Source organism: Brachypodium distachyon, chromosome 2 (genome assembly GCF_000005505.3).
Source record: "Brachypodium distachyon strain Bd21 chromosome 2, Brachypodium_distachyon_v3.0, whole genome shotgun sequence".
Taxonomy (NCBI): Eukaryota; Viridiplantae; Streptophyta; class Magnoliopsida; order Poales; family Poaceae; genus Brachypodium; species Brachypodium distachyon.
Genome location: NC_016132.3, coordinates 15,645,641 through 15,716,049, shown reverse-complemented (window position 1 = coordinate 15,716,049; position 70,409 = coordinate 15,645,641). Strand labels below are relative to the sequence as shown.

Sequence of the window (70,409 nt, the reverse complement as noted above, 5' to 3'; positions counted from 1 at the left end):
GGCCACCTGCATATTGCATGTGAGGCGCACACACACCTGCGATCTCCCCCGAGATAGTCGTGTAGTGCCATCGCTGACCCCAGGATCAATTAACAATGGGAATAATACGGCAGCTGGTTGGTGCGTTTAAGAGTAGCTTAATTAGCCACAAACAGCATCGTCTGCGAAAGCGCAGCAGCTTGGGATGGAGTCTCAGCTCAGGCTGACTCACAGCATCTCTCCATGTGCTGGGCCACATGCATGACCTCCCGAGAGGAACGGAGAATGCACCGCGTCAGCTCCATCGCATTCAGTTGACGAGCTACTAGGCAGGAAGGAGCATGGGACTCCGCCAGAGATTTGGGCATTGAAACATATATCTCACATATTTGAAATGAAAGTGGAATGATACTTTGAATTACAATACGATTTTTGTATGAGTTAATATATTAATAGTAGTTTATTTTGTATTTAAAATGAACTTAAGATAAATTAAAAATCATTAATAAATTTATAAATCTTAATATCATATATTTCCTATATATACCTGCAAATATTATTTGCAGATTTTGGGCAAAGGATTAGAGTTGAGTTTACAAGGAATTGAAATTAGCTATAATGAATACCAGAATTATTATTTCCGCATAATTGTATTACACGATAAATTCCAAGTTAAAGTAGGTGATATGCATGCTGTTTTTTTAATAACCTTTTGATAAAAGAAATAGAGAATTGGGTAAGAAATGTCAAATGGGGCAAAGCATGGAAATAATAAAACACACTTAGGGGGTAAAGGGCCGGTGAGATAAATTAAACTGGAAAATTAACTTTGATTGGAAGAAATAAAGAAGTAGAAAGTAGAATTTACGCTATCAAATAGAAACTTTCACTCCTACACATTAAATCTCAGATAATCAAATCAAATTAAAGTGGCACTAGTCACTTTAACATGAAAAAAACTCGAGGTGGAACTTGGGATTGGAGGTTTAGCTAGGGAGTTTCCAGAAAAGATACATTTTAAGTGATTAATTGGAGATTTCACTTAATTTTCATAGGACCTACATTAGAGATTTAATAGTTAGGATTGAGAGTGTTTACATGTTTTCATTGGATATATATGTTTTCACCTAATGATTCGCTCGGAGGGAGCATAGATTATCATTTGATCCAAAAGAAAATAGCTTATTCTTCTGCGAGTAATTAATTCGTTTGAAATTCCCTCTATTTTGTTGGCTTGCAGCATGGCTCCCAATGTATTGGAAGATAACGAAACGAGTATCATTCTTTTTCATGTCCGCGCGATGTTTCGTCCTCAATCCTCATACGACTAATAATAGCCCAAGGAAGCGATAAAACGCCTGAATATTAAACCCAAAAGTACTCCTTCCCCACAAAAGAAAAAACTAAAAGTACTCCTCCCCCTTCAAAAGTACCACTCTTTTGCAACAGAAAAATAACAAAAAGTACCAGCTTGGATTTCCAATCTGGACATTAATTATCGCCATGACATCATGCGTTATAAAAATGATGGATGATGGCCCAACTTGGTGACATAAACAGCCAAACACGAGCAGACTATCAGAGATCCGACCGGAAGAAGGATCCCCAATTCATGTGTTCCTCAACGGAACGAAGGGGGCGAAGGATCCCCAATTCATGTGTTCCTCAACGGAATGAAGGGGCCGGGCGCGCGCCTCCTAGCCTAGCCTGCCTGGCCACCAGCTCGCTGCATGCATCGCGCGCTTTAGTTTCCTCGAGATATTCCTTTCCAAAGGAAACATGCTTGCGTGGCGAGTTCCAGAGGAAGAAGCTCGGCTAGTGGCATGCATTAAGGCACAAGCCAGTCCTGATCATGGAGCTTAGCTAGCTCTACCGGCTCCATTGGCGATTTTGTCCCCCTGGAGCGTGAGTCATCGGAAATCGGAAACCGATCCATCAACTTGAGAGATGGTGCAGCACTGGCCTGCAGCTGCATGTGCATAATGTGCAGTGTGGAGTACACGTTGTTTCCCATTTGTCCCGGGTTAGATACGGCTATACAGTTCCATTAACCGGAGTATAAAGGCCTTGGTCTATTTAGTAAGTTGAAGAAAACTACCAGGTTAATTAGTTAAAAATCAGGCAAAAATATGTATTACAAGAGCATCCAAATATCGTCACAAACATAACAACCTAGCAGCCGTTGGAAAGAAGATCTCCGTGAAAACTTCTGCAAGTGTCCTAGTCACCACATATCACTCATCTGGATCAGCTGAAGATTCTGACTTAACCGCAAAAGACCACCAACGAGCCATTGTTGCATGAAGCCCGTGTCAGGCCATGCCAAACAGCCGACACCGGTGTCAGCAGTTAATAAGATAACTTCGACTCTGACAATGAACCTCCAGGGAGAAATATGCAGGGCTCGTGTCGAACTAATCACCCGCGAACTTGCGCCCTTCACTTGTGATTGTCCTAGACTTGCTCCACGTAAACTCTAACTTCAGACAAGATTTCGAGAAAGTGCCCTCCCGCATTCCCAGATGTTGGGAAGCGCTTGGGTTAAGTCTTCTGGTTCTTGGGTTCAATCTTCCAATTCTTCACCGAATCTGTTGGTTGGGTAAGGGTAACGCTTCAACTTTGTGCAGTTGCGGTTCTTTAAATAAGCTCGAGAAGAGTTGTTGTGGTGCCACAAGTATGTTGCGAACAGAGCTAATTGTCTTCGTCGGTGTACATCCGTATTTGTATTTACCTTTGTATCTTTTTTTACACCTTAATGTAGGAGCGTACACTACGACTTATGTTGTACTCTATATATAAGCGGTGGCATACAACTTACCCTATATATATAGGCTCATTTGACCGCAAGAATTAAAGGACATTCTCATGTCTCATCCACATTAATGCATTTGAAATCTCTCCTGTTTTTTTATCTGCATGTAAGGCTTCCAATAGGTTCCCAATATATTGGAAGCTAAATGCTAATGAAAGGAGTACTTCTTTTTCCTGTGTGTGCAATGTTTGCCCTGTACGGCCGGTCTCATACTACTTGAAATAATAGCCGAACGGAATGATTAAACGTCTGAATACAAAACCCAAAAGGGTACCTACTCTTGAACATTATCATCTGACATCATGCATTATAAAACTCAAAAGTGTCATTATAGAAATCAAAAGTACTAGAGCCTGACAGTTGACGAGGCTGGAAGGAGTACCATTGCTACTTGCATGTAGTATCTTGAGATGCAGAGCGAGTGGATGGATGAGATATTTTTTTGCTATCTAAAAGGATATTTCTGCTGGGATCGTTGTGTACATCTAAAAGAGTGATTTTCCCCTTTTGCATCTGAGTCAGCTGCCACGTGGGCATGACAAAAGTGCATGAAGAGCTAGAATCGGCAAAACTTGTTAAATAAGGTAAAATGTTTGGATGTAGACATTGACCCTTGATATTGGACATTGACATTGTGTAAGCCTCAAATATCAAGAATCAAGCTGTTTGGCTGATTTACATATTCGGCCATGGCATTGGGTCTCAATATTGAGGACAGCCCAGCAAGCAAAATTGGTTCGGGTCCAATTCCGAGCCAAAACGCTCGACTTTGGTCGGCATTCGGGATTTCTTGTTCCTTCGACCGAACACCCGGGATCGACCTCCAACGGACGCATTATTTTCTCTCCTTTTCCCCCTTCTCAGCCATTGCTTCTATCTCACCCAGGCACGCGCAACATCTGTTCTCGACGCCCGCCTCCTCCTCCGGGGCTGGACCTTTTGTTCCCTCCACGTCGTCCTCCCTCCTGGGGTCCTTTCCTGCCTTGCCGCCCTCTCTCCCTCCCGTCGCCCTCCCTCCGTAGACGGCCGGCGCTGGCAGTGGCGCCCTCATGCAGTGCAGCGGCGCCCTCGAAGACGGCTCGCGGTTGAAGGAAATCGGGGGACAGAGGCGATCTCCAGTGCGCGTGGGTTCCTCAAGGAGACAGCGGCTTGAGTGGAGGTGGCGGCGCGTGTGGATGAGACGACGGCGTCGGTGGCAATCTGTGGAAGCAGCAGGTCGAATCGGGAGTTGACAGCATAGAGTTGAACTAGCAGACGGGATGAATTGATTTTTGTTTTGGTCGGACACTCGTTGGCGCTGCTGTAATGTTTGCGCTCGAGCCTAAGATCGATGGAGGTGGAGCAGTTCATCTCGTTCATCTTCCTGTGTTGTCTGTCCTGTCTAATTGCTGGTAGTCTCCGTGGTTTTTTTTTGTTCTCATTTGTTGGTTATGTGTATGTTCTTATTGCAATTCGTATAAAATAGTATAATCATCGTACCAATTGCAATTCATTACTTTGGACCATCCAAATAGGATTTGGCATTTAACCCCAATATCAAGTTTAGGTTTCAGATATCTAAACATCCAAACATAAATATTAACATTCAACCTCAATATCAATATCATGTGGTTTTGGCATTGGAACCAATACAATGCCAAGTTTCCCAATGTCTACATCCAAACAAAGCCTAAGAGAAATGCAAGTCTAGAAAGTAAAAAAAGAGGGAGAAAACTAAACCAGGTTAACTTTTTACCCGATTAATTACTGAGAAATCAGCGAAAACCTAGTCACCAAGAAATTAGTCGGAGACGTTTTTTTTCTTTACAGGTTGTCCAAGACGATTTTGAGAAAGTTTCTTTTCACGCGCGCTCTATCGCACACATGGTTAATTTACCAGGATACACACAATGAGACACACAATCAGCTCTCTCACACGCACACAGGGTTAATTTACTATGATAGACACAATGACACAAACACAAATTAGGCAAAAAAATGTGAGGGTCATACAGTAGAGACTACGAGAGTACTACTCTGTCTTTGTGTCATGTGTCCGTCCATCTCCCACCTATAAAAGCGAGGCGAGTCCTGCACACTCAGCACAGCAATAGCAGAGTCAGATCCAGCAGAAAAGCTCGGTGCCCTTTCCTGCCCACCTGGCGCTCTCGCCCTCCCGTTCAGCCCGGATGAACGATGTGAGAAAGCAAGAGAAGCAAAAGGGGAGAGGAGGCGGGGGAGGAGGAAGAACAAGAGCAGGCGGCGGCGGCGCTCGCTTGAGCAGGATGCTGAAGGAGCAACAGGCTAGGCTCTACATCATCCGCCGGTGCATCGTCATGCTGCTCTGCCACCATGACTGATGCATGCCAACCGGCAGCTCCGGCGACGATGAATCCTCTGCCTATGTATCTTGATCTGTTCCTCTGTCCAGCCCAGCGAATCCACATGTATCTTAGGTGTTGTTGTTCTATCCATCAGTTGCTGTTCTTGTTTCTTCATTTAGGATTGTGCAGGCTTGACAGACTCCCTTGGTGTACATATATAGGCAGAGGTATGTTAGTAGTTTTGCTGACGGTTTACTTTTGGGGTTTCAAAGTTTGTTGGGTGTGGTGTGGTGCTCCTAAGTCCTGCAATGGCAAGGATGCGCATGTATCGATCTGTGCTGGGTCTTGTGTTCGCGGCTTGGTTGTGTTTTTGTTCTATGGGAAACGAGACAACTCAAAAAAACAGAGAAAAAGGAATAGAAAGATCTCAACAAAAAAAGGTTGGATAGCTCTTGGTGTCTCCCATTTTGTGATTTATGCTGAAGCATATGATTGTGATTGCTGATCGAATCTCTGATCAGCAACAACCTAATTAGTCATTCGGTTGGGAATTGGGAATGTTCTTGCTTCATTCGTTTGGACGATCTGCACACATGACCATATCAAAGATGTGCATTCCGCGAGGCTGCTCAGAACATTTTCGCGCGCCATGCCGACTGATTTACACAATTTGGCAGCATTGCACTTCTGCTTCTTGGGGCAAATTTTGACTTGAACTCTTGTTAGTTCGATATTTCAGAAATACTTAGAAATGGAAAGTTTCATTTGATCTTTCGTCCAGCTTCGTTTTTTAAGGGGAGTTTGCACTTTTGTAATTTTAGGGAGTTTGCACTTTTGCTCTTTTAGGGAGTTTGCACTTTTTGCTGAGCGATTGTACACATAACTCATTATTTTAGGGAAAGCACAAAAGGCCCGCTGAACTAGTATTAAAACATTTGGGTCGCATGTTAGCGTGACAAGATTACAAAGCAGTTTGGGACATTATAGGATTAGGAATTACAGGTTGTCAACAGAACAACTAGCACTATGTTGGATTGTTGGAGAATGGACTTGCTATCCTCCAGAGCATGAAATAAATCATGTGACTACTGGCAATTTGCAGCAGCATTGGACAAATCTTTTGTCCAAATCTAAATCCATTTAAACTCAAATTACGAATTTAAAAAAATTAGAAATTTAATATTTTCTAATTATAATTCTACTCCCTCGTTTTAGTTCAAATTAGGATTGGAGGGAGTAATACCTTTTCAGAAAAAAAAAATCACTTAACTTGGAGTTTAAATGCTGATGTATGATTTATTTTCAAGATTTAAGAAAATACCTATAATTACTTTCTGATTTTGTGTCATGTCATTGATTTTGTGGGGTTGCCCTATTAGGTTAGGGGTGTTAATTGGGGTAAACCGTGAAACAGCGCACAAATATGGGTCGAAATAGAAAAAACTTAAATCGGGCAAAATAATAATTTACTGCTAACTTTTAATACTACCAAAGTATTCCATACACCGAGAAGAATTGGCAAAATAAAGAGAAGCTTCAACCTACTTGTAGAGTTGTAGACATGCAGAGCATTGTTGCAGTAGATGACCTGCCTCTTGACTGAGAAGCACAACTGAGAAGCACAGCTCATTGCTAAAAGAGGCCTGTCAGATCTCATCCAGTGCAAATATATGCCGTTATCTCCAGCATTTATCACCGCGACTAGCTTATCAGATGACCAAGCAAGCTGACAATTAAAAACGTATCCATGATACATGCCATTTTATGCATCGCAGTTTGCAATTAGCTAGAGAGGTTCAGATATCTTACCCCGATATCTTCTCAGCAATTAATTTTTAATTCATACTAGCTCTAATAATGGATACAGGCCACCCATTTAATGATCTTCGATGGATTTTCGTGACAAGAAAAATGCTGCAACCACAGCTTAGAATTCCCTCTTGCACCGAATGGCTTGATGGATGCCTCAACCTGAAACAAGCTTGCAGAATGCTTTGATTAACTCAGGAATCACATTAGATTAGTACGGATTGTCTTGGTCCCAGACACGATGTCCTTTTATTAGTCCAAAGGTCGGTGAAACCCCCCGATTAACCCGCCCTTGGAGGCCGCGTGAGAAACGCTTATCCTGCAACCACTTGCTGTACTTTCTCCAGCATTCACGTCCAAGTGATGCTACCTTTGTGCTAGTTGCTGTACTTCGACCAGTAGCTCTGAAGTTTGGGCAGTTGCCCCAAATGACAGATCTGCAACCTGACACTCTCCCTTCGCAGCATTGGCTTCAGACACAAGGCGCAATTATACAACCAGGTATCTGATATCTCCTGTCATTTGTATCCACATAATCTCTGGAGACCTGTCAATTTAGTTTTCTGGTCTTGAGACCTTAATTAGTAGCAGAAGATGACATGGTTAGTTAGCCGTTGCGACGTCCGACTGAATTGCAGAAATGCTGTGGGAAGTTCCCGGTGAAATGACCTGTTATGTTTGCATCATAAGATATGATGAGGATTTGATGCCTAGATGATGAACATGCATGGCTCTGGACCGCTAGCCTTTTACTGTATCAAAATCTTTGACCAAAGATTCAAAGATTATGCATATAGCACCTCACCTGCACCGCAGTTCATACAATGCGAAGGTCAATCATTTTAAAAATATAACCATCAGCAGAGAAGTTCACTGGTATAAGATAAAAAGTCACATAGCCCGGTAGTGTTGTTGTTTAGTGAGGTAAGTAAGATGCTCTGGTTAGGATGAAGGAATATCATAGGGTTTGGTGGGCAGGGGCTGTGGCTCCTGAGCTGGAGCTGGTTGACTTTTGCTGATGAGTCAAACTGATGCAACCAGTAATAGCTGCTCTGTAGACCTTGGTGCAAACATCTACCCTTGTACAGTACACTGGTTGTGTCAGTGTGTGCCTAATTGTCAAGGCTTTATGTGTCAAGGCATCAACTACAATTTATAAGCAGGATTGAAATGCAACATGCAACTAGCTAGAGAGGTACAGATACCTTTTTTGACCGAAAGAGGTACAGATACCTTACCAAGTACTCGTAGGAGTATCTTGAGAATTATTTTGTTATTGCCTCTTAGAATAGATGCACACCTCATTTTAATTACATTTGGTAGATTTTCTTGACAAGGCAAAATAATGTTGCAACCACAGTTTAAAAATCCATCTTGCACTCAATGACTTTGATGGATGCCTGCAGGATGCTTTGATTAATTTAGGACTCAAACTGCCTCGATCGGACACGCTGTTCGTTTTATTACTCGAAAGGTCGGCGAACCCCGCGTTTAACTCACCATTGGAAGCCGCGTAAGAAAAGCTTATCCTGCAACCACTCGCTGTACTTCCTACAGGATTCATGTCCAAGTTCAGGCCATTGTTATAAACTATAGCTTGATACAGGATTTATGTCCAAGTTCAGGCCATTGTTATAAACTATAGCTTGAAACAGCTTACCTGCTGCTAATCTTTGTGCTAGTTGCTTTACTTCGACCAGTAGCTCTGAAGTTTGGGCAGCTGCTGCACAGCGCAGATCTGAAACCAGGCACTCTTCCTACACAGCATTGGCTTCAGACACCAGCTGCAAGTATTCAATCAGGAATCTTGTATTCTCGTTTGATTCTTATCTACATACACTGATCTGCAGATCTGTCAATTTAGTTTTCTGGTCTCCAGACCATAACTACTAGCAGAAGAGGAGCATGGTTAATTGGTCAGTTAGCTGTAATGACCTGTTTGCAAGATAGCATTTCACAGTATCAAAGCTCATATTTAAAGTATCTCACCTGCACAGCATTTCCTGCAACGTGAAGTCAAATAATAGTTGCTGTAAAAAAAAGTCAAATAATAGTTTAAAAATGTCAGCACTGGCGGAGAAGTTCACTGATATAAGAACGAAGTCAAATAGATGGTAGAATTGGATATAAGGAAGAAGACAAACAGTTTGTAGAATTGTTTAGCAAGGCAAGTCAGAGCCCATTGTCTGTCTGGATGCAAGGAATATCAAAGCATTTGGTCCGTCAGGCGTCAGGGGTTGTGGCTCTTGACCTAACAGTTGTATGTATAGGCAGAATCGGAAGGGATTTTCTGTACTGAATAACTGAAATAACAAAGATGTTTGCATTTTCAGAAAAGACAAGCACTACAGCTTCCAGTGTGGTACTGTCAATCTGACAGAGTACCATTTCTTAGGGAAATTGCCCTAGAACTGGTGAGTTAATGACATACTAATACTATGAATTGTTCAGGCAAGGATTGCCACAAGTATGAAATTAATAGCATTTCACAGTATCAGAACCTTCGACCAAAGTTCAGATATATATAATATAACACCTTACCTGCCCTGCAGCTCATGCAATGTATCAAATAGTTCAAAAATGTCAGCACCAGTAGAAAAAGTTCACTGATATAAGAAAAGAAAGTCAAACAGACCAGTAGTATTGTTTAGGAAGCCATTGTTTCGATGAAGGAATATCGAAGTGTTTGGTCGGTCAGGAATTATGGCTCTTGAGCTGGAGTTGGTTGACATTTGCTCATTAGTCAAACCATTTCGTAAATCCAAGCAAACTTTTAATAAATCCAAGCAACCCTCTCGTAAATCCAAGCAAACTTTTTGTAAATCCAAACAACCTTTTCGTAGGCGTCCTCGGATTGGCCCGGGGGATCGAATTTATTATAGAAACATGAGTTTGATTAATCGATTTATTAGTGAACAGGGAAAAATATACTGATTCAACATGTAATCACAGCCTTGATGCAAGCTTTTATCCCTTGGCTAGCTACTCTGAATATGAGCTTGAATGTAAAAAGATGCAGTACTATGCAATGACACATGAGTTGTGTGCCAAGGCTTTATTTATAATGTATAAGCACAATTGAAAGGCATTCACGGTACTGACATAAGAAAGATATTTGCGTTTTCAAGAAAGACAGGCACTACAGCTTCCAGTGTGGTACTGACATAGTATCATTTCTTGAGGAAATTGGTCAAGAACTGGTGGGATACTGGCATCGTACTCCCTCCGATCCTAAATTGTTGTCGAAATATTACATGTATCTAGACGCTTTTTAAGAATAGATACATCCATATTTGGACAAATTTGAGTCAAGAATTTAGAATCAGAGGGAGTACTATTTATTCCGGCAAAGAGTGACAAAAATATGAAAATGACAGCAGCTCACAAAGAGTAACATGGTAAGGGATAAAGCAAATGCATACACAGCATTGCATAACTCAGAATAAGGTGGCAGTGGCATAAAATGAATATGTCGCTGCATAAAAGAGGGGAAACGAGTAACACAAAAATGAATATGTCGCTGCATAAAACACTCACATCTGATGGCGTGCATCACAGGAAAACAAATCCTATGCATGAGTCATGACGAAATATCGCTAAGTTTATTGCATGGCGCAATATGACAGCAGTTCAAAAAGGGATAATACACACCAAATAACACAAAAGCGAATGCGTCGGTCCATAAACCAATCAATTGTGCATGAAAAAATTCATTAAGTGGCAGGGAACTGCAATAATTTGCAAGTATCTCTTTGTGCATTCAGCATTTTTAGAAAGTCCCTCACTTCCTCGCAAACATGAGATACCAATAGGCAACGGAAGTGCCAATGCAGATCTTTTTTTCTCCAAAAGGTGGTCTCACATGCAAAAAAAAAAAACTAAATATACGACTATACGTGTCGTAGAACGGGGCTTTGACACCGGGGATGCGTGGGCACCTCCTTTTTGGTTCGGCAGTGGGCGACGGGATCGCTCCGGCGATCGCCGGCGGGGCCAATGTGAAGCGCGCGAACACACAATGAACACGAACGCGCGTTTTACCCAGGTTCGGGCCACCCAGAGGTATAAAACCCTACGTTCTGTTTGTCTGAGCTTGTATTGACAGAAGAACAAGTGCTTACAGGTTGCCGGGGGCAGCCCACGGGTGCTCTCTTCTTGGCTAAGTGTTCTTTGCTACTTTGGGCTACTGCTAGTGTTGTACTACCAGTTGGTCCAGCAAACGAACCCCTTTGATCGTTGGCGGGGGTCCTCCTTTTATAGCCAAGGGGATACCACAGGTGCCACGGGGCATGGTTTACAAGTGGTGAGCAGGGAGCTCGGGCAGCTCCTTCTCGGTGTGCTGGCATACATGCAAGAATACTAGCCCTGTAACTAGGGGTCTAAAGGCCTGAAAACTACTCTTGAGCAGTCACTGTTTGCTTGACTTGACGGGGAATCCCCTTTCTGTCGATTCATTAAATGCGCCGTGCGCCTCACTCCTTGTCCGGACGAACCATGCGCACAGGGTGCCTGCCGTGCGCCCACGTGGCGTCGCTGTTCTGCTTGCTCGGTTCCGTTCTCGCAACGGAAACCTGCGCCCGGGAACGCCCCTCCCGGCAAGTAGCTTCCCGGGAGGCGCCCAGGCAGGAATTCTCCCCCGAAGCCTCGCTAGCCCTGCCGGGATGGTAGCTTGCCGGGCAGCTTGTACACTGCCGCCCGGGGTGTGATCCTCCCGGGGAGCAAGCGAGGCAACCCACGCGTCGTGTAGCGGTGGTACCCCGGGTGCCACTGGTGCGACAGTAGCCCCCGGGCGTGGGCCGGCAACGCCTATTCCCGGGCGGACTCCTCCCAGGCCGGTTGCCAGGCTATGCCCTCAACCGACGCGTGGGTCCTGAGTCGTCTCGGGCCCGCGTCTCTCAGTCGTCCCAAGGACCCCGCCGTTACGGACGGAGTAGTGGGTGCGAGATTTCCGCCGTAACCTCCCCCTTAAACACGGGAAGTTAAGGCCACTCTTCGCATTATCCCCATGATTCGTAATTATCCCAACGCACCCGGAGGGTGCGGATGCGACCGTTACTGAGCAGCGGGGTGCTATAAGGCCCCACTGCTGCGCCGAGGGATAAACACTTAGCCCCCCAGCCTTTCTCCTCCGTCTTCCCGTTCCTTGCGCCCACGAACCTTGCCAGCTTCCACCCACGCTCCCCATGGCACCCCCCACAACCAGGAAAGGAAAGGAAGGGAAGGCCCCAAAGAAGCCGGCGGCCAGCAAGAACGATGCAGCCACCAAGGCCGCCGCAGATAAAGAGCAGAAGAAGCGGGTGATGAGAGCCACGCTCGCCTTCTTCCGGCCCGGCTACAATGGCGAGGTGCTGGACAAGATCCGGCAAGGCGTTGCCTCCGGGTTCAACGAGTACAGGGAGACCCTGATCTTCCCCGCCGGCGCCGACCACCAGGAAAACGACTTCCGGGTGTTCGGGCGCTTGATCCTCGCAGGGTTAGTGCCACCGTTCTCCTTGTTCCTCCATGCGCTCATGGAGTCGTATCAGCTGCGGGTGGCGCAACTCCACCCCTCCTCCCTCTATCTTCTCGCCATCTTCCAGTTCCTCTGCGAGGCGTTCGTCAGAGTAATGCCGTCGGTGGCGTTATTCCGGCACTACTTCTACCCCCGCATCGATAACGCGAAGGTGATGTCATCGGGGGTGGTGTTCCGTGCCCGCGACCGGCTGAAGTCCGAGTTCATCGTCCGGTCGGAGAAGAAGATCGAGAAGGAGTGGTGGGGCGACTGGTGCTGGGTCCGTGTGGAAGACCCTGAGGAGTTTATCTACGCGCCCACCGAGCTGCCGCAACCCAACAGCGGCTGACGGGACCGGTACCACCGCGACGCCGATCTCCTCCCCATAGTGGAGAAGATCAAGGCCCTGCGGCTAGCGGGGCTCACTGACCTCGATGTGGTGCGCACCTTCATCAGCCGGCGCGTCGCGCCGCTCCAACTGCGCTCCCGCCCCGCGTGGATGTACACGGGGTCCGGGGACAGGACACGCCTCCAGCGCGGGGGCGTGGACCAGGAATCACTCCAGGTGTGGGTAAAGGGGATCTCCGGCAAGGACGTCCCCGTCACGGGGTTGCCGCCGGGGGTTAACTCCCTCCACGCCGGCGTTCTGGGGCTGACCGACATCATCGCCTCCTTCCCGCCCTGCAATGAGTGGGGGTTGATGGACGATTCCCCCACTCAAACCCCGCGTGCTCCTCCGCCTGCACCTCGCGGGAAGTGGGTGCTTGAAGAGAGCGGGGGCGAGTCGGAGGTCAGCTGGCCCTCCATTCTGTCCTCCTCCGACGAGGTGGGCCAGCCTGCCGCGACCTGGGTAGTCATCCCCGTGGACGACGAGGAGGAGGAAGAGGAGGATGACGCGCCCCTGATCGCACGCAGACCAAGGGCGCCCGCAGCGGCAGCGACCACCTCCGCAGCGGCCGCCGACACCACAGCGGGGACCTCCTCCGCAGCGGCCACAAGCGCCGCAGCAGCGACTCCCTCGATGGCACCCGGGGGGCCCCGTGCGACGGCGACCCCACGGGCGCCCACGGCCCCGGCTGCGCGGGGGCTCTTCCGGGGCTTCAAGCTCCAGCTCAACCCCCCGAAGGACTGCTCGCCGGCTAGCGCCGGCAAGAGGGGGAGGGCTGATTCGCCACCTGCCGTGCCGAACAAGAAGGCGCGCACGCAGGCCGGCAGCAGCACCGACCCGGCCGACGTGGGGGCCAGCAGCGCCGCTGCTGCGCCTGCCGCCGACCCGGCCCCGATGGAGGTGGCGCCGGCAACAGGTACCGCACCTTACCCCACTCTTTTACTTACATCCCCTTTGCTAGCTGATCCGCAACCGTACTGTCCTGTCTACCCGCAGGCGATGTCCAGCCCGCAACAGGCATCCCGGCAACGGCGGCCGGAACGGAGGAGGAGGAAGCTCCTCCCGCAAGCCCGGTGGCCCTGCAAGGTACTCGTCCAAAGCCTCCCACGTCCGCCTCCGGGTAACTTGGCTAGCCCTTCGGATCTTAATCCTTCATTCTGTTGCAGGCCCAACCGCGCCCGCGTCGGGAGCGGGCGCTGTGGCGATCGACCTTGACCCCGTCGTCAAGGTCGCAGGGACGGCGGAGGAACCGGAGGTAGCCCTTGCGCCAAGCCCCACCGCGCCGGCCGTTGTTGCGGCGGCAACCACCGTCGCCACCGATGCGGTGCTCGGCGATGCGCCAACGGCCACATAGGCCGCCGGCGCGGACTCTTCGGCCAACCAGCAGGAGGCGGCCCCTGCTGGGGGCGCGGCAACCCCACCAGCCCCGCAACCCTCAGGCGCGGGTGCGGGGGAGGCTGCAGTGGATGAGCAACAGGACGCCCCGTCTCTAGTGGACGACCCCCTGCCCGGCCAGACAGTGGCGGCGGGTGCTTCCGTCGGCAGCCGCCACCTCCAGCACAGTCCTCGGCACCCTCGCCGGGGTGGCTTGGAATCCCATCACCTGGGACCCGAGCATCTTGGACAGGGGCACCGGCTCCTTGACACCATCAAGGACCAGCAGCTGGCCTTCGTCACCTCCGTCAACCAGGTGAAAGAGCACCATGAGATCGCCAAGAGTCAGCTCGGCGAGGTGCGACTGGCTGTGGAGAAGGAGCGGCAGGAACTCTCCCGGCTGCGGGAGGAGGCACGCTCGCCCGGGAAGCCTAGGACGAGGCCACCATGCCGGTCGTCCCCGAGGAGGAGCTCTACCGACGACTGGAGGCTCAGCGCACCGAGCTCCAAGAAGCCTTGGACTCGCTGGTGGCGGCGTAGGCGAAAGCCAAGAAGGAGCAAGCGAAGATGCTCGCCGCGGCTCAGGCTTGCATCGACGAGAAGAGCGACCTGATCAGCAGCTACCTCGATCAGATCCAGGGCCTGCGCGTCAAGCTGGAGGTGCAGACCAAGGCTACGAAAGATGCGGTAGCAACGGCAGCACGGCAGGAGGTAGAGCTCAATTCTGCCAAGGATAGGAGGGCTCGACTGGAGACCGAGCTGGCCACCGTCCGGGAGGAGCTCGTCAAGGCGGGCGAGGATAATGTGGCCAAGGCCGCACAACTCTCGGCGCAGGCGAGCCTCCTCCGCAAGGCCAAGCACGCCGTGCATGTGGCCCGGATCAACCATGGCACGCTGATCGGGCAGCGGGAGCTGGAGACCAAGAAACCGCTTCGAATCGCCCGATCGCTGCGCGAACTGCAGGCCGCACAGGTGGACGGGACGGACGTCACCACGACGATCCCATTCTTCTCCGACATGGTGGGGAAGCTTGCGGCGCTCGATGTGTGGATCTCCAAGTTCTTCAACGAGGAGATCGCCAATTGCGCCCGGGAGGTTGCCGGGACGATCCGTCCGAGGGTGCACCTCCGGCACCCTGAGTTCCCCTTCGAAACGCTGCTGGACGCTTGGTCGGATAGCGAGGATGCCCCCACCCACTGCCAGGCGGTGAGCGGGTTCATCGACGAAGTGGTCGAGCAGATGCAGCGGAAGCCGGACTCCGAGCCAGTGCCGGAGCCCCCAGCGGAGGGCACCGGCAACTAGTCGCCGCAGCCTCCAGCGGAAGCCACCACAACCAGTCGCGGCAGTCCCCCGCCGACCCTCGTCGTTCCTTAGTGTTGTTTTCCTTTGCTTTTGTTCCCTGCAAGTGTGGTGCCTAGCACCGTTTAAACAATTAATGCCTTATTGGTCCATGCAACTGTTCACTGCTTTCATTAATTTAGTTCCCAGGTTCTGCTTATTTCTTGTTTCTTGTTCCCGGGGTTGTCCCGCGGGGTGGATCCCTTAGCCTTTGTGTGTTACGCCTTGTGTTGCCGGGGACTCGCGCGCCACGCACTCAACCGGACCAGGGACCCGAGACGGACCCGCAGTGCCGACCTGGGGCCAAGTAGCGACGACGAGCCACTCCGCTCTCGGGATAGCTACTCCCAAGCATGCGCTCCCGGGACGGACCCGCTAGCCGCACGAGGAGCGCACTCCCCCCGCAAGCGTCCTTTCAACATCCTAACCACACGCAGGGTTTTTGCCATGCTAGCGAGGAAACGTTCAGTTTCAGACAGTTTATCGTTCAAGTTTATGTACTTAGCTTTTCGTTCGTTCCGTGCTTGGAATGCTTGCCGGAGGGGTGCGGCAGGGACGCTATGGCAATGCACCCATCGGTGTTAGGCACGGATGGCATGCACCACCATAGCGTCGTCGCGGCAACCCTCGCCTTTGAATCCGCCTGTTTGAGGGATGCGGCAAGGATGCTGTGGTTGGGCAGCCGCCGGCGCCGAGCACCGGTGGCTGCGCCACCAGAGCACCCCCGCGGCAACCCTCGCCCTTGGAGACACTCTTTGGAGGAGTACAGCAGGAACGCTGTGGCAGCGCCACCACAGCGTCTCCGCAGCAACCCTCGCCTCGGAGTAGCCTGGGGGAGGGGTGCGACAAGGACGCGATGGTAGGGCACCCATCGGCGCTGAGCGCGGATGGCATGCACCACCATCGCGTCTCTGTGGCCTCCCTTGCCTTTGCGGCTGACTTCTGGCTTCGGTCTGAGCTGCTCCATGGTCGGCACGCCCTTTTATAGGCGCGGGGGAGGGGCTTGCCACCACGCGCGCCGGGTCCTCGCGGCACACGTGGCACCACACCCCTTGAAGTGCAGCACGGTCCTCGCCACCCCGCATGCCAAGTCGCCGTGGCATACGTGGTGGCTCCCTCCTGTGCGGCGAGACCCTTGTAGTGCGGTCACTCCACACCACAGGGCGCCACTAAGTGCCACAGCCCGTGGCCGGTCCACGAGCATTACAGTTCGCCGGATTCTACCTTTACCCTGCATGTCAGATTCTTACCAAGCCCGAGATGCTGCAAAAAATCTTCGAAATTCGCGAAAACACATAGTAACATGGATGGCTCTCCTGCCTCCTAGCCCCCGGGCACAGAAGGGTCGATGCCAAACTTGGTTGTGAGCACTCTTACATTCCATCATGCAGCGTCTGTGTGATGCACGTTGCGGTGAGCCCGGCAACTGCATGCCCCGTGCCGGAGTGATCCGGCAACGGGTTATCGTTTTCGAGGCTCCGGCAGCCCCCTACTCACAACCAAGTATTGACGGAGACTTCTGTGCACCTATAGCAGGTGACAGAAGGAGGAGAAACATGCAAATAATCGAGGCAACTTGAAATTCAGGAAGCAACACTTATCTTCATTCATAGCAACTAGTGGTTTACAATCGGGGGTTGCCCGGGTACACTAGTTCGAGAGGCATGCTTCGGCGGCATCACCTGTGGGTCGGGCTCCGCCGCTTCACGGGTAGAACTTGTGCAAGTGCTCAATGTTCCAGCTATTTTGCACCGGCAAGCCTTCTTCGGTTTCTAGTCGGACAACCCCCGGCCTGGTCACCTGCACTACCCGGAAGAGCCCCTCCCATTTCGGAGCCAGCTTGTTCCCGGCCTTCATTCCTTGTATCCGGTGCAGGACAAGGTCTCCGGTCTCGAGCTCCCGGGATCGGACCCGCCTGTCGTAATAACGGCGGAGTTCCGGTTGATAGCGCGCAGCTCGCACAGCAGCCCGGCATCAAAGTTCTTCGATGAAGTTCAGATCGTCAACCCTCTGCTCGTGTTGGCTGGAGTCGTCATACGCGCGTACCCGGGGAGATCCGTGCTTGAACTCGAGGGTCAGCACCGCTTCTGCCCCGTAGACAAGGGCGAAAGGAGTCTCGCCCGTTGCCCGACTAGGTGTGGTCCTGATTGACCACATCACGGGCTGGAGTTCTTCGACCCAGTGCTTCCCGTGGTCTTTGAACTTGTCAAAGGTTCACGTCTTGAGCCCCTACAGCACTTCTGCGTTGGCTCGCTCCGCCTGCCCGTTACTCCTTGGGTGAGCAACAGACGCGAAGTGTATCTTGGTGCCCATGCCCTCGCAGTAGGCCTGGAACACCGCGCTCGTAAATTGTGTGCCGTTGTCGGTAATGATGTCGTTAGGCACACCAAACCGGCACACAATGCTCTTGAAGAACTTGATGGCCGCCTGGGCGGTCACCTTCCGCACTGGTTCCACTTCCACCCACTTGGAGAACTTGTCGATGGCCACGAGCAAGTACTCGTAGCCGTCAACCGCTCTAGGCAGCTTGCCGACGATATCTAGCCCCCAGACCGCGAACGGCCAGGAGGACGGAATGACTTGCAGGGTCTGCGCCGACTGGTTGCTCTTCTTCGCATGGAACTGGCACGCCTCACACGTCTTCACCAGCTGTTCCGCGTCGGCTAGGGCCGTGGGCCAGTAGAAACCGTGCCGAAACATGGTGGGAGCATGTGCTTCGGTGTATCTCCTCCAGTAGCGCGCGCCCCTCGTCCTGGGGCACGCAGAGGAGCTTGACTCCATTTGCACACCTTCGGTAGAGGTTGCCGTCCACCACGGCGTACATCTTGGCTTGCCGGGTCACGCGCTCCGCGGCAACGTCATCTTCCGGGAGGGCTTCTCCCTTCAGGTAGCGGGCGATATCCACCGCCCAAGGCGGGGTCTCCCTGCCAACGCATGCTGTTGCGTCGGCGGCATGGACCTCTGCCACTGCGGGGTTTCCTTTGGTTGCCGGGGGGGCTTCCCCGGCAGACGGCTTGGGGGCGACCGAAGGCGCAGTCTACCTGTGCCAGAACATCCCCGCCGGAACCTTCCGGCGCTCCGCTGCCCACTTGGACAGCTCGTCAGCCGCGAAGTTATCCTTCCGCTTGACGTGCTCAAATCGCAGGCCCTTGAACTTGTGTTCTAGCTTGCGGAATTCATCCATGTACGCTGCCATCTGCGGGCAGTCGTAGTCCTTGTTGACCTGGTTGATCCCGAGTTGGGAATCCCCGCGAACGACCAGGTGCTTGATATCCAGAGCGATTGCCGCCCGCAACCCGGCGAGCAGCCCTTCATATTCTGCCATGTTGTTAATGGAGCTCAATTGATCTCCCGTTGGCGACTCGATGATGACCCCGGCGCCGGCTACCTGGAGGCTCAACGCGCCGTCGAAGTACAGGATCCAGCGGCCTTCGTCCAGCTTGCCCGGCAAGCTGGTCTCCGGCTCCTCCTCTTCTATGCCCGTCGAAGTCCATTCTGCGACGAAGTCCGCCAGGGCCGTACTCTTGATGCTCTTGGTGTTGGTGAAGTGCAGATCAAACTCTGACAGCTCCATCCTCCACTCGGCCACCCTCCCGGTGGCTTCACGGTTGGTGAGGGCTCGCTCGAGGCAGAACCCCGACACCACCGTGACGCGGTGCGCCTGGAAATAGTGGCGCAGCTTGCGTGATGCAAGCAGAATCCCCAGTAGGAGCTTTTGCACCTGCGGGTACCTCGTGCGGGCATCGCGCAGCACCGTGCTGACGAAGTACACCGGGTGCTGCACGAGCCGCTTGCGTGGTGCCGACGCTGCCGGCTCTAGGGCGGTCCCCGGGTCCGAGGCGGTTGCCGGGGGCGGCTCAGCCCCCTACCCCACGACCTCAGCTCCCGTGATATCCTCCTCTCTCTCGACAACCAGCACCGAGCTGACCACCGAGCTGACCATTTGGTCAGTCGCCTCTAGGTAGAGTAGTAGCGGCTCGCCCGGCTTGGGGGCGACGAGGATGGGTGGCGATTTCAGGTACTGCTTGAGATCCTGGAACGCCGCCTCGGCCTCGGGGGTCCAATCTATCGAGCCCCTCTTCTTCATTACCTTGAAGAAAGGTAGGGTGCGTTCGCCCAACCTTGAGATGAAGCGGCCCAGCGCAGCGATGCAGCCGTTGAGGCGCTGGACGTCCTTCACCTTGCGGGGAGCCTCCATTTTCTCGATAGCTTCTATCTTCTTTGGTTGGCTTGAATCCCCCTGTGCGAAACCAAGAAACCCAGAAGTTGACCCGAGTCTACACCAAAGGTGCACTTCTCAGGGTTCAGCTTGAGTTTGATCCTGCGGAGGTTATCAAACGTCTCCCGCAACTCATCAATCAGCGAGTCCCCGCGCTTTGACTTGATGACGACATCGTCCATGTAGGCCTCTACGTTTCGGCCTAGCTGGGTCCCAAACACTCGCGCAACACACGCTGAAATGTTGAGCCCGCGTTCTTCAACCCGAAAGGCATGCACGTGTAGCAGTAGCAGCCAACCGGGGTGATGAACGTTGTTTTCTCCTCGTCTTCGACTGCCATCTTAATTTGATGGTAGCCGGAAAATGCATCTAAAAAGCTCAGCAAATCGCAACCGGCAGTGGAATCTACTATTTGGTCAATGCGGGGTACAGGGAAAGGATCTTTCGGACACGCACGGTTAAGATCAGTAAAATCTACACACATGCGTAGTTTATTTTCCCCCTTGGGCACTACAACAGGATTAGCTAACCAAGTGGGGTACAGTACTTCCTTGATAGCCCCCCGCAGCTTTGAGCTTGTCCACTTCTTGCTTGATGAAATCTTTGCGCTTCTGCGCTTGCCGGTGGATCTTCTGCTTGATGGGGCGGGAGTCTGGGCGCACCGCGAGTCGATGCTCAATCACCTCCCTAGGGACTCCGGGAAGGTCCGACGGCTCCCAAGCGAACACGTCGGCATTCTCCCGGAGGAAAGTGATGAGGGCGCTTTTCTATTCGGCAGTGAGGTTCGCACCGACGGTGACGGTGCGCTCCTCATTGCCGGCTTGGAGGGGCAACTTCTTCACCTTGGCGGCCTCCTCCTTGAGCTTCTGGCCCTTGCCGGGCCGCGAGCTCGAGCCTGCGCCTCCCCCGACAAGCTCTTGTGGGGCAGCGCGGGCCTTTTTAGTTGCCAGGCCGTCGCCCGGCGATCCTTCACTCCCAGCAACGTCGTCATCACCGGCGGCGGCTGCGGCGGCGGCCCTAACAACCTCGCCAACGCACCAGGCCGCATCCTTAAGGTCGCACCTGATGGAGAGGACTCCGTACACGGACGACGTCTTCATCACATCGTAGGCGCAATGAGTCGCCGCCATGAACTTGATCAGCGCCGGCCGTCCAAGGATCCCGTTGTAGGGCAACGGGGTGTGCGCGACGTCGAACACTACGTGCTCGGTCCTGAACGCTTCCCGGGACCCGAAGGTCACCGGCAGCGTGATGCGCCCCTTGGGGCGCACGATCCCGGGGTTTACTCCCCGGAACGGGTCAGTGGGCTTCAGCTGCTCCACCGGCAACTGGAGTTTCTCCACTAACCTGGTGGACAGGAGGTTCAGCCCCGCTCCGTTGTCCACCAGCACCTTGGTCACCGTCATGTTGTTGATGATCGGTGAGATCACGAAGGGTATGACCCCCGAACCCAGCTGCCGCGCAGGGTGATCGTCGGCGCTGAAGGTGATCGGGACGTGCGACCACTTCAACGGCTGCTGCGGCTCCGCATCCGGCAACAGCGCACACACCTCCCGGGTGAGGCGTTTCACCGCGGCGTGGGATGAGAGAGCGTAAGCTCCCCCATGGATGTAGGCGATGCCGCGGGGCTCCTGGAAGCCCGGCTCGTCGCCCCCGGTGCAGTCGGACTCGCGCTGCTCCTCTGCGCGAGCCCTGTCTCGTCCCCGGGGAGGGCGCTCCCTGCCAGCGCGGGCCTGGCCCCGTCCCCCCTGGGCTTCCTCCCTGCCGGCACCGCCGCCGGCAGGCTTCGGCCCTGCTCTGGGGTCGTTCAGGCAACCTCGGGAGAGATGCCCGATGTCGCCGCAGTTGAAGCAGGCGCCAGCTGCTCGGCGCTCCTCGTGGCGCTGCTCGCGCCGCTGCTTGATACCCTGCAGGACGCGGCAGTCCTGCGCGTCGTGGGTAGCGTGGGCATGGATGGGGCAGCGGGACGCTTCGCCCTGCTTGCCGCCAGACCCGCCACCGGACGAGGCCTTCTTTGTGGGCCTCGTGGTATCCCCCAACTCCGGAGCGAGGACTTGCTTCCCGTTGCGCTTACAGGAGCTCTTCTTCTGCGAGCCCTCACCTGGGCTCGCGGCAGCCTTAGCCGCAAGCTCAGGCGCCAAGCGGCCTTCCTCGGCCATGGCACACTTGTACGTCAGGGCGTACAGATCCTGTGTCGTCCGGATCCGATGCGTGCTCAGCTTCTCGTGCATCTTGGGGCCGCGAAAGTTGATGGTGAAGGTGTTGATGATGGCGGCAGCCTCCACCTCCGGGATGGAGTAGGAGAGGTTGGAGAAGCGGTTGACGAAGCTCTGCAACGTCTCTCCCGGCTTCTGCACCGGGCGCTTGTAGCCGCCCTGGAACGCGCTCACAAACTGCTCGCGCAGGTCCGCCCAAGTGGCAATGGACCGAGCAGGCAGGTTGAGCAGTCAGGTCCTCGCTGATCCCTTAAGGACCATCGGGAACCAGTTGGCTCTGACCTTGTCGGCGGCGCCGATGGCATGCATCCCCAACGTGTAGGTCAGGAAGAAATCCTTGGGATTCACGGTCCCATCGTACGTACCGAGCGCGGGCGCTCAGAACTTGCGGGGCCATGTCCCCCGCCGCAGCTCACGTGTGAACGCGGTGCAACCGTCCTCGGGGCCCATAGGAGCATCCTCCTGCTCCTGCGGGCCTACGCGCTCCACCGCGCGCGGGCGCCGGCGCTCCAGGCGCGGGCGCTGGTCCTTCTGCTGGCGGGCATTCAAGATGCCGCGCGCGTCACCTCGTGTGACGGTGGGTGACGAGTCCGAGGACCCGTCCGGGTCCCCGCGCTCCCGGCCCTCCCTGCCGGCCCTCCCTGCGGGGGAGGGTTCTCTCCTTGCCCCGAGACGCGAGGCGCACCTCCGCGTCCTAGGTTCTGTCCCCGGCTTGAGCCAGCCGGGGCGCCCTCGCCTTGAGCTAGCCGGGGCACCCTTGCCTTGCGGCTGCTGGGCGACGAGTGCCAGGAGCGCCTCCAGCTCCGCACTCCAAACCTCGTGCGCCGGCGTGCCCTGCGGCGGCTCGTAGCGCACCATGACGCGCGCGGCGATGATGGCCTCCGCCGGGGTTTGCGTGGGAGGCTGCCGGTTCTTCGAGCGGCTGCCCTCCGCCCTGTCCCCCGGCGCCCTCGGGTGAGTCGAGCGTGAGTGGGTCGGCGTTGCCCACGACGCACCGTGCTCCTCGCGCGGTGTCTGCTGCTGCGGGTCGTCGGCCCGCGAGGTGGCCCGCTGCAGGGCACGGGCGGCGTTATAGCCGCTCGCGCGGCTGGCTCCGGCGCGGGGAGCCGCCGGCCCCCTTGGCCGGTTGTCAGCCGACGGCCGCGGGGGCGACGGCTGCGACTGCGGTTGCTGCGCCCGGGCACGCTCAGGGTCACCCTGCTCCTGCGACGCGCGTGGCACGTCGTGCGACCGCGTGTGCGCCACTTGGGCTGCAGACGGGTCGATCCTGGAGTCGCCAGCCCGCTTGGGGGGCATGGCGGCCGGCCCTGTCGTCGAGGAAGACGAGGCCGACGTTGGTGTAGACGTCGCCGCCGGCGGTCACCAGCGAGCTCTCCTCACGCGACCCCTACCTGGCGCGCCAGATGTCGTAGCACGGGGATTTGACACCGGGGATGCGTGGGGACCCCCTTTTTGGTTCGGCAGTGGGCGACTGGGATCGCTCCGACGATCGCTGGCGGGGCCAATGTGAAGCGCGCCAACACACAATGAACACGAACGCGCGTTTTACCCAGGTTCGGGCCACCCGGAGGTGTAAAACCCTACGTCCTGCTTGTCTGAGCTTGTATTGACAGAAGAACAAGTGCTTACTGGTTGCCGGGGGGAGCCCCCGGGTGCTCTCTTCTTGGCTAAGTGTCCTTTGCTACTTTGGGCTAATGCTAGTGTTGTACTACTAGTTGGTCCAGCGAACGAATCCCTTTGACCGTTGGCGGGGTACTCTTTTTATAGCCAAGGGGATACCACAGGTGCCACGGTGCATGGTTTACAAGTAGCGAGCAAGGAGCTCGGACAGCTCCTCCTCGGTGTGCTGGCATACATGCAAGAATACTAGCCCTGTAACTAGGGGTCTAAAGGCCTGAAAACTACTCTTGAGCAGTCACTGTTTGCTTGACTTGACGGGAAATCCCCTTTCTGTCGGTTCATTAAATGCTCCATGCGCCTCACTCCTTGTCCTGACGAACCCTGCGCACAGGGTGCCTGCCGCGCACCCATGTGGCGTCGCTGTTCTGCTTGCTCGGTCCCGTTCTCGCAACGGAAACCTACGCCCGGGAACGCCCCTCCCGGCAAGTTGCTTCCCGGGAGGCGCCCAGGCAGGAATTTTCCCTCGAAACCCCGCTAGCCCTGCCGGAGTGGTAGCTTGCCGGGCAGCTTGTACACTGCCGCCCGGGGTGTGATCCTCCCGGGGAGCAAGCGAGGCGACCCACGCGTCGTGCAGCGGTGGTACCCCGGGTGCCACTGATGCGACAGTACGTGCTACCAGTGTAGTCTTTTCTAAGAAGAAAAATAGTACTAGCAAGAGAGGGTATCTCACAAACAGAGCACCATAACGCCTCTGTACATTCCTTGATTTACTGGAATTAGTGATCATCTGTTAACTGGTACCAGAAAGAATCACCCATGAAAAAGTTCTGTTGTCTTTTCGACAAATGTAGATTGCAGCTTCCATTTATTTAAGGAGTGCAATAACAGAAACTCTACAGTTAAACTAGGAGTAACGTAAGTATGTAACCACTAACCAGTTATGTTGTGACTAAAGAAAATGCAGATAATTCGCCATTTCTAAGGAACCACATGCCCTACTAAATCATACAAACAGGACAGTAGGTTGTACTGCACGGTATTCACATAAATAGAAGTAACACTGCTGAATCAGAAACAGGACTCTAGCGTCTCAGAGTAGAACAACGAGGTAATTTCAATGTATCATGTGTACTTCCTTGCAAAATGATCAATCATAAAGAACCAACAGCAATATGCTCATTGACAAGATAAACACTTAGTTATGCAATGTAAATTCAGTAAGATTAAAGATTGGCATGCATAATTAAATCTTGGGATAAGATTAGTAATGTAGATTCTGCTTTTCTGCTCAGAGCATCAGAACACATACAGAGGTAGTACTCGCTTACTCCAGTACCTTCATGGAGTACATGGTAAACGAGTTAAGTAATTGCAAGAGCTACAGAATCATACACTTTATCTTTCATGCAAGAGCCACAGAATCATACACTTTATCTTTCATGCAAGAGCCACAGAATCATACACTTTATCTTTCATGCAAGAGCCACAGAATCATACACTTTATCTTTCATGCAAGAGCCACAGAATCATACTAGTTCATCCTTCATGCAAATTCAATTCCATAGTATTGTGTGTGTATATCAGTAAAAGTCTAAGCACTAAGGTGCACATTCTCGCATTGCAATATCCATAGTTCATCACAAGGGTGTGATGCATCTCTTATCATCAACTGAATGTCATTACAGTTGATGAAATCAGATTGAGTACAAGAAATTAGTACTATCTAGAGATCAAGTAGTAATGATAGGTAAAACAAACAAAGTACGCACTGAGCCTAGATGGAAATGATTTCAAATTCGAAAGGAGGACTCCAAGCTTACTTCAGCTAACATCTCACCACATCATATCATTACACTTATGAGACTGAACAACAATTATGTCACTGTCAAGGATATCTACAACAATCTCAGCATGATGAAACTATAGATCGCAGAAAGAGGCGACTACACAATGTAAATGAAGCGACATAGTAGCCAGATCGACAGAAAACATATGCTGCGCCATCACAAACTAAGCTGAGCACCCATTGCCAAAACCTGCTATCTCAAGGGAGGAACCAAACCGGAGACCTGTAGACCGATAGGACTTGCCCAGGCGGGAAGCGGCGGTCGACGTGGGAAGGCGGCGCAGACCACTTTCCATTGTCAAAGCACGGATCGCAGACGTCCACCCCATCATCCAGGAAGTACACCCCGTCCTCGAAGCCTGGGTAGTCAGACACCTCGTAGGACCTGGAGCAGACTCGTTGGACGAACAGCATCCGGCCATCCAACGCAGGCAGCTCCCTCCAGGTGTACCCAACATTGCCGCTGCCGAGCGCCCGCGTCCGCTCCATCTGGAACACCCTGAACGCCGACGTCGGCGCCAGAGGACGAGGAGCGAGCCTGCCGACCATCAGGAGTTCCCCGCGGGACTCCACGAGGTAGCGGCCGTGGACGCGATGGTCGCCGTAATCGCGGCCCCCGCGCAGGAAGGGGACGACGTCGCAGCCGATGAGCAGGTCGCCCTTGAATCCATGGAACCGCGGGGTGTACGCGAGCAGCGTTTCCGCTCTGGAAAGCACAAGGAAGGCGCCCTCGCGGTGTATGATGTCCTCCCTCTCGTTCCCCGATCTCGTGACCTTGGCGCCCACGGGGTGCCCCATGCGCCAGAACGTCAAGAGCGGCGAGTCGGTGCCGACCGGGAGCATCTCCACGATGGCGGCCGCGACGCACCGCGGGTTATCCGGCGGGTGAGAGAGGGTGGCGGCGCAGATGACCATGGGGGCGCGCTTCCCCAATCGCATGGGGAAGTCGTCGGGGATAGGGAGGCGCTTGCCACTGCGGAGGTTGAGGATCTCGTGGCCTCGGGTGTCGTCGACGGCGAGGAAGAGCCAGCCGCCGTCCCACGAGCCGAAGCAGCGCGCTCCCGCCGCGGCCGCGTCGCCGTGGACGGGGGCGGGTGGGCGGCGCCGCCGCCGCAGAGGAGGCAGGAGAAGGTGGGCCCGAGCGGGGACGGGCAGAGGACCCACGGGAGCTGGCGCGGCGCGGGCGGGAGGGGCGCGAGCCGCGCGAGGGCCAGGCGCCAGGAGAAGCAGACGGCGCCGAGGCCGAGGCGGTCCGCTTCGCACGGGACGTGGCGGATGATCGCGCGCAGGGCGGCGCGCAGGAGATCCTTCCAGGGCCGAGGCGCGGCCATGGGAGCGGAGGGGCTGCGGTAGGGGGAGAGGCAGAGGCCGGTTGGTGGCGCCGGGATGGAAGTGGAAGAAGGCGGAGGAAGACGTTGCGGTGGCATTTTCCCCTCTTTCGATTTGCTGGGAGTTTGCTGGGAGTTTGGAAAGAGAGAGAGAGGGGCTAGCTTTTTTTTCGCGTGGGAGAGGGAGGCTTTGAATCCAAGAAGTGCGGGACTCCAACTAAACGGGCCTACTCCGGACACGACCCCCAAACTCGATAATAAAGGGGCCGGGCCGGTTCCAAATGGCCGCATTAAGGTTCAGGCATGACATCAAGCACAATCGGACCGGCCCAGCCCCCTAAGCTTTACGGGCCTGGAAAAAAAACTCGTGAAAAAATGCAGTTGTTGATTGTAACAGACGATCTGAATTACCCGGAATCCCTAAAATTATAAGTTGAGAGACCGGCCACGAACCTAGCCGTAGGAAGAAAGTTTTGATCACCGAAGGTTTCTCCGTCTCTAACAGCCGATTTATCGTCAGCAAGCGGAGAATCACGGATAAACGTATGGCATCCAGTTTTACCATTTTTCATGTTATATTTGTATATTCTTGACGATGACGCCTCTACGGTGTAGATAGTGTCGTCTAGATCATTGGTGTCCACATCGCGTCCTGACTTTCTGGAATTTGTTGTTTTTTGTTTTTTACCTTGTCGACGGAGCTGAGTTTTCACGGCTTGTCTTGAAGGAGGTGTCCCAAGCCATAGTGTGTTTGGCGATCTTAGGTAGTGTTTGGTTGGTGTCATCAAGTGGAATGAAATGAATGGTTCGAGAATTTAAAAGATTCCAGCGTTTGGTCGGTAGAATGCAACATTTTGGAATGGAACCAACTGGTTGGAATGTTCTGCACAGATGCGGAACGAAACGGTTCTTCGGATTTTGAGGTATCATCTCGTTCTACCTGGAATTGGTGGGCGCGCCTCTGTACTCTAGTCTCTTTTTTCTCTCTGCCCACCCCTCGCCTCGCTCTCTCTCGTCTGGCAGACGGGCACGACGGCAACGAGCGGCGGCGCGGCGAGACGGCAGAGTAGCGGCCAGGCGAAGGCGGCGGTGGGATGAGGAGGCGCGGGGAGACAACGGAGCAGTGGCGGGACGGCACCGGCGCGGGGGCTGGATGGGCGGCGCGGGGCGCCGGCGGGACGGCGCCGGCGCGGGTGACGACCGGAAGTGCAGTGTTCTCCTGGAAATCTCTAGCCGGAAGCGTGGTGTTCTTTGCAAGGCGCAGACGGAGCTGAGCGGTGGGTGGTTGAATCGGCCGGGTCTCTCTAATCTCTGCTCCCTAATTTGTTCTCTCCGCCTTTTTTCTGCCCAAGAAAATTGAGTGATTTTGTGATGAGAGGAACCGAAGAGCCAGCAGCAATGGCGCATCGGGGACAGAGGAGGAGCTGCGGCAAAGGGGACGGAGCAACGGCAGAAAATCGAAGGAGGAAGAAGAACCGTTCCGTTCTTTATTTCCACTGACCAAACAAAATTTCTATACCCGTTCTATTTTTCCAACTAAACACCGTGACGGTACCATTCTATTCCGTTCCATCTCATAAAAATGGAATGGTTCCATTCCATTACACCTCGATCTGCAACCAAACATTATCTTAAATTATCTCTGTTTAGACTGACGGCTCATGTGTCTTTTCAAAACCTATGAGGGTAGTTCAGCTTGTGCAAACATGGTGTTCTGTAATTTTGTTACCGGATGCATAGAGAACACTAGAAACGAGTGTCGGCTTGATCCAAATACACAAATTTATACGAGCTGTTTGTGAAACAGTTAAAAGTATATAACCCGGTCAGCTCGGTAGCCAATCGAAATTTATAAACTATTCCATCCGTTTCATAATTCAAGGCAAGGGTAGATTTGGACATCTCCACGTCCAAAGCAGCGAAAAGTGCCCCCACCTGAGTCCTGAGGGCAGGAAGGGCACCCACGGCCTCGACCAAACCCCTCGCCTACAAAGAAGATGGAATTAGCACAAAGCTAACCCGAAGGATCAAGGAAGATACGTCACGGATGCTCACCAGCTCCACTGTCATGAAAGGGTCTCTCGCTCCATCCTTGGTCGTCGGAAGTGCTCCATCCCTCGCTCGAGTCGGGGGCTCGCCCTCATGAACCCCGGGCTTCGCGACCCTCGCACCTGAAAACAAACCAAGAAAATCATGTCAAAATCATTCGGAAAAAGGATGACATGACCAAAAGAGAAGGGCCCTCACCCGAGGTAGGAGCATCCTCCTTGGGACGCTCGCGACCAATGGAGAACACCTGGACGCCCACATCGCTGGCTCCGGTCGACAACTCCACCACTGAGTCGCTCCGAAGCCGAAGCCCCGTCTCGCGAGTGAAAGCCTCAACCTCGTGACTTGAAGGAGGAAGAACTTGCTCAAGTCCAATCTTCCCCTTCATGTGCAGGTCCAAGGTCACCCGTAGGGGGGACCTCGACTCGCCCATGACGAGATCCGCCGAATCCGCTGGGGCGTAGTCAAGAGAAGGACAAGGAGTCAGGGGAGCTTTCCTCTTGCATCCACTCAACGGACGAGGTATCTTGTGGACCGGCGCGACAGGCACCGCCAAGCCCAACACCGCCGTTCCCACCTTCGCCTTCCCACAAGAGTCCCGTAACTTGGACCCCACCGCCAACATTGACGGTGTCGCCAAGCGGGAGTAGCGATCGCCCACTCGGAGAAGGCGACCAAGCTTCGGGTCCTGTCGCATCGGCACCATCTTCCCGAAGCACTTCGCGATGATGTTGTGGCATCCTCCCTCGCTGATCTTGGTCTCGTAGTCGCGGTGCTCTGGTCCTCCATACGGACCTATCAGCTGTGCGGCCCACAATGCCGCCCTCTTCTCAGAAAACGTCGTTGAAAAAGACAAGCCAAAACTGTTAAGTACCTACACAAGGGAAAACAATCAAAGCGCGAGGGGGAGAGGGGTGACACTCACGTGCGGTGACAAGCTGTGGAGGACGGAAAGATCGAGGGATCCCAATCTCGGACCTCGGACGACTCCTCATCATGAAGCGCCCCGCCATCACCATCTTCTCAATGAGGTCACGAAAGCTCCTCTCGGCAGACACCTCCTTGATCTTGGCCACCTTCCAGAGGTCGGCCGACCGAGGATCACCGGGGTGAGACACCTCCCTAAGGCCTCCGGCCCCAGAGTGCTGAGGGAGATCACCCGTGTGCCGAAGACAGGTCTTCGAGGCCCGAAGAAGAAACCACTGGGACTCCCACTTGACGAACAACCGCTCCGCGCTCTTCCCCGGCATGAGCAGGAAGTCGTCCCCAAAACCGGAACAAAGCCTCAGGTTCACCGAACCAAAGGCGCTCAAAGCAAAGCCGTCCGGAGTGAGCAACTCCCTCACCTCCACGGTGAAGTAGAACAGCAGAAGCTTCATCGAGGGCTCCTCGTGAAGCGCCGTCTCACACAGCCACCTGAAAACGTTCAACCTCACGATCGTCGACGGGTGAAGCTTGGCCAACTCGATGCCGTACGTCTCCAGGAACTCCAGCAAGAAGGGGTGAACAGGCACACATGCCGGTGTGAAACCAAGCCGAGAATGCCACGATGCATCCCGAACGCCGCCGTTGGTCGAGCCTAACCTCCTCGCCATCAGGCAGGATACCATCCCCCTTGGGGAAGTATCCCGCCTCCTCCAGCTGGGCAAGATCCTCGAGGCTCGTCAATGAGGGAAGAAGGTGGTCGTGCGCCCAACCTCCACCATCCACCGGCACCGTCGGGACCAAGGGAGGACCACCGTGAGGGCGGAAGGAGACCTTCTTCTTCCGCAACGGACGGTTCGCCGCAAGCTGCGTCTCGGGCCCCTTGGGAAACCCCCTCAACGGTTCACCGACCGGACGCTCGACATCGGGTCCCGCCATCTCACCTGCAAAAAGACCCGCTGAAAATTAGCCAAGAGCGGCAAAATTCCGAAAGGAGGCAAAAAAAAAGGAGGAGAGGGAGCCAAGCTCCTGGGCCGAGGCGCCCGGCCCATGTCGCTGTGTCAAAGGAAGAAAAAAGAAACCTGGGCCGGTTGGGCCGTCCCGCGGGCCGTGCCCGTGCCGCGCTCGAGTTGCGTTCGTGCTGTGCCCGCGCCGCGTCCACACGGTGTCGTGCCTTGCTCATGCACACGCCGCGCTCCCCGCCGCACCAACACCGCAGCAGGCTCGCACCAAGCCACGCCGAACGTGCGCCACGTCGTGTCGCCCAGGACGCACCGAAGGTGCTCGACTAAAAGCCCGCAAGGCTCACCGGCGCCTAGAAGACACCAAAACTGACACCACGAGGCTGCACTTACCCCCACAAGAACAAGGAAGGCGCGGCCGACGACGAGGATCTCCCAGGAGAACTTGGAGGCACGATCGGCACCTCGCTCCTAGCGGCCTAGGGCGTGCCCCGCGTCCCCACCAAGACTCGGTGATGGAGAGCTTCCGTGGCCGCACCTCGGCAACCAACACAACCTCCGTCGTACGTGGGAAGTAGCTAATGCCCCTATGGAGCTCCCTACTACACCAAGCTCTTGAAGAAATGTCGGATGCCGCCGAACGCGTCTTCGGCACCGGGCAAGCCAAACAAATATGGTGTGAAGCTTCTCAGTACCCAAGGTCTCCATTTTAGAGGCCACCGGAGCCCCTAGGCGTCCGGGCCAGGCCAATGGTGCGGCGACACCTCGCCGTCCTTCTCACCAAGGAACAAGACAAAGGGGAGGGAAGAAATGGGAAGGGGAAGCACCCCCTTTTCCCTAAAGGAAGACGGCCTGGCCGAAGGAGGGCGCCCCGCGCGCAGGTCCCGCGTCCTCGCCGCACTGGCTCACCCCCCGGTGACGAGCTCCGACTGCAAAAGGCAAAGTGTGGACCGTTCGGTCCCCTCCCGTACGAAGGAAGACGATGGCCCAGGGCCGTCCGATCTAGGGCGCACCCACACCTGTGGCCGTCGGATCTCCCACTTATTCCCAAACCGGTATCGGTCCCGGCTGGGCCGAGGCCCAACCGTGGCCCAAGAAGTCGGCCTGTTAAAAAAAAAGAAGTGTGGCGCGCCCGAAGGCAGCCCAAGCTCTGGCCCGGCTCGCGCGCGAAGCCGGCCCCGCCCGCGTCCACGCATGCGGCCGACAAGGCTCAATGAAAATTGCAAGATAGCCCAAGCTTTCGGGAGAATTACCAATAAGACCTCAGAAATTTTTGGGAGGCCCGCAGGGCCCCTGATTTTTGCAAAAAAGTCCTCCGGGACACCGGATTTCTCGTAGAGAGGCCCTTGGGGTCCCTGTTTTTGCTAAAATACCCACCGAAACTTGATTTCTCGCACAGAAATTCGCCGTAAGCATGGAATTTCCCCGAAACGCCTCCAAGGCTCCTATTCTTTGCAGGAAAACAACCAAGTACCTCTGTCCCTCACAAGGGAGCCTGCCAGGGAATTTATCAAAGACGCCATCATAAATACAAGAACGAGAAAAAGGATCAAAAGTCTCGCATCGAAGGTTGACCCGAAGGCATTCTCAATGCCTCCGGCTCAAGTGGGCTACTGTTGTAGTAAAATAAAATCCTTATATGGGCCAGGCCGTAAATCCTACGTGGCAACGACTAAGTCAACATTTCCCAAGCATGAGTCAAGACGCCCACGTGGCGCAGTCAATCCTACATGGCAAAGGAAGACAAGTCAACAAGTCAAGCCTCTCATGCCATGGTCAAAGGGTGGAATGAGCTAGAGTAGGGGGCAAGAAAGGTGTGGAGATGAGGCTTTTGGTCCATGGTGGACCATGTATCAACCCTCACTTTTCACCTCATGGTGCACACAAAAGTTATGGACCAAGGAACCACTTTTACCATTTTGCCCTAACTTTTCTCTCTCCCGCAAGGGTAGCCATGGTCTTTTGTCATGGATCTCTAAGTTATAAATACCCCCCATGGGGGCATGTACCATTCACTCTCGCTTGAATAAACTCAAAGGGAGAGGGCTAGAGTGTTCCCTCTAAGGTTCGCTCTCGCGCGCCGCTCTCGATTGAAAGTCGATCGGCCTCGAGGAAGCCTTCTAAGGGACTCTAGTTTCGAGGCTCCGAACTAACCTTGGTTGGCATGGGCTCGAAGGAGAAGGGGTTGGGTTAGAGTTTCGAGGGTATCCTAACCTCGATACTTGGAAAGACGAGTTCGGTCCAAGTACGAGGCGGCCCCGACGAATCTCTCGCTAAAAGATGTCTTGGGAAGATCCGCTCGGCCCAAGCCCTAGGATAACAACCCCCTCGAATCTTTTCCTAACATAGAATTAAGTCGCAGGGTCGACCGAACCTATTAAAAAAATATAGACGTGTCAACTTGTCCAAGTGTACGGCGACCTTCGCTATAAGACCGGCATACACGTCCTACTTTTATACCCGTACTTGTGCCATCGAGCATTGACACCCCTTACTCTAATTGTTGTCGAGAACAACAACACTACGAACCATGATCGATGCCCTGAAGACCCAACTACCAAAGAACCAGACTGATCCACCGATTGCTCTATTCACCCATAGCCCCATGCCCTCAATCCGTAGTGAAACCGCCACTATGAGCCATATCAATTTCTTGAAACTGAAGTCTGCGACCCTAAACTCCCCAAATCTCCAGGTGTCGACCCCTGCTAACCGCTCTGGTATCCGTCGTGTCGCGAACCTCATAAACCAGGACAATAATACTTGGAACTCCCTGCTAGTCCACTCGATTTTTCACTCCTTTGATGCTCAAGATATTCTAAAGATCAAGCTGCTGCCTGTGATTGGCATTACGAGAAGACTGGAATTCTGAGTTCAGAGCGCCTACGGCCTTGCTCTAACCCTAAAGCAGAACTTAAATTCCAATGGTGACAGTACATCTCCCGACGGTGGAATGAAAATTTGGGCAAATGTCTGGAAAGTGAATGTCGCGCCGAAGATTAGGATTTTTGATTGGAGGTTAGCAACCAATACCCTTGCAGTTCAAGAAAATAGACATCGTCGGGCCATAGATATCCTCCCCGTGTGCTCTATCTGTGGCATGGCACCCGAGCACGGCTCCCATGCAGTCGTCCGCACGAAAGCGAAGGCTCTCCATGATTGTGTTTGTCAACAATTGGCTCTCCCATCAGAAGACATCCTCTCTTATACCGGCAGAGATTGGGTTCCAATTTTAATGGATAGAGTTAATCCCGAGTGCCGCATTAAACCCATGTTCCTGTGGTGGCGCGCCTGGCATCTTTGTAATGACATTATCTTTGCAAAAGGGGATGCTTCCGTTGAGGCTTTTGCCACTTCCTATTCAACTAGCTAGATACTCTTGCTGCAGATGGAACAACCAATTCGCAGATCATCGATGCAAAAGGTAAAGGAATCCTGGATGGCCCGGTGCAGCTGACGCAGCCTCTTGTGATTACCGGGCAAACCAAAAATTGGGAGGCTTCGACTCAAGGCATGCTCAAAGTGAATGTGGATACTAGCTTCCAGGAGTCGAACAACTCCGCTACCTGGGGGCCCATGGTTCGTGATCATACCGGTAAAGTCTTGGTATCTGCTTGGAACGTCATTAACGATTGCCCTAGTGCAGAAACGGCCGAAGCTCTTGCCTGCTTGGAAGGCATCAACAGTCTTCTCTCGATGTCTGATCTTCCGGCCACTCTTGAAACGGATTGCCTTGCTGTCTCCGTGGCCATTAACTCTACGGAGAAGGATCGTTCACCCATATGTGGTATTTACGAGGATATCAAACAGATCATGCTCTTTGATCCTGGCATACAAGTTCGTAAAATCAATAGGCTTTGTACCGTTGCCGCTCATAGTATTGCAAGTTGGTGCCGTAGTTGTGTGGTCTACTAGGGTTTTGTGTGACTACGTGACTTCCTGCGTGATGAGCCAGTTTATGCGTGATTGTAATATAAACCCCATTTTAAAAAAATGATATTATTATCCTTGGACTTTTTAGTCGATTTATTTTTTCAGTTGACCATGGTCTTAAAAAATTACCCGGGTCAATGTGAACACGGTCTATCTTCTAATAGGAATCCGAACACATAGTACTAGTTGTAACAAACTTCAGCAGATTACCCGGCTGCGTGTGAACACGGTCCATTCTCCAATTTACAGGAATCCGAACCGATGAATAGGGACTTAGGGAGTACCAGCAGTAACAAACCGAATCCACACTTCCTCTCTTTGCATAAATACCGGCCCGAACTGAAAGCGTTCTACACGCAATCGATTTTCCCAGTGCCCCGTCCGCCATGGGGAAGGAGGAGGAGTCCTTCTTCTCTGGCGGCCATCCTGGTTCCTCCTCCTCCTCGGGTCTGAAGCGGATTGGCGACCAGGACGATGGAGACGGCCGCTCACCGCCGCTGTGGCATCTCTCGCTCGGCTCCATCTACAGCGGCGGCGGCACGCTCGCTCCGTCCACGACGACGACGTTGCCCCGCGAGGCTCCCCTCGTCGTAGCCCCCGTGGTGCAGCCGCAGCGCTGCTCCGACGATCTTCCGGTGTTGCCGCTCATCCCCTTCTTCCCACCGCATGTCCCTGATGCCGGTACGGCCGCCGGCTTCATTGCTGCTCCGACCGGAGTTCAGATCGGTTCTTCTTCGCATCCGCCTGCAGGCAATGGCGCAGGCGCCTCACAGATTCGCACGAGATTTATCGGGACGACTGTCCCAGCTTCTTCTTCCCCGGCGCCGGCGGGCCCTCGCCGCTTCCGTCGCGCAGTCCGGCGCCGCACCTCCAACAACGACACTCCTGCGCCACAACCTCTCCCCGTCATCCTCAACAGCGGCGACCCGCCATTGCCGCCGCCGCCCAACAACAACGCCGTCCCCGCGCCGCCGCCGCCATTCCCATGGGCAACATCCCGCTTGGGAATCCACCGTTCAATCTCCGAGCTCGCCCAGCTCGGCATCACGACAATCGAGGGCGAAGTCCAATGCCGGCGCTGCGAGGCCCGGAAGACAATCTCCTACGACATCGCCACCAAGTTCCTGGAAGTCCGGAGCTTCGTGGCGCGCCACATCGACGACATGAACGACCGTGCCCCGGAGGCCTGGCAGAGCCCGGCCATGGCGGACTGCGGCGGGTGCGGGCAGCGGGGCAGCGTCCGCGCCGTGATCCCGCCGGAGAAGGAGCGGATCAACTGGGTGTTCCTCGTGCTGGGGCAGGCGCTGGGGTTCTGCACGCTGGAGCAGCTCAAGCACTTGTGTTCACATGCCAAGAAGCATCGCACGGGCGCCAAGGATCGGGTGCTGTATCTGGCGTACATGGAGCTGCTCAACCAGCTTTGCCCTGATAAGTTGTTCAATCTCACCGCTGATCGCCAGAAAAGGACCCAGCAGTTCTGCTGATGATAAGTGTCTTGGTTTGATCGATTAGGTTTTGCTTCTCAAGTGTCCATCTTGAGCAAGCAATGGTGATGAGTCTCGTTTACCGATGTTTAATTTGGTGCTTCAGAATGTTTGTTGCATAGTACTACTGCCTCCTGCAAGTCTAGGATGGAACTTGTTGATTTGGTTATCAATCTCGTTTAACGATCGATGTTGTGCTTCAGAATTATTGTCTTTGTCTATAGAAACATTTCTCACGCGATTGTCTGTGTCGAATTTTTTTAAGAGCATGTACAATGCAAGATGTCTAGGTGGGTGTTTAGAAAAATTAACCGGTTTTTATTAAGCACTGATGTTTATTTAGACTAAGCAGATGTCTAACTTGACACCTCCTCTATACAAATAAGCACTGGTGCTTAAAAAAGTGTTTGGTTTATTTTCGTAAGCACCTTGTCTTAGCATCTTGCATTGTACATGTAGAAAGAGAGGCCTAGTCCGTTAATATTGTAGTTTTGTGATAATTTTTTCTTGTTGCGTCTTGACATTGTTGTAGGAATGTCCGTTAACTGTTTAACAAATACATGCACATGAGCCCCTTTTTTCATGGATGAAACTCGGCTCGTGCCGTGCCACTGGACCAATGGCCAATCCAATCCTGTCCTTGGAACAGGGGTCAGCTGGTCAGCTGGTCAAGTTCTTAGATGAACTCGTCCTTGTGCCATTGGGCCAATCCAATCCAGTTCTTTATGGCAGCGGTCAGCGGGTCAACCGGTCAGCGATATTCGGTCAAGAATCTGTTGTAATCAGTGTGCGAAATCGGATCCGGCAACTCTTCAGAAGTTGTGACCCGTTTCTACAAAACCACCAACGGCGCCGGGGCCGGGATGCGGTTTCTCTCCGGGATCCCCGCCTCCGCTTCCGGAGCATCTACGCGCCTCGCGTTCCCGCGAATCTCGTTCGGCCGGTTGAGCCCTAGAAGAATGGCGGCGACCGGTCCCGCTTGCAGCGCCGCCGATGCTTCCTATTCCTCTTCTGCAGCCGCCGCTGCCGGCGGGGACCAGAAGCCCTGGCTGTTTGTCGGGCTCGGGAACCCCGGCAGGATGTACAAGGGGACCCGCCACAACGTAAGCTCTCGCGTTCCTTCGATTTGGCTCCTGCTTCCCGTATCCTGAACGAAATTTTAGTGTTTCAGCTGGTAGCCCTGTCGTAGTTAATCATGGTGTAAATTCGTAAATCGCAGTGCTAAATATTGCAATTTCTTATCAACTCTGTTTTGACTATGTCGTCCACAAGAATATATGTCACACGTTAATTAGTGAGTTCGGAAAGGCTACTTAGGCTTGATTTCAGCCTTAGACGAGTTCTCTTTTTTGTTTGCTTGCTTGATAGAAACAATTGGGGTTCTGTTAACTCTGTATTTTCATGAACTTCTGAATACTGTCAGCTGAGAATAATAGTGGTCCTGATTCCTGGATGGTGTTTCCATTTAGCATACAGGCCAGATTGCAGTATCTCAAATACCATGTTGTAATCATTTGATTTGGCTCGCAGGTTGGGTTTGAGATGATTGATGCTATTGCCGAAGCTGAGGGGATCTCTATCAGCAATAGACAGTTCAAGGCAATGGTTGGGAAAGGTAATCTACAACAAAGTTTGTTTGTTTACAACAAGCGCAGCTGTACAATACTGTTCCATCAATTGTATAATTGAAATGGTTATACTTTTGAGTGAGTTATATTAATACAACTACTAGCTGAAAGATAAATGTCGGCCTGCTCAACATAGGCCTAGCTCAGTTTTGAGTTATGTTTTGGTCGTTCTACCCGTGCTATTGTGTCTGGTAGCTTCTTTTTTGGGCGGCTAATTACGCTTGAGAATAATGCACAAGGGGTAACCTGGTTTAACAATTGGTATCCAATTGCTTTGTATCCCTAATGCACTTTCCTCAAACAGAACAACTAAGAGCCCGTTGGCAACCAAGAATTCATTTCATTTGGTAGAAATGAAATGAAATCCAATTTTTGACAGGATTTCATTTGGTTGAATTTGAATTCCGGGTTCAAAAATCATGTTTGTCTACCACGTGGAATTGTAGAGTGAGAGACAATTCTAGAGAAATGATGGCTTTTAGAAAGGAATTGAGGTTAGTTATAGTGTAATTCCATGGAATTTGAGATTGGATTCCTATGGCCAATTCCGTGCCACCCAAACAAGTTGGTTTCTGGAATTCAAAATGAATTCCAGAATTCTATGCCCAAATGATGGGTGCCACCTGTTGCCTTTGGGCATTATCATAGCTGGAATAGTTGGGTGCGGACTGTAAACCCATCATTTGTATATGCATCCTGTCTCTTGAGAAAAAAAGTTTCCTCAATCACCTTCATGCACTAAGTGTAACCACCCAATATCTTCAGTTAATGTTTTGTTATATGTATCTACATGTCAATCTCTCTGTCACTCTTAATTCAATACATGAGCACACGAGTTTTTAATTTACATTTTTTCTTCGCTCGAACGTAAAAACCTCGTATAAATATTTAAGTTTGTGCAAAGGCATTGTTGCCCTCATTGCCTTGTATTTTATAGGCCTTATTGGTGATGTCCCTGTAATGCTGGCCAAGCCGCAGACTTTTATGAATGCAAGTGGTGAGTCTGTAAGTACACAACTCTAATGCAGCTACAACCTACAAATCACTGTACTTGGTTGTCCTTTACTGAATAGGACTCCCTTATGCAGGTTTTTGTGATAGGAAAATCTTACAACCTACAATCTAGACTTACCCTTTACTGAATACGATGATCTTATCCCTTATGCAGGTTGGCATGCTGGTTTCATATTTCAAGATACCGCTCAATCAAGTTGTTGTGGTAAATGCTTTTCTTGAGCTGATGCTTTATCATGTTCCATTTTCTAATTGTTCACAAGCTGTTCTACGACTCCTTTTAGATCTACGATGATCTAGACTTACCCTTTGCGAAATTACATCTACTGCCAAAGGGGGGACATGGTGGACATAATGGGTATTCATTTAACTTATTGCCTTTCTACTTTATTCACTGGTTCCATTTTATGAACTCCATTTAAACTTTGTATGTCAAAGTACTATGTTGGACGCTATTGGTAATATGCCATTACCTTTGTCCTACTTAACATGTTTCAGGATGAGAAGCGTCATTCACCATTTCAAAAACACCCGTGATTTCCCACGTCTAAGGATTGGTATGCCAGATGCCCACTTCTTTGATTGTTTTGCCGTTCAGGTTATGAATCTGAAATATCATCCTCCGCATGTTTTACAGGCATCGGACGACCAACTGGAATGTTGGGTGCCATCAATTTTGTTCTGCGCTCATTCAGCCAGCAAGAACAAGAAGAGGTCTTATATCGCACTACAATTTTTTAACGAAAATATTCCTGGAAATTTATTTTCACGCTATTCGTAGTAACCATTCTTCTAAGAACTCTGTGACCACTTAAAACTCGAAAGCTGAAACGCTTTATTGATCTGTACAACAAGAGCGGTAGCTAACTCCTCTCTCCACCCCCAATCTTTTGCAGCTCAATTCTACATTCTGCAAGGGCTTGCAAGCGGTACGGATAATGTTACTCGAAGGATTCAACAAGAGTGCAACCTTTGTGAACACTCCACCACCAGCAGAAATGTTGATTAAATGAAAATAGTCTGACATAAACAGCGCAGAGATTACATTAGTTGTTCTGGCCAGAAATCATTCAGGCAGTTGCACAAAGCACTAGGACCATTGTCCTGGAGTATATATGTATCCTGATTCTAGATTGATTTGTAGAGGCGCTCAATGGAGCTGTACAGGATTATTCCCAGAACAAGGTCCAGACAGCATACTGCTCAGCCTAAGCCCTGGCTTTCTGACCAATGTTGGTTTTTTGAACGATTTCATGAACTGATCTTTGTTCCAATTTGGGTGGCATCATAACGACTTCGTAATACAAATTTTTGCTGTGTGCATCTGGTGATTGAGGTAGTGGGGAAGTCCTGGGCTGTTGCATTATCTTTGAAAAACTGGTATTGCTTTGGACTACCAATGAACATTTAGCAAAAAAGGGATCAATTGGACCGAGGTTTTTTTTTGAGCGAAAATTGGACTGAGGTGGAAGGAAAAACCTATCACAGGCCATATATAGGCTGAATTTTTCTGGAAAGGATGGGCCACGTATTAAGAATTCTCACAATAACAAGGTTTATTCGATGTGAATTAGACGTAGGGTCTCCAATGATTATTTGGTACTTGGTTGCAAAGCCCCTATGATTGTTCTACTTCCTTCGTGCATCAAAAGATGTCTTTAAATTTAATCAAAGTTGAGACATTTTTTGTTGGACCGAGTAAGTATAAAAAGCCGATTAGAAAGAAAAAAAAAACGATTAGAAAACTGCAAATGCTTGATGCTGCTGTCGAAGTTGTTGTCAATCAGATCATCCGAATCGACAGATTACTATGTCGGCTAAATCAGGACCGTCCATCCGTGACAGTTTCTACCACTTTCCACCAACCTCGCTGGCAAAATCCGCCTCTGGCTAAAACCCTCCTCCACTTCTGCAGTCCACATCTTGCTGCTCCCAATCCCGCCGTCGCCGCCAACCTTCCGCACCCACCCAGCGACCATGGCGGCCGCCGCCACCCACGCCTCCTCCCTCTCCTTCCTCCTCTCCCGCCCTCACTCCTCCTCCCCCCACCAGCTCCGCCTCCGCAGGCCCGCCGACCACCGCGTGCGCTGCGCCACCGACGCCTCCGCCGCCGCGGCCGCCCCCGCCAAGCACCGGCGCGCGGCGGACGAGAACATCCGCGAGGAGGCGGCGCGGCACCCGGCCCCGAACAACGACTTCTCCGCCTGGTACGAGCCGTTCCCGCCGGGGGCCCCCGGCGGCGACAACCCCGACGAGCGCTACTCCCTGGACGAGATCGTCTACCGCTCCAGCTCGGGGGGCCTCCTCGACGTGCGCCACGACATGGAAGCCCTGGCCCGCTTCCCGGGCTCCTACTGGCGTGACCTCTTCGACTCCCGCATCGGCCGCACCACCTGGCCCTACGGCTCCGGCGTCTGGTCCAAGAAGGAGTTCGTGCTCCCGGAGATCGACCCGGAGCACATCGTCTCCCTCTTCGAGGGCAACTCCAACCTCTTCTGGGCCGAGCGGCTCGGCCGCGACCACCTCGGCGGGATGAAGGACCTCTGGGTCAAGCACTGCGGCATCTCCCACACGGGGTCCTTCAAGGACCTCGGCATGACCGTGCTCGTCAGCCAGGTCAACCGCCTCCGCCGCGCGCCGCTCTCCCGCCCCATCGCCGGCGTCGGCTGCGCCTCCACGGGGGACACCTCCGCCGCGCTCTCCGCCTACTGCGCCGCCGCCGGGATCCCTGCTATTGTGTTCTTACCCGCCAACCGCATCTCGCTCGAGCAGCTCATCCAGCCCATTGCCAACGGCGCCACCGTGCTCTCCCTGGACACGGACTTTGATGGCTGCATGCGGCTCATCAGGGAGGTCACTGCCGAGCTGCCGATTTACCTTGCCAATTCGCTCAATTCGCTTCGGCTCGAGGGGCAGAAGACGGCGGCCATTGAGATACTGCAGCAGTTCGATTGGGAGGTGCCAGATTGGATCATTGTCCCCGGAGGCAATCTCGGAAACATATATGCGTTCTACAAGGGATTCGAGATGTGCCGTGTTCTGGGTCTTGTAGATCGGCTGCCGCGGCTTGTCTGCGCACAGGCTGCCAATGCCAACCCGTTGTACCGGTACTACAAGTCAGGGTGGACTGAGTTCCAGCCACAAGTGGCTGAGCCGACATTTGCCTCTGCGATTCAGATTGGTGACCCTGTTTCTGTCGACCGAGCTGTCGTTGCACTGAAGGCGACGAATGGCATTGTTGCTGAGGCCACGGAGGAGGAGCTCATGAATGCTATGTCTCTCGCTGACCGCACTGGCATGTTTGCTTGCCCGCATACTGGGGTTGCCCTTGCGGCGCTGTTCAAGCTCCGGGAGCAGCGTGTCATTGGGCCAAACGACCGCACGGTGGTCGTCAGCACAGCACACGGTCTGAAGTTCTCCCAGTCCAAGATTGACTACCATGATCGCAAGATTGAAGACATGGCTTGCAAGTATGCTAACCCACCTGTCAGTGTGAAGGCCGACTTTGGTGCTGTCATGGATGTCTTGAAGACTAGGCTCAAGGGTAAGCTCTGAGCCTGTCCTCCTGCTAACCCCTCCAGTTGGCTACTTTATTTCAATCGATTTGAATATGATGGGTTTGCTGTGGAGCAGCAGTGGAACCCTTGATTTGAAATCTTTAGGTGAGATTCTTGTAGGCTTCTGAGCAGAATTGTTAGGGGGTGGGATTATCACTTGTACTTCGTTGTGTTGTATGAATAATAAACGATTGTCTTGATCTTCATTGAATAATCATTCAGTCCATCTTGCACCATTGTCAATGTGCCTATTGGACTTTATCGTTGTTCGATACCACTGGCAACCTAAAGGCATGAGTGTTTGATATTGCCTTGTGATTAGGCTGCGACGAGTGAAAAACTGACAACCTTAAGGTGAATAGTGCTGCATTGCAAGTAGGCTGCAACGAGTGAAAAAACTAACAACCTTAAGGTGCATACAGGTTCAGTTTAAACGACTGTCTTGTTGTTTCATTGAATAATCATACATTCCATTTTACTCCGTGCATTGGCTGGTCAGAGATTTTCACTACAGCATGTATTGGTTGTATTCTGTGTTTGAAGCTGGGAGTGACCACCTGACAACCTTATTATGGCGGATTCAGGTGGTAATATACAGCTGTGCCAGCCTTCCAAAAAATTTCAGTCTCTCATTGTAGTTTCCCAGTCTGAGTTTAGAAGTTCTTCGTGCGGAAATGCTGTTTGTTCCTTCAGATATGTCTTTTACTGCGTATGTTGCTGGAAGAGCAGTTCGACCTGGCCTGTGCGTAGGCGCGTAGGCGAGGTGTGGATCCCCCGGCCCGGCCTGCGCAGGCCGCAGGATCAGAGGATGCAAGACTGGGCCAGTGTCGGTCTTAACGCAGGCCCTGGCAGCTGGCACGCTTACGGATGGGCCAGGGGCTCGCTGACCTAATTTGTGTCAGGCCCATCATATTCGAAGGCCCGAACTCATCGTCTCTCTCTCTTTTTTTTTTTTGGCAAGTTCCGAACTCATCATCTTGTGAACTGAGGTCATCATCTCTATCACGTGTTCCTGAGACTGACGCTCTGCAATCTTTTAGGCCACAACTTAGTCATCACCGTGTATAATAAAAGTCAAGGAAGGGGAGTAATTCAGATTGACCAGTGGGTAAATGGACAGCCATAACAAAGAAGATGGGCGGCACGTAACCAACCAAAGGATGAGAACAGACGCGGTCTTGGTGATGCAACTTGGTGTATAGTAGTACTAGTAACTTAATATTACCGCGTACGTACGCATGCCTAGTTTACACCTACAGTCAAAATTATGACCAAGGCGCGGTGAAAGAAACAAGGAGCTAGAGACCGAGCGAAGTTCATTACCACGCCGGTTCGCTGGGGCCTGGGGGATGTTACGAGCGCTGTTTGTATATGAAAAAATGTACTGTACCCTTTGTTAATTTATGACGACTTGCCATGCCGGTAAATACTGTAAACCGAGAAGAATGAGCAACCCGTTCTTGAATGTGTGCTGGTTTCCTCGGCATGTCCATGTGCTCAACGAAGCGGACGGCTCATGGAGTCAAGGATCGATCGAATAGAATGCTCGATCGATCTGCCACTGCCACCACTATGGCTAGCTTAATCGCCACTTGTGGCTCATGTGGATCAGTGATATATACCTTAACAGATGGAACATTGAAACGGTCTTACTATTCCGCCACACTGATATTGTTGCTCTCTGCTCTCTCTATCTTTAATTTCTCCCTAGACTTTCTTCCTCAGTTCTCACCCACACAAATGCCGTGCCCGAGGTCAAGATCAACTACTACTTGTAGTACAAGCCAGTAGCAGCAGTAGAAATTTTACAAGTGGGCCGGAGAGAGCTAATTTACAGCCGGCCAGTCTTGACTCTTGACTGGGTCATACACTCACGTAGTACTACCAGTGTACTGCACAGTATAATCTAGCTGGGAGTTACGTGATGTTTACTCCGAATTTAATTTCTGGCCGGTCAATGCAGTGAGACACATGGCTTAACTTGCATATGCAGTTCTCAGCCTTCCGGCACATATGCAAAGTTGTGCTGCTAGGATTAGCTAGCTTCGTCAAATTATATCTGTAGGCAGCGACTCTTTGGAAGAACAGTTCAAACATCCTCGAGGACTCAAGGTCTCTGTCTGCAAGCGCAGGTTCTAGTCTGTGTGCCAGTGCCAGCCAGATTAGCAATTTTGTCAAGGGGGTGTCAGTCCGGACAGACCAGAGCTCATGTGCCGTGCTGTTGATTTCCACCCAAAATCGCATATATTGTACCACGCATGAGAGACCAAATTAATTACTACCATTTTCTAAGTTGTGTTTTCAGGTCAAATTTCTATGATCTTTATTTTTCTATGTGATGGATTTTTTTTTAACTCGTCCAACCAAAATCTTGAATGAAACTAGCGAGTGGTGTAAAACATTTTTTTTCCACCTGAGTATACAACCAGTTGGCATAAGTGTTTTGTATATATACGATGATCCGATGGCACACGTTTAGGCCCTTTTTGGAAGAGGCTTTACTAAATACTGGTCCACCCACAAAATTTACACCAATTCTAAACAGGGTCTTACTCTCGCTAGTTCTGGATCTGCCTATTCGAGGAGTGGTATTTGCAACCTAGCTAGTGTAATTGGCAACAAGAATGCATTCATATATGGTTAGTGATGATGATTGCGACACCATCAAGCTATAATTAGCTCATGTACATATTGAAATCCTGTCATTTATCAAGATCATGTGTCAAACCTTTCCTTGCACACATGTACGCATGTTATTAGGATTAGCTTGAATACATTGGGCCCGGCCAATCTCTTCCCATTTTTTGTGAAGATAACAACTGAAACCAAGACATTAATTCCGGCCGGGCCGGTATCATGCATGCATGTGTGGAACTTATCCACTAAACCTATGAGATAAAAAGCGGATAAGATAGATGGTCGATGCTAGATGTCACCTAGTACTCGTAAATTTCTGGTTAAAAAAAATTCACATGTTCCAAAAAAAATCCCTACATATTAATTGGCCGGTTAATTACTCCTCTCATATTGCACCAACGGCAAAAGGAAGCTCACGAACTGATCAGAAAACGGCGAATGATGCACGGACACCGGAACTGGAAAAAACCATCTTCATCGGTCAAAGATGGGATTTGGAAACAAGATCACACAGATCAAAGTTAATTATGCGCTTGATGATCATCATCATCTGCCGACCTTGGAAAGAGCCCAAATCCTCATATCTTTGATGGGTCTTTGCCCTATTATATTAGCTACCACATGCCTATAACTATCATATCTATGGATGATCGAACAAACATTGCCTTTAATTGTGTATATAATCAAGCTAGGAGCTAGCTAGCTAGTGCGTCTGATGCAATCTAAAGCGACACGTCAGTTCGGATAAACCCCTGCACGTCGGACCGCGGAATCTCTCCAATTAAGAACGGGGTTAGTGCATGAGTTACGTAGGCACACACACGTGCACATGTGTGAATTAAACCAAGGGGATGAATATATCTATCTATCTGGTGACATGTAACTGCCCAAGGATGAGTAAGCAGGCACTTGAAAGGACGTAATCTCCAATAGAAAGCGTACGTCCCCCCTTTTGGCGATACGAGATCGATCGATCGGCTGGCATCGGGTACGATGCACCTGCAGAGATGAGGTGATATGTTAATTACATCATCAATCTTTGATTAATTATTGAGAAAAGTGTCCTTTGGTCCTCATGTGACAAAACCATATAAATTTGGTCCCTTGCTCTACCGAATACAGTTTTAGCAGCTGTGATGTGGTTAGGATAATGTCGTCGCACGCATTGTCGTCTAGTAAGCACATAAACTGAAACAATCAAAAAAATATGAGGAATATAAAGACAATCAGAAAACTTGCTAAAAACAATCAGAAAAAAATATTTTTTCTTTCATTTTTTACCAATTTAGGGCTGATTGGGTTGTCACATATGCGAAGCCGCTGCCACTAGAACCTTTCTAGTAAGTGAATTGTATCGACATACTTGAGGCACCATCAATTATTTCCCTGGCATAGTTGCAAGAATAGCAGAGTGACCATATCTAGACTCAACTTATAGTTGAGGGACTAAACCGTCATTGTTTCTTCTCAGAGAAAAGAAGTACTAGTAATGACTATTTTTAGAAACTTTGCGGGATATGTGATGAACGTAAAGCATGTTCGAGTTAGAAGAATCGCCTTTAAAAAAAAAGAAGTTAGAAGAATCGTGCACACGGACAATGATGCTGGCATAAACAAATAGTAACAAATAAACTATGCATGCACAGATGGAACCTGTACCTGTACGCGTGGGAGAATCCGTAAAGACATGACCTGGAAAAACGCATGCCACGCGCTAGATAAGGATGTATGTGGATGGATGGATCACCTGCTGCAACTGTGCAAGTATTTTATGTTACCACCAACAGTCGGCGACCCCTCTGCCCTGCCCCTCCCTCTCTAGCTTTCTGTTTCGATTCTTTTTTTCCTGTCAAAAGAAAACAAGAGGAAAAGGACCTGAAGAAGGTCACGACACATTTTTAGCGAATTGGGGAAGGTTGCAGCCGTCACGCGCCAAATAATTAATCTAGCGAGTACGCTTAAAATGCTCATCGTATCCATGGATGGAGAATTGGAGATCGGCCATGCCCATTATCCTGCCGCCTGTAAACCCCACACACGCACGCACGCAGAGCAATCGCTTGCTCGCTTTCCGTAAAGCAAAGCAAAGCTAGCGTATGTATCCTACGAGGAAAAACGCCCTTTTTAACTTGTCAAAAATATCCGGACGTGCGTGCGTTCGTGCGTGCACCGGCTGATCAATGGCAAAGAATTAGTAACACATCCATAGAAAATCGCGGGTAATTAACAACAACTTGAAGAAATTTCGCACATGGAAATAAGATCGAGCTGGGTTGGTGATTGCATTTGCATTTGCACACAGTCATGCATGACTCCAGCTTATGAGCGTATGGCGGCTGCTGGTAGGCGAGGAACACGCACAGGGCAGCCGATGGATGGATGGATGGATGGATGGATCATTGACGTCTCTGGTTCAGGCCAGGGGGGATGCATATATGATATATCTGCATGCACCATCGATCCATCAGAAAGGAGCTAGCAGCTGGCAGGGAATGGGACCGGAGGCCGTGTGGCCTGGCCGCGCGCTTCATGTGAAGGCCACGCGCCTCCCTCGCGCGCCTGCCCCCTCTGGGCTCTCTGGCTACCACACCCGTTTCCCCATCTGCCTCCCTCCTATGCAAATTTACAAAATCATGACAAAATTATCCCTTTTTACAAGTTGGCGAAGTATCCAGTGAAAATGGCTTTTCAGTGCAAATGTGAAAGTTTCCGTCGTGAGCCGTTGGATCCAGATCGTGCGATGCGGAGCAAACCTGGTGGAACTAATCGGCCACTTAAACCCGTTTTGCACTTAACCCCCTGGCAAAATCACCAGATCGGACTTTCCCCCTGCCAATTCCTATTCCATCGTTTCGATCGCTGAACGCATCGTCTTCAGGGCCAGCCATGGAGAATCCTGCAGCCGGCCCTCGACCACCGCTGGCTGCACGCCCTGGACGAGCAGCAGCAGCCGCCTGCCCTAGACCATCGCCTCCGTCAGCCCCGGCTGTGAGCCACCGGCCTTCACTGGACTCGGTCGTGAACCACCGTCCTCCACCCACCATGAATCTACCTGACGAGCACGCACCACTGCGGCCCATCGTAATCAGCGGCCTCGCTGCTCCTCAGTCCCCAACCACGCACCCGCCTCCTCGTAGCCCTGCCCAGGTAACAAATTATTAATCGATCGAGGTATCGCCGCCTCATTGATCTCTATTGCTGCAATTGATGCAAACTAATCATACCCCTTCTATTCTTCCTCGTAGCTTGGTTCTGATTTGGCTTTGCAAACACATCTTTGTGATGAGGGAGGGCGCAATTATACGGAAATACAACCTCCCCCGATCAATCTGGATAGCTTCAGTACACCAAAAAAGAGAGCTACAATCGGCCCAGTTTGTGTGAGTATCATTATTACCACAATTTTGTTTGAATTTCTCTAACAATTAGTAACTTGTATGACAAATTGGTGTTGTAATTTTTAGGCTTCATCATGTACACCTGAATGTGATGAAAACTTGAAGCCCGCTGTAGGTATGGCTTTTGACAATATGGAAGAAGTCGAGGAGTTCTACAAGGCATATGCACACAATGTAGGATTTTCAGTTCGAATTGGACATAAGAGGACTGTAGATAACGTTGTAGTCTGGAGGCGTTTTCTTTGTGGCAAATCAGGTTTTCGAAGAAATAATGAGGAGGAACCCAAGAAGGAGTTGAATGGAGAGAAGAAAGGTGACGAGAAGAAAAGAACACATGCAAGAAAGATCACAAGATGTGGTTGCGAGGCCATGATAACCGTGAAGCGTATGAAAGATGGCAAATACGCGGTATCATATTTTCATGAAGAACACACCCATGAATTTGTCACACCTAGGAAGCAACATTTAATCAAGTCTAACCGACAAGTCAGTGATAAGGCCAAGGACACACTATTCACATGCCACGCAGCTAGCATTGGAACAGCTGGGGCCTTTAGATTGCTTCGTGTTGGTGAGGGCGGTTTTGAGTTCGTGGGGTGCACAAAGAGAGACCTGCAGAATTATCATCGTGACATGAGAAGTACTTTCAAGGATTCAGATGCTCAAATGTTCATTGACAACCTCAGGAAGAGGCAGGAAATCAACCCAGGATTCTTCTTTGAGTATGTTTTGGATGATAAAAACCGGTTGACACATGTGTTTTGGGCTGATGCTTGTTGCAGAAAGAATTATGCTTTATTTGGAGAGATGGTGTCTTTCGACTCTACATATAGTACCAACCAATACAGCATGATTTTTTGCCCATTCACAGGAATAAACCATCACATGGCATCTGTTTTTTATGGTGCCGCCTTGATTGTTAATGAGACGATAGAGTCGTATAAATGGGTGTTTCAGACATTCTTAAAAGCAATGGATGGTGCAGCACCTAGACTCATCGTAACTGATGAAGACCAAAGCATGAAGATTGCAATTGAAGATGTTATGCATAACACTGTCCATAGGTTATGCATGTGGCACATAATGAGAAAGCTTTCGGAAAAGGTTGGTCCTCCGCTGAGAGAGGATGAACATTTCTATAGTACCATTAACTCATGTGTATGGGGCTCTGAAAACCCGACTGAATTTGAGGCAAAATGGTCTTCCATGATTTCTGAATTTGGTCTAGAGGACAACACATGGTTTTCTAGGAGATATGAACTTCGTGAATCTTGGATACCGGTCTACTTCAGAGGTGTATTCTTGGGTGAGATTCTAAGAACCACTTCAAGGTCAGAGAGTGCTAACTCGTTTTTCAACCATTTTATTGGTTACAAACATGCTTTGGTCGAGTTTTGGATTAGGATTGGTACGGCTCTAGAAGAACAACGCCAGAATGAACTCAAGGCTGACCATGAATGCCTCAATTCTATGCCTCCACTGATTACATCCTGGGAGATCGAGAAGCATGCTAGCCTGTTCTTCACTCATGCATTTTTCTCATCTTTTCAAAAGGAGGTGCGTGCATCTAGAGATCATTGCTTGATTGAAAACATATCACAAGAAGGTGATGTGAGAACCACGATAATAGGTGGTGCCCGCTCTTTCAAGTCTCGAGAAGTTCAATTCAACACAACATCCAAGAGTGCTCGTTGCTCTTGCATGCTATTTGAGACACGTGGAATTCCATGCCGACATATCATCATGGTTCTGAGAGGTGCAAAGATGAGTGAGCTCCCTAGCCATTTTATTTTGGATAGATGGAAGAAAACGGTTAACAGGAGGGTAGTATATGATAGCTCTGGAAACTTGCTAGAAGCGAATGAAAGTAATTCCTTAGATTTGGCAAAGCGGAAAATGGTTTCCGAGATACGCCAAACATTGAATGACACAATCAAGTTGGCCGAACAATCTCCTGAAGAATTGGAAGCATTAAGAAACCTTCTTGTGGACATGAAAAGAAATGTGTCTCAAAGGATTGCCACCAATCGTCCTAGTAGACAAGATGAGTTCGAGGCATATATTGGTTGTACTATGCCTAATCAAGTTGAAATTCATCCACCAACTGATGTCCGCACAAAGGGGAAATGCAAAAGAATTAAGGGACACTTAGACAAGGGTGGGCATCAAAATAAGGATGGGGAAGCGAAGAAAACTAAGGATGGAGAGGAGAATAAAAACAAGGTTGGAGAGGCGAAGAAAAATAGTGGTGGACAAAAAAAGAAAATTCCTAGAACATGCAAGAAATGTAGGCAAGTCGGCTTCCATGACAGCCGTAATTGTCCTAACAACAACTAAGAATACGACAGGTACTTGCCATTCCAAAAAAAATATTTTTCTTCGAAAAATTATGAACTATACTCATCACCATACTTATTTGTTCATGTGAAACTGCAGATTCTGTTGATGCTCGACCATATTTCTGAGTTCAGAAATTTTATGATGCATTTCTTGGAGGCAACCTGCCGGTCAATCTCATGTGTTGCGTGATTTTTAGATGGGCTTGTAGTTCTTCTTAGAGCTGTCCAGTTGTTTATTTTCTGAAACTATGTAAGAAGGGATCTCATGTAAGAATTCTGTTTTGTCAATTGAATTACAGAAGATGATGCCCAGGCCATGTTTGCATTATAAAAGGTGAAATGACAAATGTGATCATTTTTATGCTGTGTTTATGTCAATAGACTTACATGAAACTGAAACAAGTACCAGGTAAAACTGAAACTGGAACTAGCTTTTATGTCAATAGACTTGCATGAAACTGAAACAAGTTCCAGGTAAAACTGAAACTGGGACTAGCTCCAGGTTAATTTGCCTGTTCAATCTGTACATAGGGATGTGCTTGTACAAATACTACTCCAATCTCCAGAATTTCAATCTGTACAAACACAACCAGAGAAAAACATTTTGCCTCAGGATAGCTCCAGGTCAATTTGCCTGTACAAAACTACTTCAATATCAATCTGTACAAAGTGATTTGCCTGTACAACACTACTCCAATCTCCAGAATTTCAATCTGTACAAACACAACCAGAGAAAAACATTTTGCCTCAGGATACTACTGCCTGCAGATCCACCACTCAAATACAGTACAGGACAGCAAAATTACAGATAACACTTTGTTCTTCAGGTACAGGAAAACAACTGGGTATCCGTCGCATCAAGGCAACACCGCGGCCGCCGGGTCTTCGTCGCGTGGGGGCAGCGCGAGCCGCGAGGTCGCCGTGGAGGAGTTCCTCGTCGCAGAGGTTGCCGTGGAGGAGGTCGTCGCTGCTGAGGTCGCCGTGGAGGAGGTCGCCGTCGCACGGGCCATCTCCTTTGTGGAAGTCGCCGTCGCCTGGCTGGAGACCAGAGAACACCGCGCGCTGCCTGGTCGAGGGCTGGTCGAGGCTGCCGGTCCAGGGAGGGCGGACGACGCTGTCGAGGACGGGCGGCCGGCGTTGGCGATTGCAGGCGACGCTGCACAACAATGCGGAATTTTTAGATGAATTGGCACGGGGGAAAGTCCGATCCGGTGATTTTGCCAGGGGGTTAAGTGCAAAACGGGTTTAAGTGGCCGATAGTTCCACCAGGTTTGCTCCGCATTGCATGATCTGGATCCAACGGCCCACGACGGAAATTTTCACATTTGCACTGAAAAGCCATTTTCACCGGATACTTCGCCTTACAAGTTTAGCACAAAAATTACGGTACTCTGACCCATATTAATTATCGAAATATTACATGTGCCTAGACGCTTTTTACACATAGATACATCCGTATTTGGGCAAATTTGAGACGATTAATATGGATTGAAGGGAGTAAAAAAATTTTTTAACTAAATATGACCCATTTGGTCTTTCCTCAAGCTGAATTTGGCTATGTTAATTCCAAACCTCTTCCTCAAAAAAAAAAAAAATTGGAGTCACTTAATATAATATGAGACAGAGAGGGAGTATAATTTTCACCTCGCTCACCTCCGGTTCATTCCACCCCGAGCCTGATGCGCCCGGATGGCACATGTCGCTAGGGCTGGCTAACAAGCAAACTCGGTTCGTTAAGAGCTCGGTTCGTTAAGAGCTCGGATCGTTAAGATCGTTATCGTTAACGATCTGAAACCATTGTTCGGCTCGGTTCGTTAAGAGCTCGCGAGCGCTCGTTAAGCTCGTTAAAAACTCGTTAAGATAATAGATGGTATGTTGATCTAAATTTTTGGGCATTACCTGTTTGCTTGGGATAAATTTTGCCAGCAAACAAAATATATCAAAAGTTAAACAACGCTATGAAGATTGGAAATAACACAACAAAAAAGAAATAACGACACAATTCCAACAGCAAAATAAGTTTCACAAGTGACGTACGAGACGATCTCGCTAACGAGTTTAACGAGCGCTCGCCGAGCTCGCTCGTTAAGATCGTTAAGGTTAACGATCTGAAAAGAAAGTCCTGTTTGGTTTTTTAGTTAACGAACCGAACTCTTAACGAACCGAATTAGCGAAGGTTCAATAAAATTATCGAACTTTTCGATCTTCTGCATGTCGCCCGCAGGCCGCAGGCGTGCCGTAGCGAGACAAGGCAGCAGCCCCTACTTGGCCCCCAAATGTGCGTACGCGCAATCATTGGCACGCATCATGCATGCATGTGAGATGTGACTGGAGCTTTACACCTGTTGATGCCTCATAGGAGCAACATAAGACCAATAACCCTGCTGCTAATCATCTGTGCTACCCCTGGAGTACGTTTAACTTCTTTGGATTTGCATCGCCCGCTTTAATTTTATTACGCGCTAGCTCATGGGTATATATTTTTCCCGTGATTGCAGCTCTGCATTTTATTCTTTTCAGAGAATGAATGTCATACTTGGTCAAACACCTAACGGAAAAGATAGGATCGATCTTCCTTTCATTAAGGTACGAGGATTTCTAATTTCACAAATACGAAAAGCCAAGTATTTATCGGTCAATGTAAATATTCATCTGATACTGCTATTGCAGTTCAAAAAATATATATTCATCTGATCAGAAAGGTTATCTTGTGTCTTTTATGTAGTAGTTATGTAAATTTTATATCTAGGTATTATGGCCTTAGTGATATAAAAATAGCTATCTCTTAGGAATTCCATGTTTTAAGATGGCAAATGTGGTTATACTTCTAAAGTAGACGCGTGCATGCACATACGGCTGCCAAATTGTTGAGAGCGCGGAAGATCAGAAATTATTCTCTCTCTTTTTTTGAATAAACAAAAATCTTCATTGAACAAAATGTAACTTCACCATCGGAGGGAACTCATAACAGAAACCCCAAAACACCAGGAACTCTTTGTCTTCCTCCACCAACACGAATCAGTGATCGATGGTGCGTCGCAATCGGACCCAGCCTGACGTTGTTGCCTGCAGACAAGAAGTCATCAAAACTAAGATTTACGGAGACCAGCGTTCCAAAGAAGAAGTCATCGCCGGTGTAGCATGAATCCCTCGGTCCACGTCTGACGCCATCACTCAAAGGAACGGCATTCACGGGGCACACGCTCATGTACTACTTACATACAAGGTCTCTAGGATTCATGTCGATGCTGAAGGAATCAACATCAAGATTGGGCCTAAACCCGAGAAACACAAGTGTCTAGGATTCGTTACCTCACCGTCTCGAGCGGATCGCGGAACTCTACGCCCTTTATTACTCTTGACTCGATGAAACACAATTATTATGGCCTCCAGACTACCCCGTTCCATGGAAGGAGATAAGGAACCAAAACAAACCTAAAAAGCATTTCATAAAATGTATTTTAAAAAGGTACTATCAATTGAGGGACTGAGATCCATCCAAAAAAAGATAAACCAAGACACGATTCCTCTACCTTGCAACGTCGCTGAAGACACCAGAAACAAGGGGCAGAGAGATCCATGGAACCATGGCTGTTAGGACACGTGCGGCGTTCCGAAGAGGGGAAAAGACGCTGATCAGGAATTAATCTGGAGGTAGCTACACTGTAATTTCCTGATCACTCGCTGTCCCATGCAAAAGGGGGAAGTCTCCGTTCCGATTTACTCCTAATTAGCTAGTCCCCGGATGCAGAGTCTTTCTTATGCTTTCGGGACTCGCTTGGGCTCAGTCGACTGAGAACGTCGATGGTAGTACTGGCTAGCAATTGATTGATTTTTTTATAGCTATTTCTACCCGATTATACTCACCCCGCTGGCTGCTTTTTTTTTCTTTTGAGTTTGTGTGTTCTCCTGACTTTGTAGGCTTGCTGGGACATAGGCAATATTATAAAATTCTCATGCAACTAAAATAATCATAAAACCATTGTGCAATTTAAAAACTGCAATTCAAATTTCTTGCAAAAGAGAAAATTTATAGCAGGAAAAATTACAGACAATTCTAAAATTTGCACGTGAAATTTTATGCGATATTCTAATTGCACGTGAAATTTTCTGCACGATTCTAAAAATTGCACGTGAAGTTTTGTGCGTGATTCTAAAAATTGCACGTGAAGTTTTATAAGTGATTCTAAGTGCACTTGAAATTTTGTGCACGATTCTAAAAATTGCACGTGAAATTTTATACGGATTCTAATTTCACGTGAAATTTGTGCACGAGTCTAAAAATCGCATGTGAAATTTTGTGTGCGGTTCTAAAATTGCACGTGAAAATTTGTGCGCTATTCTAATAAATTGAAGAAAGGAAAAACTGAAGACTTAAAATCTTACATAAATCTGTCAAGATGAAGATTTGAACCTTTCATCTCTGTCTGGAAAACAAAGCACATTATCAGTGCAACAACATGACTTTGTTGTCTATAGAGGGACGCGGCCTTATTTATTCAAAGAAAACTCTGCGCTGTCTTTCTGCACCACGAATCTTTGATGCCTGATCCAACGTCTCACAAGCATCGACTGAGAAAAGCTAATTCTCAGGCGACTGCTCCCTAGCCAATTCGCTTTCTTATACTTTTATATAGCTCAAAAACAGTTCAACGACCTTTCTTGCAAACCACTGTACGTAATAAAATTCTACACTGTACTCGACTCGATTCCACGAGAGCCTTGAGAAAGACTTTAGACTTTGCGAGCCAAGTCTTTGCACCAAGTCGTCTGTTGCAATTACTCTGCTGTCTGCTCCCCGATCAACTTGCACACATAAGGTCGCACTTATGACAGCGAAGCTAGCGGCCACGCTTGTATACGTAGCAACGAATCTGACCATGCATGTAGCTAGCCGATTAAGTTAAGATCGAGTTGGTAAATCTTATAATAATATAATCATATATTTATACTTTGTTCATACGATTCCAGTAGTATATGCCTGCTAAAATCCAACAGTGCCGACTTGAGTGAAAATATCATATTGTTGGAGTGTACTGCAAACAAATATACACATGTGCGTACAAGCTAGTCGATCAAATCGAACCGTACATTTGACCTGATTAAAGTTTGATGGTCACTGATCGATGATCATTATCGGCGTCACTAAATTAACCGGTCGTGACATGTCGATTTTATGTTCACTATATTAATTTGCTGAGAAGTACATATATAGCATGCACAGTGAATGGTCAAGTAAGAATAAGATGGAACAGGAATCTGGAAAGCTATATATATCGATCCATGGACGCAGACATGCATATGCTTATTAGTTATCCAGCGATCGATCTAGAATTTCCAGAAAATTCTCCAATGGCATCCATCGCCGTCGCCGTTAATCTACTACGAGAGACCGGCACACAATGTATTGCCCGTGGCATAAAAGCCAAGAGAATGGATTAGCATGTACTGCTATAGTATATCTCAATTCCCGTCCACTTGTAGGCTTTACTACTTTTCTCCATTCTCTCGCTAAGCCAAGCCAAGCTAAACTTAGTAAAACTCAAACACAAGAATTGCAAGGATGACACCTAAAGTTCACCCGCATCCATGCATATATAGCATGGCCGATATATGGTGCATCATCACATAGGTCATCTCCCCTGACCATCACTCTGTTTTTTTAAAAGAAAGTTGGGATCACCCATACCTTTCCTCATCTGATCCCCTCGAGTTGACCCATATATACCAACACAAGCCCATGAGGAATACACAAAAATCCAACAATAATTGTAAAAATATTGCCTTCATAAATCATAATTAAGATGGGAGTGTATATTTCTCAATCGACTTTAAAAAATTGTTATTTCTCGGTTAACAATCATAGTCATTCGATTAAGATTTTTCTCATCCTTTGTCCTTTCATAAATATTGCACGAATTTCAATGATTGGATCAGACGATTATTAACATCGTCTTAAAAATAGTTATTTCTCGGTCGCCTTAGAAATAATAAAATCATAATAAAAAATAGATAGTATCATTAAATAAAACATAGTAGACTGTAATATGTCTACCTACACATACATGCATATATATATATATAGATATATCTATATATATATATATATATATATATATATATATATATATATATATATATATATATATATATATATATATATATATATAAAAGACAAGATCAAAACCATATGCCCATGTGTACAAAAATAGAATATATAATGTGGCAGTGTCCTGTGGGCTGTGGGTGGTATGTATGCATTAGCTTAGCTAAGCTAGGTACACTCACACACACTGGCTTCCTCTCTCCCTATATATCACACGCGCTTCCTTCTGCTTCCACGAACCTTTCGCTAAGCCACTCTCTCTCCCTAGCTAAGCATCTCCATTTCCTCCCACAGTGATCGATCGCATGGACAGCACCACCAGCTGCCTCCTGGACGAATCCAGCAGCGGCGGCAGCGCTTCCATGGCCACGCCCACGGGAAAGATCAAGTCCCCCCCTTCGTCCCCGTCACCGGCGCCGACGAAGATGACTCCTCTACACCGCGTGGGCAGCGGCGCCGCCACCAGCGCGGTGATGGACGTCGACGCATCAGCGACGGCGGAGGAGGAGGCCGACTCCGCCGCCGGCCGCCGCATCGCCATGGCCGCCGCCGTGAACAACAAGCTGCCTTCGTCGCGGTACAAGGGCGTGGTGCCGCAGCCCAACGGGCGGTGGGGCGCGCAGATCTACGAGCGGCACAGCCGCGTGTGGCTCGGCACCTTCACGGGGGAAGCCGAGGCGGCGCGCGCCTACGACGCCGCCGCCCAGCGCTTCCGCGGCCGCGACGCCGTCACCAACTTCCGCGCCCTCCCCTCCGACGCCGCCGAGCTCCGCTTCCTGGCTTCCCGATCCAAGGGCGAGGTCGTGGACATGCTCCGCAAGCACACCTACCTCGACGAGCTCGCCCTCTTCACTTCTTCTTCCTCGCCTCCGGCGCCGCCCGATTTCTCGCCTTCGTCTTCGTCTCCGGCTCCGGCAGCGGCGCGACAAGTCCGGGATCGGGAGCACTTGTTCGACAAGACGGTGACGCCGAGCGACGTGGGGAAGCTGAACCGGCTCGTGATCCCCAAGCAGCACGCGGAGAAGCACTTCCCGCTGCAGCAGCTCGGCTCCAGCTCCGGAGCCGTCTTCTCCGGCTCCGGCTCCGGGGAATCTAACAAAGGCATGCTTCTGAACTTCGAGGACGGAGCGGGCAAGGCGTGGAGGTTCCGGTACTCGTACTGGAACAGCAGCCAGAGCTACGTGCTCACCAAAGGCTGGAGCCGCTTCGTCAAGGAGAAGGGGCTCTGCGCCGGCGACGCCGTCGGCTTCTACCGCTCCGCTTCCGCCAACGGCAACGGCAACGGCAGCCAGCAGCAGCTGTTCATCGACTGCAAGCTCCGGACGAAGGCCGACACGAGGTCGTCGTCGCCGCGGCCGGGAGCGGTAGTGAGGAGCGTGCGGCTCTTCGGCGTCGACCTGCTCGCGGCGGCGCCGGAGCTGGAGACGAAGACGAGCATATGCAAGAGATCCAGGAATCACAGCGAGGCGTCTCCTGATCATCCGACGCACGCGGTTTTCAAGAGGCGATGCATAGACTTCGCGCTGACCTAGCTTAATTAGCTCCCGTTTTTTCCCTGATCTCTCCTCCATGCTTGCTTCAAGTTGCTTGCTTGCAAAGTTGATCCATCGATCCATGCACGGTACTAGCTTAGAGCTGATCTTGATCTCTTGCTCCAGTTGTTTGTTTGTTTTCTTTCTTTCTTCTCATGCATACCACACACAGCAAGCTCGACCGAACCTAATCTTGCTTTGTTTACTGTAAACTGACTATTGTTCTTGGATGTAAGAATATATAGCAAGTGTACATTGAAAAATACCAGCAGTCTAAGTAAGTTTGCCCTAGTTAGTCATAAGCTAGCCAGAGATCAGATCCATAAAAAGGAGGAGGTATATACATATACATGCCAGAAGAAGAAATGTTATATCTGGAACACTTTCTCCAATTATTACCCCTTTCTTCCTTAATTGCGATGTGATCAAATCAAATCAGATGAGATGAGAGCTAGAGACGTCGATTTCGTGGCTACATGCCGCAACTTGACTCTCTCTCGTTTATTTGGTGCCCTGATGTGGTTAAAAGATTGCGATGTGTGTGCAGCTACAGGAGGCTTTCTTTTTCTTTATTTCTGGAATGTGCTAAGCTACAGGTTACCACTTCCAGGTGCATGCATGTAGAGCTATCCAGCCGCAGTTCAGTGCGAAAAAGGTCCGGGAGCTATCTGATCCCCCCATGGGAATGGGATGGAGCGGAAAGCGGCCCATAACTGCATGCATGCATGCACCTGACCAGGATATGGGCGATGTGATACGATACATATATGCTATACTTAGCAACGACACAGCCGCAGGAACTAAAGTGGCTTGAGTGTGGTGGTGCTTTGACAGGGGAAAGAGTGAGACAGTCAGATTGGAGTAGCTAGCAACAGAAGGATATCAGAGAAATGTTGTGTCTTGTACATCAAGGTAGACCGTGTACAATGGAGTAACGTCAGTCTTGCTTAACTTTGTCAAGTAGGATAATTGCTGATGTGGAAAGAGAAAGAGGTGTAGATTTGTTCGCAAGAAGGATAAGTCAAATTTTCCATTATACTAGATTTCACATTTTCTTAACATTTATTTGATTAAGTTTATTCATCTAGGCATTGATTGTAAGATATGGCACTAAGAGATACCATGTTGTACATCATGTTTTGTTGTCTTATCTAAATGACGTGAAACACATAAGACAAGGCGGTCTTATCAACCATTGTACATGCTCACGTGTCTCTATTTCGATCGAACTATTGTGTGTATTCTATTTGACTGTTTACATATGAATCCAATATTGTGATTTTGTGTAACATGATCTACACATCATTAAATTCATTATTTTCTTAAGGCTTAAATTAGAGTAGTCAGATTTCAACTTATAACACGGCAAGGGGAAAACGGAAATCTAATTTATTAATTGAATTGATAGTACAAGAAATGTGCATTGGATATTTATATATGGCACGTGTATACTCCAAGATACAATTGCCCCATTCTCAGCTAGGGATGTCAATGTAATTTGTTGATAATGATGAATTCCTCTCTGCGTTCACCGGTCTTGGGACTTTGATAAGGAAGAAAAGTAAAAAAGGAGGTCGATAATAGTGGATGGAATCCAAGACGCACGCGCCGGCCGGTTTCTAGATCGAATGCACGCATACAAGTTGCCAGTAGCATAAAGATGTGATGAGATAAGTTCCGGTGGGAACACAGACACTTCCAAAATAATCCAGACCGGATAAGCCCTCTGCCGCAGTTTTGTTTGTGTGTGATGTAAACCCTCGGCCAGGTTCCTAGCTCCTCGTCCAGTTCCTGGAACGGACGATAATTGCTACTGTAGCTTAATTTGGCTGCCATTTTGCGCAGAAGGATGCCAACACACGGCTCTTGAAGAGGAAATTACTACTGTAACTTAATTTGGCTGCCATTTTGCGCAGAAGGATGCCAACACACGGCTCTCGAAGATGAAAGGTATGGCTGCTGCTTCGTACGTACAGCAGTACTCCACCAGTAGTCCACCTGATGTCTGATGATAATGTTGATAGGTGGCACCTGATCCCGGCCTTCAAGGAAAAAAGTGCACCCGGTTTAATTAATATCCTTCCAGAACACAAAAAGGTGAAAACGAATATTAACTTCACCTTAGTACGAAATGACCACGTGAACATGAAAATTCCAACCCTGCAGGTCTACTTCCGTTCAAGGTTGATCGATTGTGCGAATTTCTATGTAAAACCTGCAGGTCTACGGACTTCCGTTCAAAGGAATTGATGGAGTACGTACGTACGTGAGCACTCGGTACGTATATGTTGATGATTAGGCTAAGGTCAACGGATGTTGCGACGAGCAGTTCTTTATATCCTGGTGCGTAGGTTGGTCGTCTTGGCGTTTTCCGGTTTTTTTTCAGATCAATACCCCGGTCGGCACGTATACGTAGATACGATTACTTTTTTTTTTAGGGAAAACCATCGTGTCACGCTTTATTAATTATCAAAAATAGTTACATCATTTATGAGAGCAGGCAGAAGAAAGTTAGGAGGATCATCGTTCCCAAAACAAGATAAATGCGAATCAACAGAACGAGTACTTAATTACCGGCCGACCTCCCAACAGAACGTACAAGGAATGAGTAAATCGCAGAGAAACACGAATTCAGGTTTTTTTAACTGATACCCATGACATGAAGACTAATGAATAACAGAAAACCCGAAAGTGACCGGTTAGGACTGGTTAACCTTCGGGACCCATACACTACTAGAATCCACAGTTTTCCCTAGTGTCAAATACTTTAGGTGAAAGAAAAAAAATCTTAGGTAAAGGCTTCACCTAAAACTACACTAGGGAAAGAACCCTAGGTATAGTATGATAGGGAAAGAGAACTTTACTTATGAGCATTTTGACATTTCTAGTGAACGTTTCTTTACCTAGAGGCTTGAACTCTAGGGAAAGTTGTCACATGGCAGCTGTGTGCCAAGGTGTAAAGTTACTGTCCCTATGACCAATTTAACTCTAGGTAAAGACATGAGACCAAAATTCTAATCAAATATGCCACATCATCATCTTTCCCTAAATGACTTTACCTACCAGGCTCTCAAATAGATCCAAATGGTACCAGAATTCGTATTTTGACCATATACGAATTCGTATTTGCCATATTTGAATTCATAATGACCATAGTTCAAATATATTCAAATAGAACCAAAATTAATAACCAATAGGAACTGCACATAACACAAATATTTTAATCAATCTCAACCTTCATTCAAATAACATGTTCGCAATCGGTAACAAGTGTTGTTGCTACAGAAAAAAATAGCCTCATTATTGATCAATGGCTAGTGTTTGCTATGCCAAACAAACATGACCCAAGATGTGAACAATTGTCCAGATGAGTATGCAGCTAGAATCCGCTACGCCAAAAATCAGCACAAAAGAAGGTTGTACGCAAGACCTGTGCACCTGAAAATTAGATGACACAAATTTTAATTGTTTGATGAATACATGTACAAAATTTGAGCAACATAACAACTATAAATATGAAACGCGAAAGGAGAAATCAACTACAACGTGAAACGAGAATGGAAGAACAGAAATGAATACATGCTTGTTTGTTTCATGAGTGTTTTTATCTTATTGGTTAACTATTTTTTCCACATCTGAAATCATGTTTGAAAAGGAGTTTAAAAGTAGTACTAGTTCTGACCTCATACTTATCCATCCATTCAATTGTTCCAAGTCATGCCATTCTGCACAATTGTCAATGACCAGAGCCATTGTAGGATTATCAACTTGGTTCAAACATTATTTCTAATTATCAATGATGCCAAAGTAAACTTCCAGCTCTAGTGTATGTACCAATGCATCGAGTACTAGTAGTAACTAGAGAGACCTGTCAAATATGAGTGCTAGTACTAGTAGTAGAAGGACCTATACTTAGGCCACATATTGGTCTTAAAAATATCAGTAAAGGTACAACTGAAGCTAGAGTGGAGTAGAAAATAATTAAATAATTAAACACAAAGTACAGAAAAATAGGGGCTGGAGAGTGGAGAGGAAAAGGAGTCAGGGCCAGTGGTGCTGGAGAAGCAGAGCAAGGAGAGTATCAGGAGTTCAAGTGTTAAAGGTAAAAACTTGGAGTTGAGGGGAAAATTTGAATATTTGTTTACTTGTGTGTTGTTCAGATGCTTGAAGAGTGGTTTAGGGGAATCTCTGCTTGAGTTAATTGTTGTTTTCTGTGGAAACCAAATGAAGTGTTTGTTGATCTAGTCAGGTTTCAGGCCTACAAATAGAAGCCTGATTACTGTAGATGTTTAGATTCATTATTAGCTGAGAAAGGAGCAAAGAAGGCAAGATTCAAATGTAAATTCTGTTTTATCCAGTGTGGGAGAGAGTAAAGGTGAACATTTTAGAATTTAAGCTGCAGAGAAAAACAAGTGTTGAAGGGAGAGAGAGAGAGAGAGAGCGCTTATGTTCTTGTAATTAATTCATGTCAAGTTTCGGATCATATATCCCCATTCCCCACACATATAGGCATCCTTGCACATCACAAAATAGCCATCTCGGGTTTTATTTCAGATGACGCTTGGTTTTTATTTCAGAACACATACCTGAACAGAGGAATGATTTGGGTGTTCTTGAGCAACAAGACTGGAGAATGTTGTATGTCATTCAAAATCTGCAAAGCAATAGATGTGCTTTGAAATGGATACTTCTTTCTTTCAGTGTCAAGCTGAGAAAGATGATTACATACGTGATTTCGGCTGTCATTCAAAATCTGGAATTGCTTAGAAGACATGGTATGCTTGCTTGATTGCTCGGTAGCACAAAAGATCAGTTTGTTCTCTATTCATTCAATCTGGCTAGCAAAAGCTTATATTTCTCTGAAAAAGATGTACAAAATAATTAGGCAAAGCAAAATAATGCTGAGTAGTACATTTAGCTTTGTCGATGTTGTACATACATCTGAACATCAAGCTTCAGAACATTTACTCGTGAATTGCAGGCTTCACACAATTGCTCCTTCAAAATACGTACAAGAACAACAATGCATTATCATTTATTTTCTTATCATTGCATAACAATGTTAATCAGCATCGTGTTTGCACGAACAAGGTTTCAGACAGCAAATATATCGACAATGATAGCACATGTACCACAATTGCAGAACAAGGTTTCGCACAAAGAATGCTCCTTCCAATTATAGGACATTTAGATAGCACATGCAGCATAGAGAACTAATCAACTAAATCAATTGCTAAAAACATCATGGTTTCAGACATCATTCAGATAGCACAACTAGGACAAAGCAAATCATTGTTTCAGAGAACCAAATCCAGTTAGAAAGACACCTAGAAGATGGCACATAGCAAAGTTCAACAAAATAACTAATCCTAGAACATGTAGAACATAGAGAGACCTAGATATATATAGAGAGAAGACTGAGAGGGAGAGAGAGGACAAACCAGAAGGGGTGGCGCACATGGTCCTATGGCCGTAGAATCAGAGGAAGGCGGTCACCACAAGGACTCACTACGAGAAGAAGACAAACCGAGCCTCTGCTGCAGTTCCAGGCGGGTTCCAGGCACGGCCCCCGCGACGGCATCCTCGCGGCGGCACACCGATGGTGACAGCGGAGGCGGTTGTGCGGCAGTCCTTGTAGGAAAGGTTCTGGCGGCGCCGGTACAGCAGGGCGGGGAGGCAAAGGTACCGCGGGCTATGGCATGGCGACGCGGCTAGGACATGGAGGCTGGGGTATGGCTGTGCGGAGCAGATATGGAGGGTTGGAGGCGGGACGGAGCAGGACGGCGCGGCTACGACAGAGAGGCGCCGTGGAGGCGGGGCGGAGCAGGGCGGCACGGCTATGGCGGGGAGGCGCCGTGGATGCGGGTTGGAGGCGGGCGGCGCAAGGGGAAAGGAGACCGAGGGGAAAGGAGACTGAGATACAATATTATTTTTTTGAGATGGGAGAAGGCTCTCTTGCTGTCTCGCGCGGGTCATAGCTAAAATTTTCGCTTTGCTCTCTATCACTGTCAGGTGGGCCTGTGTGAAGCGAAGCGCGCCCATGGAAAAAAGAGCGCGGGGCTGACTGAAAAGAGAAGAAAAATCACACGGCAGGGGCATCTTCTTCAGATTCTTTACCTAGGGCTCAAATAAACTCTAGGAATACTTTACTTCACATTTATTTTTTGATGCAAATTCTCTTTACCTAGGATGTTACTGTTTGCATCTTTACTTTACCTAGAAGAGAGAAATCAGCTCAAAGTAAAGAAGTTTGCCTTAGGGAAAATTGCGATTTCTAGCAGTGATATGTCATACACAGGAGCCGCTCGACCCGGCTCTCCTAGGACGTACATGGACGAGCTGGCTCATTCCTCTCTCCCTCCATTCTCTCACTCGCTCACTCCCGTTGCTTCTTCCCTAGCTCCGACTGCGAGTGCCCCCCGCCGCAGCCCTTGGACGTGTGGAGGAGCAGTGAGATTTGAGGCACATGCACGGACTCCACGACGAGGAGGAGGCCCACGGGCACCGATTCCCAGGTCCGCGGCGAGCGCAACTACCGGAGCCCCAGTGCCTTGGGGTCCTCCAGCGGCGACGTCGGGCTCCGCTCTGACCAGCCGCCATCCGGCGCGCGCTGCATCGCGGCCCGCCCGACCAGCGCCCCGCCAGCGCACGTCCCACGGCAAGAAAACGATGCGTCCCGGCCGGCCTGTCCATGGCATCGCTTCCGCTCATCCGCCTCCCTCCTTCCCCGGCCACGACAACGCCAGATCCGGGCTCCCCGGCCGCTACCCCGCCGGATCTGGGTTCCCCCGGCCGTGACCTGACCTTGCCCCCTTGAGCGGCGGCGCCAAGAGGGTCGCAGCGGCGGCTTCTGCAGCGGCAACTGGAGTTCTTGCAGCGGCAGCCGCCATGGATGAGCAGCCTTTTTTTTCCTCGTCAATCAGTGATTTGCTTTGATTTTTTTTATTCATCTTGAGATTTGTCAATCACAGATTTGGTGTTTTTGAGAAAAGATCTGTGATTTGATGATTTGATTCATTGATTTGAGAATTGTTGATTCATCCAGGTGCTTGCTCTTTTAAAAGCCTCTGTGTTCGTGATTTTTTTTTTACGAAAGCCGTTAGGTACGTGTCCCTCGGTGCGAGCGAGCCATACCAGGCGCGCGCCCACACAGTGTACCTTAATTCTTCCATAGACCGATGCGCGCGCGCGCTCCCGGCCGGCCAGTCTCGTTTCCTTGGCTAGCTAGCTAGGGCCGGTGTCAGAGATACGAATACTCAATGTAATCGACTCACTGTTCATTTCCTGGAAGTTTCTTCGTTTCGGCGACGTACGCCCGCGAGATAAACACACGTACACACGGCGAGCGAGCCACGCGCGCTAGCTTTGCAGGCTCGAGCAGGGCTGCATGCGTCCAGATGCGTGTCCGTACGTGGGGACAGCCGGCCCGACTTTGGTGACCGTTGACAAAGTAGACCGGGTCGCTCGCTCTCTGGGCCTGGCTGGGATCGATCAGATCTAGACCGGCCGACCTACACCGACCGACCTACAGTTAAAGTCCGCCACGGCGCCTACCGACCTACAGTTAAAGTCCGCCACAGCGCCTTGCGGCTTGGTTGAATCGGGTTGGGCACGGCAAGGGCCCAGGGTCCAGTATATAGCCAGCGCTGCAGCTACCTCTTTCGTTTCTAAATACGCGAAAATACTTTACTAAAACAATGACACTTTGCACGCGATTGTGTGCACGACGAGCGAGAGAAAGTGTCACCGTACGTGAATTTCGACGTGGCCGGCGGGCTCAAGTACGTACGGGTAGAAATGTGGATGAATAGACTCTAGCTTGCACAAAATTACCTCAACACGGTTTCTCTCTACTGGCCGGATCGAGAAGTAACATGTTCTGCATGAGCCTCCAGAGTCAGAGACAAGTTGGGAGTATTGCATTGTTGGTTCTTGGGGGGCACGACAGTAGAAACACGGTAAATAAACTAGACAACACATGGCATTGACGTCTTGACAAACGATGCCCAAGCGCGTGCTGTGCTTTAAAGAATGGGTCGATCGATCACGGTGGATAGTATTATAGGGGAGGAAGGATAAGTACGTACTACGTAGACACATGCATGATGTGTAGCTAGCTCGAACATGCAATGCCATTGGGTGGAGTGGACAGTCGTCAAACTTGACAGCTAGAACTAGCCCAAGGCTTACCACATCAAACAAACACAACTTGGGCAAGTGCTTAATTAATTAAGAGAACACCATTTCTACCGTATTTTATTTCATTTGCTTTTGTTGAGAAGTTCAGTCACACGCCACTTCTCTAGTACATCTGTTTAATTTCTCCTGATCACGGAACTTGTGTTAAATTAATATATACAGACAAAAAAAAAGATTCGTCATCAAGGAGAAAACGCCCGTCAGAGCAAATCCAATCACAGTCAACGAACCCCTCAGGATATCTCTGCCGCCCCAAACTGATGACGAAACCGATCTGCTTAATGTTAATAGTGATCAATCCTCTTGGCAAGATAAAGGTAGTGTTTCCAAGGGAAAATCTATCTGACAAATAGGCACGGAAGCTTGCATTGCAGGCTTGGGGAGCTTCGAAGAAAATCATCTTTGCTCTGAACTTGAAGTCACCGTAGCTCACATGCATTCCAACACGATGCGTGAGAAGCTTCGTACCCCCACCGGCCACCCGGCCACCGTCACGGACGTGCACACATCGTGACGCAGCAATTTTGTCGTCAATCGCCTGACCCAACCGGCCAACCTAAACAGGTCAAGAAAACAAAAAACTTAATATGCGATCTAGGCATCTAGCTATAGCTAATTCCGTCCAGGTTTTCAGAGCCCCAATTAAGTGTTAGATACAGTGGAGTGTCTCTTCTTTGCGGCAGAAGGAGGTAAAATGACATCACTCAACTTTTTGTTGTTGAAAAGCAATAGAATGGCATCAAATGTTAGGCCCCAAATCTACATTCTACAGTGGCTTCAAGCATCTTGGCAGCTACAACCCACAAGCTAGCTGTCGAGCCAGGAAGCAGTTTGCGAGCCATGTCTGAAGAATTTTCTGGCTCTCGTCGCCATCCAGAAATATTCCTTCCTGGCAAGCATACCAAGTAGCAGCGATTCCGACCCTTTGGTCAAAAGCCACGTGCCGCCCATTTTTGTCTCCGTGTGACCAGGTTCTTGTTTCAAGTTTCTACACAAGCCAATAGCATCAGGTGCCTCTGCCTGACAGACAGGGGAGAGTTCCAGGAACTCAAGCAACAACGCACAGCGACAGTCTTGTTAATTAGGAGCCAAACAATAGATATACATGTTCTTATATTCAGTTTATGCTTTCTCTGAATCGCAGACTAGTCATGGACACCGGTTTCAGATAACTAAGAGTACGCTTTGACCTGTCAACGTCTCGTGGACGTACGCACGGAAAGAAAAATGCCTACAGAAAAAGAAAAGAAGAACGCAGGGAAAGAATAGCATCAGGTGAGGCTTTGGGCCTTTGGCTGGTCAGATGACATCCAAAGTCTCCTAATTCCTCGTGCTACTATTCAAGTAGTCATAGTATTCAGCATCCAGACTTCGGGGCAAAGAAAAGTTAGGAGTCACAAGTCGTCTGTCAGCGTTATAAGCCCGCGGTTTTCTCTGCTCCCATGTGGGCGATGTTATTTGGAGTGTGTGGGTAGGTGCACAAGTCCAGTTTAGTCAAGCTCTGCAGGTGGATCAGACAGAGATGCTGCCTGATGGAATGGAATGGACTAATCCAATTCAAACCTTTGCAGTCCTGTTCTTCAGTAGTCTGCATTCAAACATTATAGGGCTGGTCGAAACAGAGCCACAGGAGCAAGCTGGCCACACAGCTAAGTTCGACTAGTAGCCTCTGTGTTTTTTTACCTTCTCTATTTCGTTAATCTGTTCACCACGTTGATTCGGAAATTCTAGCAAATCACGCGGTGATCCGTAGAGAAAAGGACAATGCTGCATTTCCGCAGAGAAAAAATCAGGCTGCGTCGCGTCAAGAATATCATGCAGCAGTTGACTTGAGGCAACGAAGTCCTTGTGCCATAGAGCATAAATACAAGTCTTTGTGCGGCAACTACTGTATTCTTATTCGGCTTTGCTTATTAATCCTTCCGTTTCTAAATACTTATCATGGTTTTAGTGCAAAACCGTTCAAACCACGACAAATATTTAAGAATGATTTTGCACTAAAACCACGACAAGTATTTAGAAACGGAGGGAGTAGTCTTTTTACAGCTAAGTCCCGGGCTAGTCGTGGAAGACGATCATCCCTAGACTGAGAGCAAGATAGTTTCACTCTCTGAACCTACTGCACCCAAGACCGTGACATCTCCCCATTACAGTTGTAATTTCCGGAAAATCTGGAATGCTTTAATTGCTGGCTGGCTCTGATGGAACACCTGAATTGTTACAAAACCATGACCTTTGAATGGTCGACCCATGAGAAAAATAATGTGTGGCATGCTCGGGGTCATGTAAATCTTATTTGGCGGTTGGCATCTATGCGTCCTGTATCTGTAGCACTCCTACAGATTATGCAATCTCACTTGGCGGTAGCACTAGCACGGCACCTTTAAATCACGATGCCTACTAATTTTGCACAAACCGTTGACAAAGGAGGAGGTATGAAATATTTGATCAAAGGCAAGAAATGATAGTATCACATTCTCTTTTGACATGCCGTGTATTGTTTCTAGAGAAAAGTATATTTTTCTCACTCAACTTGTCAAAAACTACGCAAAACGCTATTTATTTTATTTCCAAAAACTTCTAGTCCTCCAATTGTCGAAATCGTACATAAATGGCCCCTCATCCCGGCTGAATTGATTTTGGGGCCATACCTTTTCACTTGACACGTCGGCATGCCATGTTGACCCCAGCTCTTGAGTTCAATTCCCCTCACCCCTCGACCGCACCCTGGCTAGTCGGCGGGAGGAAAGGCAGCGGAACCGGCGATCGACCTCAACGGCAACAATTTGGATGATGAGTGAGTGGCCGCTTCATATCATCAACGCCATGTGTTATCTTCACTATCTCCACCATCAGAAGGGTCATTTGTGTCCCGGTTCGATAGTTGGAGGACTAAAAGTATATGAAAAAAGTTGAGACACATTTTGCTTATGTTTTTACAATTTGAGAGACGAACAATATTTTTTTCTCTTATTTCTACTCAATAGCAAACCACTGATATTTCTCTAGTCTTTACAAGATGTACAGTAGCATAGCACTATGCACCTACCTACCAAAAAAATACAATGGGTTCTCCCACGTTTTCCTCACGGGAAATTTACACTGATCAAGAACGCCAATCCACTTCACGATCGTACAAATAGACAATGTCTGATCACTACCGGTCTCGACTGCCTGCTTCCATGGAATCTAGTTCTAATTGGCTGGTGGTCCTCAGCTCCAACGCAGCATGCCGTCGAGGCGAATCGCCGTTCGCCGGTGGTATTATCGACTGCACTTGGTTCTCGGCTTCGGGGCTCAGGATGTGGTGGAAGTATGCATGAGGCCACAGCCCTGAAAAAAGCAACAGAGAACAGGCTTCAGTGTGTTTATCAGTGCAGCTTCTTCTTTTCTTACTGAAAACAGTAGCCTGTTTGTTCGCCTTTACTTGGGACTTGAAGTTTTGACTTTGTCTCGTTGAGGTTTGGCCCACGATTTTTGTGGAAATGTTTACGTGTGACATAAAAATGACCCCGGTTGAGAAAGAATAAGAATTACCTAGGCTATATATTTGTAGCAATTTTCTCGGCAAAAAATATATTTGTAGCAAAAATGGCCTCTGTTTGGGCTTTAAACACTACTTGTTCTTTTACCCCGACTTGCTCATATTTTGTAGCAAAAATGGCTGTCCATATTGGGCTTTTACTGGGCCATATTTTGTCTGAGTTCGAAAATATGGCCCAGCAAAAGCACAATATGGACAGCCATCCGACTTGTTCGACAAAGTGGAGGTTTTCCTGGCCCAGGCCAAGTTTACCCAAAAAGAGCGAACAAAAAGCAACCCTTCGAGGGCTCCTCCCCTTCTCGTCGGCAGCTCCACGTCGCTATCGTAACTACTTACTCCAACAAGGTCGCATACATACCTCTCAGACTTTGTCGTCGCCG

General features: G+C 49.6%; 6 protein-coding genes across 7 annotated transcripts in view; 4 read left to right on the top strand and 2 right to left on the bottom strand.

The window, feature by feature from the left end:
• Positions 1-25,091: 25,091 nt before the first annotated feature.
• Positions 25,092-26,726, bottom strand: LOC104583105. Its single transcript, XM_014898536.2, has 2 exons — positions 26,560-26,726; positions 25,092-26,476 (listed from the first exon to the last, which is right to left on the bottom strand). The coding sequence occupies exons 1-2, from the start codon at positions 26,724-26,726 to the stop codon at positions 25,594-25,596; spliced, it is 1,050 nt and encodes a 349-aa protein (XP_014754022.1). The 3' UTR covers positions 25,092-25,593.
• An 8,234-nt stretch (positions 26,727-34,960) lies between these two features.
• Positions 34,961-36,214, top strand: LOC112270929. Its single transcript, XM_024459608.1, has one exon. It carries the CDS (start codon positions 34,978-34,980, stop codon positions 36,073-36,075), a length of 1,098 nt encoding a protein of 365 aa, XP_024315376.1. The 5' UTR covers positions 34,961-34,977; the 3' UTR covers positions 36,076-36,214.
• A 592-nt stretch (positions 36,215-36,806) lies between these two features.
• LOC100840419 (peptidyl-tRNA hydrolase, mitochondrial) lies at positions 36,807-40,038 on the top strand. Its single transcript, XM_003567909.4, has 8 exons — positions 36,807-37,178; positions 37,606-37,690; positions 38,641-38,708; positions 38,872-38,922; positions 39,002-39,075; positions 39,216-39,274; positions 39,355-39,431; positions 39,614-40,038. Exons 1-8 carry the CDS (start codon positions 36,939-36,941, stop codon positions 39,728-39,730), a joined length of 771 nt encoding a protein of 256 aa, XP_003567957.1. The 5' UTR covers positions 36,807-36,938; the 3' UTR covers positions 39,731-40,038.
• Positions 40,039-40,607: 569 nt separating this feature from the next.
• LOC100839814 (threonine synthase, chloroplastic) lies at positions 40,608-42,511 on the top strand. The gene has a single exon (XM_003567907.4). It carries the CDS (start codon positions 40,695-40,697, stop codon positions 42,270-42,272), a length of 1,578 nt encoding a protein of 525 aa, XP_003567955.1. The 5' UTR covers positions 40,608-40,694; the 3' UTR covers positions 42,273-42,511.
• Positions 42,512-56,860: 14,349 nt separating this feature from the next.
• Positions 56,861-58,581, top strand: LOC100824064 (AP2/ERF and B3 domain-containing protein Os05g0549800). Its single transcript, XM_003565911.4, has one exon. It carries the CDS (start codon positions 57,060-57,062, stop codon positions 58,284-58,286), a length of 1,227 nt encoding a protein of 408 aa, XP_003565959.1. The 5' UTR covers positions 56,861-57,059; the 3' UTR covers positions 58,287-58,581.
• Positions 58,582-69,388: 10,807 nt separating this feature from the next.
• LOC100839202 (lipid phosphate phosphatase 2) overlaps positions 69,389-70,409 on the bottom strand; it is a 2,903-nt gene continuing 1,882 nt past the window's right edge. The window contains exons 7-8 of one of the 2 annotated variants that reach the window (XM_024460177.1): positions 70,388-70,409; positions 69,681-69,818 (exon numbers count right to left, since the gene is read on the bottom strand). The exon at positions 70,388-70,409 is cut by the window's right edge and continues 27 nt beyond it. Coding sequence is in view for 1 of the 2 variants with exons in the window: in XM_003567905.3 (XP_003567953.1) it covers positions 69,643-69,818 (176 nt within the window). In the remaining variant the exon portion in view is untranslated. Of the gene's footprint in view, positions 69,819-70,387 lie in introns of both variants that reach the window. The other variant, XM_003567905.3, reaches the window with a different exon arrangement.

What these genes read in the sequence shown, in the direction of transcription:
- LOC104583105 (XM_014898536.2), bottom strand. Translation starts at nt 26,726, where the DNA reads ATGGCCGCGCCTCGGCCCTGGAAGGATCTCCTGCGCGCCGCCCTGCGC. An exon ending in CCCGCGCCGCGCCAGCTCCC is followed by an intron (nt 26,477 to 26,559) that starts GTGGGTCCTCTG and finishes CGCCCCCGTCCA; the next exon opens with CGGCGACGCGGCCGCGGCGG.
- LOC112270929 (XM_024459608.1), top strand. Translation starts at nt 34,978, where the DNA reads ATGGGGAAGGAGGAGGAGTCCTTCTTCTCTGGCGGCCATCCTGGTTCC.
- LOC100840419 (XM_003567909.4), top strand. Translation starts at nt 36,939, where the DNA reads ATGCGGTTTCTCTCCGGGATCCCCGCCTCCGCTTCCGGAGCATCTACG. An exon ending in TGAATGCAAGTGGTGAGTCT is followed by an intron (nt 38,709 to 38,871) that starts GTAAGTACACAA and finishes TCCCTTATGCAG; the next exon opens with GTTGGCATGCTGGTTTCATA. An exon ending in GGACATGGTGGACATAATGG is followed by an intron (nt 39,076 to 39,215) that starts GTATTCATTTAA and finishes AACATGTTTCAG; the next exon opens with GATGAGAAGCGTCATTCACC.
- LOC100839814 (XM_003567907.4), top strand. Translation starts at nt 40,695, where the DNA reads ATGGCGGCCGCCGCCACCCACGCCTCCTCCCTCTCCTTCCTCCTCTCC.
- LOC100824064 (XM_003565911.4), top strand. Translation starts at nt 57,060, where the DNA reads ATGGACAGCACCACCAGCTGCCTCCTGGACGAATCCAGCAGCGGCGGC.